We start from the raw sequence: 72,089 nt of genomic DNA, 5'->3' as shown, positions 1-72,089 counted from the left end.
TGAGGTGGAATTAAGACCAGGCAGCCACAGTATTCATAAGATAAAGAGACAGGAAGTGTGTGGAGGTGAAAGAAAGAGGCATGAGATGGAATCAAGACTAGGCAGCCTTGGTATTCATGAGATAAAGAGACAGGAAGTGTGTGGTGGTGGAAGAAAGAGGCATGAGTTGGGGTCAAGCCCAGACAGCCCTTGTTATTCATGAGATAAAGAGACAGGAAGTGTAGGGGGTGGAAGAAAGACAAAAGGTGGAATCAAGACCAGGCAGCCTTGGTATTCATTAGGTAAGTGTAGGAAAGTACCATCTTGCCTGGCATGTTACCCCCATATTTCACTGTATATATGTTGTTTTAGTTGTATGTGTCACTGGGACCCTGCCAGCCAGGGCCCCAGTGCTCATAAGTGTGCCCTGTATGTGTTACCTGTGTTATGACTAACTGTCTCACTGAGGCTCTGCTAACCAGAACCTCAGTGGTTATGCTCTCTCATTTCTTTCCAAATTGTCACTAACAGGCTAGTGACCAATTTCACCAATTTACATTGGCATACGGGAACACCCTTATAATTCCCTAGAATATGGTACTGAGGTACCCAGGGTATTGGGGTTCCAGGAGATCCCTATGGGCTGCAGCATTTCTTTTGCCACCCATAGGGAGCTCTGACAATTCTTGCACAGGCCTGCCATTGCAGCCTGAGTGAAATAATGTCCATGTTATTTCACAGCCAATTACCACTGCACTTAAGTAACTTATAAGTCACCTATATGTCTAACCTTTACCTGTAAAGGTTGGGTGCTAAGTTACTTAGTGTGTGGGCACCCTGGCACTAGCCAAGGGGCCCCTACATTGTTCAGGGCAAATTCCCCAGACTTTGTGAGTGCGGGGACACCATTACACACGTGCACTATACATATGTCACGACATATGTATAGCGTCACAATGGTAACTCCGAACATGGCCATGTAACATGTCTAAGATCATGGAATTGTCACCCCAATGCCAGGCATTGGGGAGACAATTCCATGATCCCCCGAGTCTCTAGCTCAGACCCGGGTACTGCCAAACTACCTTTCCCGGGGTTTCACTGCAGCTGCTGCTGCTGCCAACCCCTCAGACAGGTTTCTGCCCTCCTGGGGTCCAGCCAGGCTTGGCCCAGGAAGGCAGAACAAAGGACTTCCTCAGAGAGAGGGTGTTACACCCTCTCCCTTTGGAAAAAGGTGTTAGGGCTGGGGAGGAGTAGCCTCCCCCAGCCTCTGGAAATGCTTTCATGGCCACAGATGGTGCCCATTTCTGCATAAGCTAGTCTACACCGGTTCAGGAATCCCCCAGCCCTGCTCTGGCGCGAAACTGGACAAAAGAAAGGGGAGTGACCACTCCCCTGACCTGCACCTCCCCTGGGAGGTGCCCAGAGCTCCTCCAGTGTGCTCCAGACCTCTGCCATCTTGGAAACAGAGGTGATGCTGGCACACTGGACTGCTCTGAGTGGCCAGTGCCAGCAGGTGACGTCAGAGACTCCTTCTGATAGGCTCCTCCAGGTGTTGCTAGCCTATCCTCTCTCCTAAGTAGCAAACCTCCTTTTCTGGCTATTTAGGGTCTCTGCTTTGGGGAATTCTTTAGATAACGAATGCAAGAGCTCATCAGAGTTCCTCTGCATCTCTCTCTTCAACTTCTGCCAAGGAATCGACCGCTGACTGCTCTGGAAGCCTGCAAAACTGCAACAAAGTAGCAAAGACGACTACTGCGACCTTGTAACGCTGATCCGGCCGCCTTCTCGACTGTTTTCCTGGTGGTGCATGCTGTGGGGGTAGTCTGCCTCCTCTCTGCACTAGAAGCTCTGAAGAAATCTCCAGTGGGACGACGGAATCCTCCCCCTGCAACCGCAGGCACCAAAAGACTGCATCACCGGTCCTCTGGGTCCCCTCTCAGCATGACGAGCATGGTCCCTGGAACTCAGCAACTCTGTCCAAGTGACTCCCACAGTCCAGTGACTCTTCAGTCCAAGTTTGGTGGAGGTAAGTCCTTGCCTCCCCACGGTAGACTGCATTGCTGGGTACCGCATGATTTGCAGCTGCTCCGGCTCCCGTGCACTCTTCCAGGATTTCCTTTGTGCACAGCCAAGCCTGGGTCCCCGACACTCTAACCTGCAGTGCACGACCTCCTGAGTTGTCCTCCGGCGTCGTGGGACCTTCTTTTGTGACTTCGGTGAGCTCCGGTTCACTCTTCTTTGTAGTGCCTGTTCCGGCACTTCTGCGGGTGCTGCTTGCTTCTGAGTGGGCTCTTTGTCTTGCTGGACGCCCCCTCTGTCTCCTCACGCAATTGGCGACATCCTGGTCCCTCCTGGGCCACAGCAGCATCCACAAACCCTAACCTCGACCCTTGCAGCTAGTAAGGCTTGTTTGCAGTCTTTATGCACGGAAATACCCCTGCAAGCTTCTTCACGACGTGGGACATCCACCCTCCAAAGGGGAAGTTTCTAGCCCTCTTCGTTCTTGCAGAATCCACAGCTTCTACCATCCAGTGGCAGCTTCTTTGCACCCACAGCTGGCATTTCCTGGGCATCTGCCCACTCCCGACTTGATAGTGACTCTTGGACTTGGTCCCCTTGTTCCACAGGTACTCTCGTCAGGAAATCCATCATTGTTGCATTGCTGCTGTTGGTCTTCCTTGCAGAATTCCCCTATCACGACTTCTGTGCTCTCTGGGGAACTTAGGTGCACTTTGCACCCACTTTTCAGGCTCTTGGGGTGGGCTATTTTTCTAACCCTCACTGTTTTCTTACAGTCCCAGCGACCCTCTACAAGGTCACATAGGTTTGGGGTCCATTCGTGGTTCGCATTCCACTTCTAGAGTATATGGTTTGTGTTGCCCCTATACCTATGTGCTCTCATTGCAATCTATTGTGACTGTACATTGCTTGCATTGCTTTCTATTGCTATTACTGCATATTTTTGGTATTGTGTACATATATCTTGTGTATATTTGCTATCCTCATACTGAGGGTACTCACTGAGATGCTTTTGGCATATTGTCATAAAAATAAAGTACCTTTATTTTTAGTATATCTGTATATTGTGTTTTCTTATGATATTGTGCATATGACACCAGTGGTATAGTAGGAGCTTTACACGCCTCCTAGTTCAGCCTAAGCTGCTCTGCTAAGCTACCTGTTCTATCAGCCTAAGCTGCTAGACACCCCTCTACACTAATAAGGGATACCTGGACCTGGTGCAAGGTGTAAGTACCCCTTGGTACTCACTACAAGCCAGGCCAGCCTCCTACAGTAAGGGATCAGGAAAAGTAGGGGGTGGAAGAAAGAGGCATGAGACGGAATCAAGACGAGGCAGCCTCGGTATTCATGAGATAAAGAAACAGGAAGTGTAGGGGGTGGAAGAAAGACAAAAGGTGGAATCAAGACCAGACAGCCTTGCTATTCATTAGGTAAGGGATCAGGAAAAGTAGGGGGTGGAAGAAAGAGGCATGAGATGGAATCAAGACGAGGCAGCCTTGTTATTCATGAGATAAAGAGACAGGAAGTGTAGGGTGGTGGAAAAAAAAAGTATGAGATGGAATCAAGACCAGGCAGCCTCGGTATTCATGACATAAAGAGACAGGAAGTGTGTGGTGGTGAAACGCAGAGGTATGAGGTGGAACAGACGTGGTCGCGCTACTGATAGCCCCCTGAAAAAAACTTGTGCTCCAGCACTGTGATTTTTATTTTTACAAATGTGTATGAATGATGGTGAATATGTCAGTGTGATGACAATGCAGGCAGCATGCAGGCCGGAAGCCAGCTGCCTAGCTTTGAGCCGTGGGTGGATCCAGCGCGTGTTCCCTAATTAAAGGCCGCTGTCCTTGAGAGAATAGCCTGGTGTGCAGGGCGTGCCCTCTTATTACACGTACACCATGATGACTCAGCGCTCTCTTATTACAGGCCATCGAGCCAGCCAACCGCAGGTCTGGGTAACGAGATGTAATTGGTACTGACGCTTCCCCAATACACTTTCTCCTCTGCAGCCTTTCTCAGTGCTCGACCCAAATTCATCTGGATGAGACCAAAATGTAAACTTTAAAAACATATATAAACTTTAAAAATGCTTCTGTGCCTTCCTGTCATGGTCACTCTTGAGAAAATGAGAGACATTTTGAGAGGGTCGTTGCAGTATAAACTACAAGAGATTTTTTAAATTGCTGCTTCCTTTACGTTGGGTGATATGTTTTCACACCTGACACAATTCACTAGTTCCTTGGCTGATCAGTGTTTTGTGTGCAGCGTCTGTCAGTCTGTAATTGTCTCCCCCTCCCTCCCTCACCATTCTGTATATTCAGCAAGACAGCCCCATCTGGTGGAGTGGGGAGGTTTGGCCGCGAGAGTGGTTTTGTCATTTTAAATAAAAAACATGTGATGGATAGTGTCCTGAAGAAACCAAGGCCCAGATGTAAGAGGCCTAGCACCATGTATCACCGCATTAGTGTAATTGTTGAGACTCTAATGTTGCAATATTATGGCAAAACCACTGTGCGATACTTACAAACTGACGCAATGCATGCACTGCACAATTTTGTAACACCTTGTGCCAAATTATGCCTGCGTCAAGCAAAATGTATGCAAGGAATCGTTCCCCCATTAGGGTGGCCGACAAAATGGTGTGATGAAATCTAAAAGATTTTGCTACACCATTTTTTGCGTCATTTTTAACGCCTGCACAGAGCAGGCGTTAAAGGGAGGCACACCATTGTTTTCAATAGGCCTCAATGTGCTTTGCAGGATTAGTGTCAACATTTTTGGCCCTAATCCTGCAAAGTGCCAAAGTAGCATGAACATTTTGGACGCTAGTTCTCTATCTACCAGCATGGTGCGCCATATGTTAAATACGGCGCAGACATGGTGACGTTAGTGGGGCGCTAAGGGGCGCAAGAAAAGAGGCACTGCATTGGATGCAGTGCAATTTTTCTCTAATTCAGCCCCAAATTCGCCAAATTCTATTCTTCAGACGCTAACTATGGAAAGTGTTATGTTATCAAATAACAGGGTAGGTGTTACAAGGCAAATGATCTTTAAAAGCCTAAAAACTCCCGAACCCCTTAAAAAAGGCCAAATTAAATGTAACAGTGATATTTTAAAACTTAAGAGGTAACACTTATTTAAAAAAAAGTCAGATTGACAAACCCAGGGCGTTGAAGTTCTTCTTCTATATTGGCAGCATCAGTCTTTCCACTATTTCTAATGAGGGTGCATGGCACATGGGACGCACTGAGCATGTATGCTGCATGGGTGGAGAGGAAGGGGGCCTGCCAAGTTGTAAAGGAAGGAGTAAGGATGAGATGACGGGGAGAGCAAGGGAAGACATTTTAAATGAAATTTAAAAAAAGGAACAGACAGGTTAAAATTAAAGTAGAAGTGAAGAAAATGCATGCCGTGCTAGAGAGGGGAAGAAGAGTGTTTGACGTGGATGGTTACAAGGCATCCTCAAGCAGCCCCTGCGTTTGTCAGAATATCCCCCACTCTGACCAGTGGGGCTGCCTGAGGTCAGTAATGTAATGATCAGAAAAATATGTACCAAAGGTCAGTTCCATTACCTGACAGAAGTTAAAGAGTGGCTCCACAGGTATTTGGTCTTTGGGAGGGATGAGCCCTTTCCTCGAGGCATGCGCAGGCCATGAGTCACTAATGTAACCGCCATTTCATCAGTGAGATCCATATGTAGTCTGGCTGTACTATTCACCAGTTTAAAATGGCTGAATCTTCCATGAGACTCCATGGCTAGCGCCCAATCCAAGATGGCAGCAAGAACCTTGCCAAAATCAAGAGGTATCTAGAGAGGAGATGTGGCCTGGAGGCTAGAGCAGCTGACTTTGGAACTAAAGAATCAAATTCAAAACATTGCATCAGCTCAACATCCTTTGATTCTTGGTAAATTATTCAGTCTCCTGTGCGTACAAAAATGTGCAGTGTAATCTCGTTTTTTTAGTGAATTCCACAAATTCCTTTAGTCCAAGTTCGTGCTACATAAAACTGTGTAAAAAAAATTACAAAACAAGCGCCGGCAAAGCCAAAAGCCTCACGGCCAACATTTGACTATATTGGCTTTGCCAATGCTTGTTTAGTTGTAGATATTGCTTAGCTCTGATGGTTTGGTGAGTCCCCATGAGTAAGAATAAAATGGATATGACAATGAATTTAGCTACACGTGTGGCTAGATCTATAAGGGTATCTTTAGGTAACTGACCCTCACACACTAGAATGCTAGTGTAAATGCTTTGTAATGCACTTACGTCGACTCTTTCACCCATGCATGCATTCATTATTTGTGAAGGAGCAGTATAAGTTTGAAATGCATAACATAAGAACTGATTTCTGCTGCAGCAAAACAACACTGGCCTCTGCACAGGTAAATGGAGCAAAATAACGCAATACTTACAAATCATGTAATAAATGAATTATGCACAGAGGTAGAATACTGCGATAAATAGCACGATTGGTGCAAATTAGAACATACCGAGAAATTTAGCACCGCCCCAGGCAGTTTATATAATTCAAGCACAGCCTAGCGAGTGCGCATCTCCTGCAACTTGCGTCACTTAAAAGACATCTTTGTTTTGGTAACATCAGCCTCTGTTGGTTAATTGAACAACAGCAATTAACACGTTTTCCCCGGTGAAAGACAGACATTCAACTCTCCTATTTTTTGGTGCACGCGACTCTTGACCAGGACTTTGACTGGTCCACATGACCAGGGGATGGGTCTGGGCCGTGCGTCAAGGACATTCTTCATCAAACGGGGCGTGGCACGTGGTGCAGCATCTTGACTATACATTTTATTATGTAACTGTCACCATCGTTATTTTTGGTCAGTTTCGTCTGCCATGTTTGAATCTTAAGCAATTTTTTGAAAAATTTCATTGCAAACGAAGAATTATCATTTTGCGATTTCTCTTTGTAATTTTGAATTTGAATTTCAATAAACGAGACCTAGAATTTAGCCATGCATACGACTTTTCTGAATATTTTTTGGACGGGGAGAGAATACAAAGTCTCACCAACTCCGCGGCCTATAATTCAGAATCCCTCTATTGTCAAACTCCAGGACTGTTCCTGGTCCCTACGCATCACCCAAACACGTTACGTTCCAGAAGGTTCCTCAGCCTCCAAATCTGCCTTGCACAGACGATTAAATGCCGCTTGTTGTAATTAAGCTCTACACAATTAGCTGTCAAGGCGGGCACTCATCCGTTTTATGTTGCAATCTCTTCAACAGGCTAGGCCGCCTGGCAAGATTGTCACTTTGAGGAAAGATTTTCATTACTTACCCTAGTGTCTATGTCAGGCTATGAAATATCAAGACGCGCTCGGCGGAGAGCTGGAGGGATTTCTCATTTGCTCTTCCACATGCTCTTATGAAAGTGGCGCTCTCTGGAAATTAATGCTTTTTTGAGTCCTGCAAAAGAAATGTGATGTGTCGGCGAAATAATAAGAACATGTTCATGGGCTGAATTCTTCAATATTCCCTTTGAGAAGTTGCCAGTCGTCTGAGCTGGTCTACGCTTAGTTAACTTTCAGAAAGTAGTTCTTTGCACGCTGTAAAAAAAAATAGGAAGTCCCTTAAGCAGTGCATCCGTGCATCTCGACTACCGTACACTATTACAGTAATGGACCAGTACATTCACCATGACGATACCTTCATCCGCCAATGCCCTCAACCACCATTACCTTATTTTGACTCAAGTACCCAACGAGCTAGGATTTAAAATGTAGCAGTTTTAGCAGATTTTATTTTGACGAGTGAGAAAGCACAGTGTCGCGTTGGCTCTTTTTTGGACTTTGAGGTCAAAGGAAGGACACTTACAATGTTCAACATAGAATAGATTTAGATTTTTGGTCAAAAATATTTGTGATTAATCTCACTTGGAGTATCAGCACATTGTCTGTTTCTCTCTGTTGCAAGCTTTAGTTGTTTTCTTGTTCGCTAGGTAGCAAAAGGACAGGCGCGGCTCCTCCGCTAGGGCGGAGGAGCGTCGCCCACCGCCAGCAGCAGCAGGAGCTGCAAACCTTTTACTAAAAAACGATAATAAACTATGTTTATTATTGTTTTTTAGTAAAAGGGGCGGGGCCACGAGCTGTGATGAGCATGGAGGGGGAGTGCACTGTGCACTCCCCTCACTGCGCATGTACGTTTGGCTGGCTGTGTCGGCCAGCCAAACACACATGCACACTGTGCTCTCTCCAGCCCAGCAACACAGTTGTTGGGCTGGAGAGAGCAGGCGCACGCTCCCAGTCTGTCTGGGTGCACCGTGGCGTCCTGCTCTGAGCAGCATCAGGATTGGCCGCAGGGCAGGCTGGGAGCCTGTGCCTGCAGTAGAGGAGCAGCGCAGTGGTGGCGATAACGGTACAGGTAATTTAAAAAACAAAAATGAATCCCCTCTGCGCGTGCACCACCCGCCCCTATTTAGCACTGCGAGCCGCTCCTGCAAAAGATATGATTCTGAGGTTTGTGACAATCAGTTTAAGCTCAGAGGTTCAGACCCAGAATACTGTAGTGTCATTTCAGAGGTTTCAAGGTCATTTGTCAAACTCTGAAGGTCGTGGGCTGAGCAATGGCCGGTAGCCAGCATGAGGTTACAGTCTCAAGGTTACTGAGAGGGGTCCAGTTCTCCTCTGTTGATTCAGGAGAACCTGAGTTCTTGCCTTCCACATGAGGTCAACTTGTGGGATCTAGGGCACAGCACCTTATGTCATTGTGCCCCACTTCCCTTATTTGTCCAAAGACACAGCACTTAGAAGCAGGGTCTACCCCTCCAGCCACCAGTATTAGGCCCGACAGACATGCTAACGGAGCCCGCTACCCACACGATTGGGTTGTCATGTCCTCATAAATGCTTTTGTGAATCTGCCCCATAACTGCGGAAGAAGAAAATGTCCAACACAGTATTTTGAATGACCATTGCCCTGCAGAGAGTTGGCTTTATTTTCATAATTCATGGTCATTAGCCGGAGACCTCAGGACAATAACCACTGCCACCCAGGACATGTGAACGTAAAGGAGGCACAATGAATGAAATACTAGCCAATACGCATTTATGTAGGTCCTTTGACCACTGGACAGGCATAGCCAAGGGTAGGTGCTACCTATGACTTGCTCTGTGGTTCAGCAGGTGTTGTCCTTGATACCATCAGTCTCATGGGTCATGAATGCAAAGCCAGGAATATAAAGTGAATATAGCCCTGAGAGCACTTTTGTTCCTGCCCTTGTCCGTTCCCGAGCCTCCCAACAGTACATAAAAGGATGCTTGGGGTCTATGGGGCTGACAACGGGTCAAGGTTTTCAATTTCATGTGAGGTCAAAGGGTGCATGATGTCACTTCACTACAGCTGCATTTGGGGGAATTGACATTCTTGTCCATATTGGACATAAAACAAATCATCCCAAACACAGAAATTAGCGGGAAGAATATTTGGTCTTCACTAATAAACATATAAACATTTGGGTGGCTGTCGAGCGCCCCCTAGCACATGCTTTTGTGTGTTTTTAGGATTACACCAAGAATCCCAGTAGAATACTTGGGAAGCTGCTCCATTTGGAAATTTCGAGGTTTGCATTCCCAAATGTCCATGCCACGATTTAAACGCACCCTTCCCACCGTATAGTGGGATTTACAACTGCAGTTTTCTACACACTCGTCTGCAATTTCTGGCAGCCATAAGTGAGGTATTTTCATTGCCAGAGGTAAATTTGAGACTCAAGATAGGTTTCCTCTGGTTTTCAAGAGCTCTCTCCAAGAGACCCCAGGAAGGTACATCTGCCTTTGCAGAGGATCCTGGTAACCTCTCTGCTTCCAGGGGGTGGGGCGCACAGACAGCCCTTGGGTGTTTCATTTGTGAGGTCTACACTTTGTCTGTATACATTCTCCTAATGTGCTGTTTCAGCTGCTAGAAGCCTGTTCTTTGTGGGTAAACAGTTTTTAATTTGAGCCTTCTGGTATTTTGCAGAGAAGGGAGTTGTGAATTACCGAAGGTCTGCATTGTTGAAAATGTCATTTATGCTATAATTAAGGTGATTATTGCTTTACCAGCAGGGTTAAGCATGCATCTGCTGCAGAGCCAGGGGGAGGGGAATCTCCTCTTAGCAAAGAGGAGGGTGTAAGCTGTTTCTAAGTATGGGCTGCACACTAATTCCTATATCACCATTACATCAGTTAGGGAACCTTTCACCTGGTGCATTATGTTACTCTAGTTGGCTCGGACAGGAGCTAAGACCTTTTGATTTTATTGAAAGGATGTATATAATATACTTACATTTAGAGGCTTTCAGTCAGCCTCTTCAATCATTGGTCTGTTATTTTGTCATTCATATGTTCTTATGCTCACTATAGCAGGGGAAGTACATCAGCCCACTTCAGCCATTGGCTAACTTCACAGTGAGTGACAGCATTCTGCCCTTTCACAAGGAGCACTTCCACACACAAAGTAGTTCTCTTCAGTGCCTGCGACTACAAAGGCAATGTGTGCTTTTTTGAGACCAAAAACTATTTTTGGTTCTAGCAACCTTTTGCTTATATTAGCAATGGCCTAACAGCTCGGCCATAATAAAGTTTTGCATTAAACATGTTCAAACAAAATGAGAATAAACAGATAAAAAGTTGCAGCCGACACCAGTCCTGTTTGCACCAATGCTTATTTTATCTAGATGTGGTCTGCTAATAACCTGGCCTCTTAGCACTTCTTGTCGCAGAGCATGGAGCCACGGTTTACCAGAACGAGGGTGTTGGAGGGGTTGGAGCCTCCGACCATCCCCGGCAGGGGTGGGAGCGGTTCAGAGCCCTCTGACCATCCCTGGCTGAGTGCATGAATGAGGGTTTTCCAGCCTGAAGGATACCATTGAAAACGCTGTGGACACAAAACAAAAATTGTCTCTAACCAGTGCTTCATTTGTGCTTCTTGTTTCCGGTGCTGAGCACCGGCTCTTATTTTTGAGGGCCGCGTTTATTCTTCTGCCTCGAGCATTTGCTGCGAGCAAGACACACATCAAAAAGACGGAGGAAGAGAAAAACGAAAAAGCGTCACTAAGGGAGAAAGCAGAAAGCTGTAAGCCAAGCTGAAGGGGCAGGGAGTGCCTGTAAATGGATTGAAGAGGCCAGAGGTTTCTTCAGGATTACGCTGCCTGAGTATTTTGTGCTCGCATGTTTAAATGCAGCAGCTGCGTGTTTAAGAGGAGAGCTTTGGGCACTGGCACGTTTTTATTCAGTGCTTAATTTGTGCTTGTTGTTTCCAGTGCTGAGCACCAGCACTTATTTTTTAGGGTCGGGGCTTACTCTTCTGCCTCAAGCATTTGCTGCGACCAAAAGACACATATGGGACAGATGGAGAAAGGGAAAAACGAAAAAGCGTCACAAAGGGAGAAAGTAGAAAGCTGCAAGAGTGAGCTGAAGGGGCAGCGAGTGGCTTTATATGGATTGAAGAGGCCCGAGATGGCTTCAGGATTACTCTCCCTGAGTATTCCATGTTCACACCTTTAATTGTAGCAGCCGCGTGTGTTTGAGGAGGTCTTTGGGCACCGCACCTTTTTATTTACAAATTAAGCACTGTTTTTTATTTACAAACTAAGCACTGCCTCTAACACATGACTTATGCCAGCGCTAGAGACACGCTATGCTCATGGTGCACACACCACGTACAGTGTACATATTGCAATATGAACAAACTTTGGGCACGCCGTGCAAACTCTATATTATCCCGTTGCCAGACTATGCGCGTATTCTGCAGAGATTGAGAATGAGCAAGCAGACACACATCACATGGGCATCATATAGGGGGCTGCATGGCACTGTTTGTACCCCCAGGTTGCTGTTTGCAAGATCAGTTGGCTGCTGTTCTGCTGCTGTGATTTAAGCCACGTGGCCGCTGTGGTTTTCTTTTTCTAGTCTTAGAAAGTCGGTGGTTTTGTTAACATGCTGCAACCTTGAGTTTCCAAGAAAGCTCCTTCAAAAGGCATCCGCTCGTGGGTGGTTTGGTCAAAGGTCATGTGATGTTTAACTTCCTGTGATGTAATCGGCAAATCGCTTATACAATTCTATAGGGTTTAGAGTTAAGCACTGACTCACCCTATCTGTGTGAAATTCATAAAAACATGTGCAGTCCTGACCTCGAAAAACGCACATAAATGCATTTGGCCTTGAAATCCTTTGTAAACTAAATTCTCTGTATTTTTGTGCGGTGCTGGCACAGACCAACGGGACCGTCACAAACTCGTTCTGGTAATCAGCTGGAGCTGCCCCTCCATGCCTAAGCTGCCCTGTTTATTAATAAGGCACACGTCACCAGGGCTAAACCAACTGCTCCACAGAGTCAGGGTACATGAGCCCCACAATTACATCACCTATTATTGCGCATGCTCCAATGGCGTAACAAAGGCCCCCGCAGCTCCCGCGGTGCGGGGGGTGGGTGCTCAGCACAGTACACGGGCGGCAGGCCCCTGACTGGGTCCAGGGGTTAGAGGCCCCCTTCAGGTACTTTGCGCGGCGGGGGGGCTGGACTCCCCAAGTTTCGTTGCATCGCTGGCATGCTTAATATTACATCCCTCTCCAAAAACGAAAGAACTCAAAGCAATCCCTACTTGCATCAGAAACACCACAACCAATTCCCTCCACAAAACTGGCTGCCAAAACATCACACAGAAGGTCTTGAATACTCCTGCGAATGAAGTAGGTTAAACTGGCATAATTCATGTAATTCGAAAATTTCACAACACACTTGCCCTTTGTTTATGGGGGTTTAGACTCCAGTGCCCCATTTTATATGGTCTGGTACCGCCGAGGCCTGTTGCCCAGAGCCCAGCATTTAACACAAAACACCCACATCCTAAACCATACCCAACATGACATTACTTCTCGGATGGCAACTCCTCAGCGGGTTTGGGAGTCCATATCTTTTAATTTCGAAACACATAATCAGAAATTCCATCAACAACACTTTTACACAGTAACCCCTAATAACATTTACATAGTATTTACAGTTTTCAGATGCCTAGCCTTAACAGAGTCTGCTAATACATCCGATTTCCTATCATTAACTAAATCCGTTCCTGCATATCCACGTATCAGTGACTGCAGACGAGATCATGACTGATTGCTAAAACACCCAATCCTTGCCGCTCCCTCCAGCTAAAAGGCCCAGGGATAGGATCCCCATCTGGGATCATTCCATCTATTCTCCAAAATATCAGTTGTGTGCAGACCCTTTAGAGGGGGCCCGCCTGCCCGCCAGGATGCATGCCTCGGGCACCCCATCCATCCACAGACTCTCAGACTCTACCTCCCCCCAAGGGCGAGAGCTAGCTTCAAAGCCTTTGCGCATGCGCGGGTGGTTGGTTCTAAGAACCAGATGCCAGCGACGCGAGCAAACCGCGACCCAGGATGTCATCCTGACTTCTCAACCAGCACCCCTTGGAGGGTCCAATTACCTTGCCATCCTGCTGAGGTAAGAAAAAAGGTAGTTAATTGCCCCCCCACTCATGGTCTCACCCTCAACAATAAATAACATTGAATCCATCCGTGCTGCAAGGAGAGAACATGTTAATAGGTATCAAAACAACATAATCAAAGTCACAATGAAAACAGAACAGATAAGACATGCACTTAGGTGACAGAGAGAGTATAACCAAAACCAAGCAATTGCCATGAGGGGAGGTGGGTGGTTGTTTTCCTTTCCCAAAAAATGCCACTGGGCACACTCCTTTTGTCGCAGTGGCGAGCGGGAGAAAGAGGCCTGCTCGCTAACCGCTAATCCCTTTTACAGGGGCGAGTCCATGGCGTCTTTATCCTGCGCGGTCCGGAAGCACTTGATTGCTTCCGGGGCCACGCCCCTACGCCTGCCACTCCAACGAGTCCCCGATGAGGGGGTTGGAGGCAGAACGTGCCTCCTTCCCCCACCCAAAGCTCCCTGCCCGGCGTCCTACCATATGTGTGGCCAGTCCGATGGGGGAGGGCTCTGTATATTTCTTCATGCCTTTCTCGAGCATGTATGACATGCTTTTGGCATGTTGCCCATTTGAATTAGGTATTAAATTTGCGAGCAAGTTCTTATTATATCTAACTTTGATTTTTTTTTTTTTATATTCAACATTGGATTGGTGCAGCAGGGTTACTGCAGTGCATCTGTGGTTCTGCCAGGCAGGACCAGCCTTGAGCATGAGTGAGCTGGGCCCAGGCCTGGGGCGCCAATATCCCAAAAGGCACAGCAGGGAGCTGCCTGACTTAAGGACATGCAAACAGCAGCTTGTCCATCCCACTTGGTCTAAATTAGGTCCAGTTTAAGACTTTGTAATCAGCCCTTAATGTAACTTGGCATAATTGTTAGCACTCCATCAACCCCCTGCCCTCCTCCCATCTTCCTCACACCTCCTGCAGTCACACCACAACAACACACAACAAACACACATTTTCTTTCCGCCCAGGGAGCTGTCCCAGTCAGTCCGATTTAGGGCTGCCCCTGCTGCCAGTCATCTATGCATTAGTAATTTGTTTTTTAATGGTATTTCCGCTATGTTCACAACAAATCTGTTTTTTTTATAAGTTGCATTTAAGTGGCAGGTGACCTGTGTTGTAGGAGAAGGGAAAGAAGCAAGTCTTAGTAAAGCAGTGGGAGAGGTGGGGAAAAGAGCCTTAGTAGGGTCAGGTCCGAGACATGAGTGGTATCAGCTGGAGAAGGAATATCTGGGGAGTACACAAGTGTGTCCTCCCGAGATTTGTTTGATTGACACCTTCTGTGCACATACAAAAAAGGTGTACACTGTTCCAAATGGAAAAATATAATCACTAGGGGAACATTAAAGTTCAGGAGAAAGAGCCCTCACACATCCGAGAGGATGTCATGCTTCATCATCGGGTAGCTCCTCGTCAGACCGGCGCTGTAATGTCTGACGGGCTCCCCGTAAGGGGGCTCTTTGCCGGAGATCTTTTAGGTAGCAGCCGTGGTAGCGGACACTACAAGACCTGGTGTTGCGGTCAGGCGCTAATCCTGGCAGGAGAGTGAAAGATAAAATTGGTTCCCAGTCTTAATAGGAGCGAGTCAATTTAATTAATCAATGGAATAAGACCGGGACCAAGATTAAAAACAGAAGGAAAGTGTAAAATGAGGAATAATGCTCAACCACTTTCTGCATGGTGCTGGAGCTTAAGGAGAGTATCGTCGGGCTCCTAGGACATGGTCAACATGTTTCGCGTACAGTGGTCTAACAAGATCCTATGACGCGTCTTCAGGACCAATACATAATAAGACTTCTGTCTATATTACCGAAAGTTTGCAAAAATGTCAAACAAATCATATAGTCACTTACATTGAAGTTCACTAATTGTCAGAAATCTCTAATGGTCGCCCTAGAAAAATACAAACAAATCATTTTGATCAAAACACACAGAAAAATATCCCATGCTATGTTGTCATGTATAGAAGGTATACACAAAGTTATTTAATCAGGATGGATAGGAGTTAACCACGCACTGAGTTAATGTCACACTGAACAGGCTCCATAGCAAGTAGCAAAGGTGTTTTCGTCCCTCAAGCCATTGTGACAGACTTTCAAAAAGCACTGTTTCTTTAAGCTAGTTACTCTGTACTGTAAAAATAACAATTAGTGTGTGAAATTTGCGTAACTTGTTTTTGCGTAATTGAGCAAAATAATGAAAAAAGTAATAAAATTCCACATAATTACACAACATTTGAGATTGGCACTGTACTTTAGCATGAAATGCTTACTCATGCCCACTTTGGATGTCATGTGGTATTTTATGTAAAATTGAATAGTGCCAAAAAAGCAAATGCGCTGTGAACAACATACACTCTAGCTCTGTCATTTATATTGATCCTGTGCATTCAAGTTACATTTTTACTCCAACTGCGCTTAATTAATCAATGTGCTATAATAATGTAATTTTGGGAACTATACGTAGCAAGAGTAACATGAAGTCACAGAATTTATGCAAATTACAATGGGGTAACCCAAATTTTGCCCAAAACTAAAAGTAACATGAAATTGGCATGTACGCTGTGGTAATAAATGTATGAATCTGTATTTATTACTTCGCTTGCTATAAAAACATTTGTACCTGATATTGATATACACACATACTTACCTAGTGGCAGTCGCCACTAGGTAGTCATAGTTAGGGCCATGTTTCCATAGAAAAAGCATTTTTGACTTGCCTATGTCCTTGGCACCGTTTGACGAATCTTCACTAAATTTTCAAACAAGCGTGTGTCGGTGATTCTTGTTGCGCCTGCGTAGTTTCGAGGTGATGCATCAAGTGGGTGCTGAGAAAAATGGGTGGAGGTCAAAAAAGTTTTGTTTCCCATGTTGATTCCTATCGGAATTACACTAAATTTGGCAGAAAGCTAGCTTTTGGTACCAAGATTGAGCTTTCGCTTATTTGGTGTCAATCCTTTCAGTAGTTTTTGAGAAATGAAAGAAGAGAATACATTTGTATATCTAGGGCTGCAGATCCTTCGTGATGTATTTGTGAATAATGTCTAGCTTGTGCAGGGAAATACACAGCTTTGATCGGCTGCCAACATTTCAACCAGGAAAAAATGCAAAAACAGAAAAAGGGGCCATGTTAGGTACAACCTGACCCCTTAGCTGGTGTTGGGGTTCCAGAGGGATCCCGCCAGGGTAAAAAAGCACTTAAAAAAATAAATATGTTATTGCAAATTTGCGATGTCATCTCAAATTCGCTGTAAAGACACTTCTTTGATTAGAGGCCCTGGATGGGCCAGGTCCCAGGGGCATGTTCAAAATAAAGAAGAGGAGCACACCGTCCCCCTCTGGGTCCCCCCTCCGCAGCCCCAGAAACTTCCACCTCCCCAGGGCTTTAAATAAATACAAAGCAGGAGGTGCGCTTTGCCCCCTGCAGCCCTGGGGGTTATTACTAACTGTATATGGAGGGCCATGCTGCCCCCTCAGGCCCCGGGCCACCACCTTCCTGGGGCTTCAAATAAATACAAAGCAGGGGTGCTGCACGCCCCCCCCCTGCAGCCCCTGGGGCCCTCACATTCCCGGGGCTTTAAATAAATACAAAGTAGGGGGGCGCGCCCCCCCCCCACAGCCCCAGCGGGCCGCCAACTCCACTGGGCTTTCATTAAATACAGTGCAGGGGGACCCAGCTGGAGAAAAAAGCACTTTTTTGTGTGTGTTGCAATTTTTTATTGAAGAAAAGCCAAGTACATTAGCACCAACACTAACTGCAGTATAGGAAAATAAGCAAAACAAGTAGGGAGCAAAGTACATTAGAGAAGAAGATAAATAACAGGAAGGGGCGGAGCAGTATGTGACTGATGTGTGGAGGAATCTGGGGCCAGATGTAGGAAAGCATTTGCGAGTCGCAAACGGCAAAAATTGCCATTTGCGACTCGCAAATCGCATGTTTCTATTCAGAAATGCATATTGCGAGTTGGGACCGACTCGCAAAATGCATTTCAGAATCGCAAATAGGAAGGGGTGTTCCCTTCCTATTTGCGATTCGGAGTGGTATGCAATACCATTTGCGACCGCATATGCGGTCGCAAATGGTGTCGCAGTTACCATCCACTTCAAGTGGATGGTAACCCACTCGCAAATTGGAAGGGGTCCCCATGGGACCCCTTCCCCTTTGTGAATGGACCCAAAACTATTTTTTCAGGGCAGGTAGTGGTCCAAGGGACCACTACCTGCCCTGAAAAAATACCGAAACTAAAGGTTTCGGATTTTTTTTTAAGTGCAGCTTGTTTTCCTTTAAGGAAAACGGGCTACACTTAAAAAAAAAAAAACTGCTTTATTTAAAAGCAGTCACGAACATGGAGGTCTGCTGACTACAGCAGGCCTCCATGTTTGCGAGTGCCTATAGTCGGTATGGGGCCGCAATTTGCGACCCACCTCATTAATATTAATGAGGTGGGTCTCTGCGACCCCATACCGACTCGCAGACGGTGTCTGAGACACCGTTCTGCATTGCAAATTGCGACTTGCAATTTGCGAGTCGGAAGGACTCGCAAATTGCAAGTCGCAATTTGCAATTTTCCTACATCTGGCCCCTGGTGAGGAAAATTGGAAAATAAAAGAGTAAGGTACAATAATAGGTAAAAGGGATATCCATGCAAGATTCATTCCTAGAGGGGAGGAGGGGCAAAGGAAACCTAGATGGCGTAGCTCTATGGGCTTTGCAAACACGGGGAAAGCTGGACCAGAGGGGGCTGGTAGGGGAAGGGGGACTGCGTCAGGAGGAGAAATAAACCACAGTGGATCCATATACTAATAGCGAGACATATGATGAAATGGAGGCAGGGTGAGGAAGGCGGTACCATGGGCTCAGTGACCGAGTTGGGGGTAAAACGTAGGTGAGACGAATGCAGAGGTGGCCTCCGGATGGGACCAGTGGGGGGCAGAGGAAAGGAGAAAGGGGTCTGGGCACGGGTGGGTTGAAGCATTTAAAAAAAATAAATACTGCAAATTCGTGACATTGTCAAGAATTCGTGGTAAAAAATTAAAGAAAAACAAGTGAGGTCTCCCCTCACTTCTTTGATTAAAGCTCCTGGGTGGGCCAGGTCCCAGGTGCATGTTTAAAACAAAGGAGGGGGGCACATGTGTCCCACCCTCCTGGGCTTATCTTTGCCTCGGGGACAGCCACCTCCTTGGGCTTAAATGTTAATTGTATGCAGGGGGCCACATCCCCCCCCCAGCAGCCCCGGTGGCCGCCATATCCCCAGGGCTTTAAATAAATTCAAAGCGGGTGGGGAGGCATGTGTCCCCCCTCAGCCCTGGGGACAGCCACCTCCCCGGAGCTTAATACTAGTTGTATGTGGGGGGGGCTGTTCTTTGGCCCCCCTCCCTGCAGTCCGAGGAGTGCAACCTCCCTGGGGCTTTAAATAGATACAAAGCAGGGGGGACGCGAGGCCCGCCCACTGCCCCTGGAACCATCACCTCCCTGGGGCTCTAAATAAATGCAAAGTGGCGGGGGCGCGCGGCTCCCCCCCACAACCCTCAGGGTCCGGCAACTCCCCAGGGCTATCATTAAATTCATTGCAGGGGATCCCGCCAGGGCAAAAAAAGCATTAAAAAAAAATGACTTTAAAATTCACAGTGTCGAAAATGTGCAGTAAAAGTGTTTTTAAAATACTGATTGTATGCGGAGGCTATGCAGCCCCCCCAAAGCCATGGGCCCCACCACCTCCCCAGGACTTTAAATAAACACAAAGCAGGGTGGGTGCCTGCCCCCCGGAGCTAAATACTAATTGTATATGGGGCCCGCGCTGCCCCCCCTACTGCAGCCCCCAGGGACCACCTCCCCAGGGAAATAGTAAGAGTGATAGGGGTCCATTTTGTAACCCTGAGCCCCAGGGACCACCACCTCCCCAGGGCAATGCTTGTTGGAGGCGGGCCCCGCAGCCCCCGTCAAGGAGCCATTGATGACACTGGGGATCGCCACTCTCCTTCCCCACAGCCTCCCCCCCCGAGGGCCGACTCCTGCTATGTCCCCGGGTGCCCACCCCAGGGACATAGCTGTTTGCTCTTGCTTGGTGGGAGCTGACAGCTTCCACCAAGCGAAAGCAAACAAAGTCCGCTTTCTGACAGCAAGAGCTGTCAAACAGTTCCCGCTGCCAGAAAGCGGAGTTTTCATCTGTTTCCCTGCACGCATATTTGCGTGCAGGGAAACAGATGAAAACATTGCTCCCACTAGCAGGGAGCTGCTAGGGCCTTCAGGCTCTCCCTGCGGTCCTGTAAATCTCTGAAGAGAGAGAGCAAGAGATTGTCTTTACAATGGTCTTTCCATTCAATGACTTCAAAGAGTAAGACTAACAAGATGTTTGGGACAAAGTTATGGTTACGTTTGGATGCAGAGAGGAACAGTGTCTCTTCTGGACTAATGGTCAAGTTCTTGTGCTGTCACTTGGTAGGCTGAACGTTCAAATCCTAGTATGGCTTGGCAGTGTGTTTGTTTATTTACAAGTGTTTTGACTGATAAATCTTCATAGCGATGGAACATTCACGTTTCTTTCCAATCACATGCGTGGGATGACTGTCAAAGATATGCCTGGAAGCATCACAATAGGCAGTCACCTATGGCCCAAAAGTTAAAAGAACTCTAATTATAACTGCTGAATTTATATTATTATTATTTATTTATTTTTTATATGGTTTTGTGTGAGTAAATTCAGAACCTAACTATAACGTCCCTGTAACCTTTGTCTTTTTCAGAGAATTTCTAGTTTCTTTTTAACGTATAGTAATTTTCATTGCTATACATGAAGCCAACCACTGCCATGAACGGCCTGCAGCCAGGCCCTGAGGCCAACTCCCTATAAACACATAAACTTGCACCGTGCACAACCTTCTCCAGTGTGCAGTAGGGTTTGCCTGCAAGAGCTGACTTGTAGTCAATCCCTGCGGCCAACCCCCGAGCCACCCAACCCAATGGTGTGCATGACCCCTTGCACATGCACAGTGGAAGTTGTCTGCGGCCTCTTTAGGTTTGAGAATAGGTGTAAGAGGCTGTATCAGGTTTAATAGTGTCAATTGGGGGTCAGAGTGCATGCATCAATGTTTTAGTGTGTGCATCAGTATGTGTGTGGGTCTGTAAGTGGGTGCATGAGGGTGTACGTGGGTCTGTGAGTGGGTGTGTGACGGTCTGAGTGGGTGTCTGTGGGTCCGTAACTGGTGAGTGGGTGTGAGTGGGTGCATGAGGGTCTAACTGGGGCTTTGAGTGAGTACATGAGGGTCTGAGTGGGTGCGTGAGAGTCTGAGTGGGTCTGTGAGTGGTTGCGTAAGTGTCTGAGAGGGTGTGTGAGTGGGACTACTGATTGAAAGAGAGACAAGGAGAGTGAAAGAAAGTGAGAGGGAAAGGTAGAATTGTTTACTCTTTGATGTCTGATTTACTTAGAAAGAGTTATTTGTTTCCAATTTAAAATCAAAAATGTGATTTTTTTAAAAATATAATGTTTTGTTTATTACCAAAAATATAAGTAAAATGAGTCCAGCTGGACTCAAACCTCTAAAGCTCAGTATGAAAGTCTGCGACCTTTGCACTGAGCTACGTGGGATTTTTTTGTATTATTTTTTTTGCCCGCTTGGTCCCTTCAATTTTTTTTATTTTTATAAAAAACAAAAATTATAATAAAATGCCCTTTCGGGCTACCTGACACTGCAGGGAAAGCCTTAAGGCTTCTCCTGCAGTGCCATTCATTCAGCAAGCAGGGTTCTGCACTGACACAGCTCTGTGCTTGCTGAAGCACTTCATCGCTGTCCTCTGCTCTGCTGTTTGCTGCTTTACAGTTCTGCTGTCAAACATCAAACAGCTATGTCCCAGGGTTGGGCACCCCTGGGGCATTGCAGGAGCTGACCCTGGGGGGTGGCGGACCCCAGGGCCATCAGAGGCTCCACAAGCGGGGCTGTGCGGCCCCCTCTAACAATGACATAGCCCCAGGGGGGATGGTCCCCGGTCCTTTCTATTTTTTACACTTTGCCCCAGGGGTGGTGGTCCTTGGGGTGTGGGGGAGCCGCGGGGCCCCCACATATACTTAACCAGAAGCCCTTGGGGACGTGGTAGTCCCCAGAGAAGCAGGGGTCCCATAGGGACCCCCTTCACTTTTTTCAAGCTTTGCCCTGGGAATCCAGAATCCAGAATCCTATGGGAATTAACATGGGAACTTTTTTTGAGCCCCCTTTTTCTTGGTCCCCACTGGACGGATCACCCCGAACCTTTCCGTGTGCAACAAGAACCACTGCAACACTTTTTTTTGGGAAAATGTTGTGAAGATTCATTAAACGGTGCCAAAGATATAGGCAAGTCCAAAAACACTTTTTCTAAGGAAACATGGTCCTAGCCATAACTACCTACTGGCAACTGCCAGTAGGTAGGTGTGTGTGTGTGTGTGTATATATATATATATATACACACAGTTCTGCAGTGTTAGAAAATATAGGTGGTCATTCCGCCAGGGCGGAGGACCGCGGGAGCACCGCCGGCTCCAATGGGGATTCCGACCGCGGCGGTAAAGCCGCGGTCGGACCGGCACCACTGGCGGGGTCCCGCCAGTGTACCGCGGCCCCATTGAATCCTCCGCGGCGGCGCAGCTTGCTGCACCGCCGCGGGGATTCCGACCCCCCCTACCGCCATCCAGATCCCGGCGGTCGGACCGCCGAGATCCGGATGGCGGTAGGGGGGGTCGCGGGGCCCCTGGGGGCCCCTGCAGTGCCCATGCCACTGGCATGGGCATTGCAGGGGCCCCCGTAAGAGGGCCCCTACATGTATTTCACTGTCTGCTGCACAGACAGTGAAATACGCGACGGGTGCAACTGCACCCGTCGCACAGCTTCCACTCCGCCGGCTCGATTCCGAGCCGGCTTCATCGTGGAAGCCTCTTTCCCGCTGGGCTGGCTGGCGGTCTGAAGGCGACCGCCCGCCAGCCCAGCGGGAAAGTCAGAATTACCGCCGCGGTCTTTCGACCGCGGAACGGTAACCTGACGGCGGGACTTTGGCGGGCGGCCTCCGCCGCCCGCCAAGGTCAGAATGAGGGCCATAGTCATGTACTCAGGGCAGGGCAAAATTACTGTACACCATACAGAGGACATTCCAGCCTCAACAAATATGTTATTTGTCATGCTATATATAGAGCAGCGGAATTCTGCATTTGTGAACTTTTCTGTCTAATTTAGGATTTGCCACACTTGTCACACATCCCACCACCTTATAGAGACTTTAACAAGAAAAAGTGTGTTTGCAACTTGTGGTGTGGCACATCAGGAAAGACACTTTGCAAAAGTTAATTAGTCACCTTCTAGCTGTTGATTGGTGTATTCAGATATTAAACAGGTACTAATAAGGTGAAACCTTCGTCCAGGCACAACTAATGTGCCGGTTGATGAACTGGTAAGGGCTCCTTCTCTGCAGTGAAAATAATGATTTCTTCCGTGTCATAAATCTTTTGAGTAATTATTTGTACCTAATCATGTTACACCACAGAAACTCTTATGAAACAGCAGTTATTTCAAGAGGCTATCAAGACCACAGGCAAACTACAGAATACTGCTTTACATTTGTTTCTCTTTTTATGGCCTGACAGCTTGTATCTCTCTGTTTGACTCTTGCTATACATCTGTGTAATGTAAAAAAACAGGTCTGCAGGGCCTTTTGTTGTTTCTGACTCATAGATCCCTAATTTGAGCCTCGGGTTCAGTGGCCCTTGGTACATGCTCTGCTGTGTTATGTTAAGCTTTATCTCATGTCATGTTATATTTGTATCTTTTGTTATTGTATGCTTAGTTATGCTATGTTTTAGTGTAATTTTATTGTGCATTATTGTATTTTATGTGAGGTTAGTCTTATCTTAAGCTTTGTTATATTATGTTATCAATTAATTAGTATTATTGTTATGCTATCTTGTCAGATATTTTGCATTATGTATTAAGTTAATCTGTTTCCATTTAAAGTGATATTTTTTCTTAAATTGAAACCTAAACTAAAAGAATTTTGTAATTCCACACTGAATGCTTAATGAGCGTTCAAGGTAAGAGTTTATGACTGCTGCTGATACCGAAGACAACGTTAAAAATTAATATCCTTCATGCCACACTGGTCAGGTTTTTTATTTCTTTATTTTTACAGCCTGGCTTGGAAGCGCTAATGTTGCCAGACAATTATGTGCGCATTCCTGGAGGGGAGATTTGGCTCCGCCCACATGTTGGGAGCCAGGAGTACATGTTTTGTTTGGGCAGGTGTGTGCTTCCACAAAAAAGTGCTTGCCCTCCACACAGCTGTGATCATTTTGTTTATGTATCCAGCTGTCCGAGCTCGAATTATCAGGGGCGCACGCATGACATTGTAAAGTAAATGAAGCGTCTTAGATAACTGGATAATTTATGTTGTTTGTCTCTGGCTGAAGCACAGATGGGAGGAGGGCAGTCACTAACCTACATGGAGTTTTAGGTCTGGCTTAAAAGTGCATCTCTCACTTAACCTTTTGGTCTGCATCAATATTATTCAAAAGTTCTTTGCTTCCACACAAATACATATTATGGGACATAGCTACATAAATGTATGCGTTTTCAGTTTCACAAACATATTAAGTGATTTTCTAATACCCGTCTGCACACTTAAGCTCCAACTAGAAGGATCAGACATAATTGCTGCAGAAAGTGAGAGAAAGACTGTCAACCACCCCAATTTTAACAGGGGGTAAAAGAAGAAAAGACATTGTAGGAATTGTTTTGTAAATGAGAGAGAAAAATGCATTTTTAAGATAATTTTAAAATGTGATAATTTCCCAATTCTAAAGTGAAGTATTTTATGCATATTCCTGAAATATATTATGGAAACACTGGTGGGTGTCTTTTTCTAGTGAATTTGAAACCATATTTCTTAAGACAGTCATAACTTACACTTACTTGGGAAGGAAAGGTTAGTGAATACTCCAGGATTACCCCGAAAGGTGTACTTTAAGAACCAACACAGATGCAAGTTAAGGGATTCATCATTGATGTGTGTTTTTCTGAACTGGACACCAAAGGCTTTATTACGACCTTGACGGAGGAGTTTCCTCCATCACAAATGTGACAGATATCCCGTCCATCATAGTACGACCCTCATTGAATATAATGGGATCATAATACAGCGGACTGGATATTCCTCCGTCAAGGTCGTTATAAGGCCCCAAGTCTTCGTATTGAACATGTCACTTATATTACATAAATATCCTTCTCTCCATCCAGACTCTTGGCGATGTCCCAGGAATACCATTTTGGAAAGTTGTGAATCTTGCAGTGATGCTTTTTGGCCTCAAAGTGTACGTGGATCAAAAATACCATTTCTTCTCAATTGAATTATGGAAAGTAAAAGTTTATTGAGGAGCCTAGTTTGGCCAACTAAGGCCTGAGTGTGGACGCCTCTACTAATGGGGAGCCATTGAGATGCTGATCCACAGAGGATGGAGAGTAAAGATAGTAATTATTGAATGAATCGGTAACACCTGATCATATCCGTAAATTACAGTGTTTTGGTGATTCAGGTAAATGTATGTGACTAGCTGGAATACTTTACGCATTATATAACATGCGCCCATCAATATGTGGCATTCAAGCAGAATGCTAACTTACGAAAACTAAACCTGATGCCTGCAAAATGTCTAGAAAACACATTGTCAGCATATTTTGGAGAAGGAAACACCATCAACTTTCTTTTTATAGAGTAGAGACTTTCATACTGAACACATTTTCCCCTGACTGCCACACCTTCTGTAAGCCCTCAATTAATTGATATCCTTCAGCAATATTTTCATAACACTTTTATTGGCTCCACTGTGATGCTAGATGGAAGATAAGTAAGTGCGAATCTCCTGAAAATCAGATATTGTGGTTGTTACTCTAATTTGCATTTCACACATTACGCTTATTCTCAATGTACCATCCCTATCTTACTTACACATGGTATACAATCTGCACACAGCACGGATACGTATACCCCTAGAGACGCCCAACACATTACGCCTATTCTCAATGTACCATCCCTATCTACTTACATATGGTATACAATCTGCACACAGCACGGATACTTATACCCCTGGAGATGCCCACCACGTTACGCCTATTCTCAATGTACCATCCCTAGGTTACTTACACGTGGCATACAATCTGCGTACAGCACAGATACTTATACCCCTGGAGACGCCCAACACATTACGCCTATTCTCAATGTACCATCCCTATGTTACTTACACGTGGCATACAATCTGCACACAGCACGGATACTTATACCCCTGGGGATGCCCACCACATTACCCTTATTCTCAATGTACCATCTCTATCTTACTTACACGTGGTATACAATCTGCGTAGAGCACGGATACTTGTACCCCTGGAGATGCCCACCACGTTACGCCTATTCTCAATGTACCATCCCTATCTTACTTACACATGGTATACAATCTGCGCACAGCACGGATACTTATACCCCTGGGGATGCCCAGCACATTACGCTTATTCTCAATGTACCATCCCTATGTTACTTACACGTGGTATACAATCTGCACACAGCACGGATACTTGTACCCCTGGGGATGCCCACCACGTTACACTTATTCTCAATGTACCATCCCTATCTTACTTACACATGGTATACAATCTGCACACAGCACGGATACTTATACCCCTGGGGATGCCCACCACATTACTCTTATTCTCAATGTACCATCCCTATCTTACTTACACATGGTATACAATCTGCGCACAGCGCGGATACTTATACCCCTGGGGATGCCCAGCACATTACGCTTATTCTCAATGTACCATCCCTATGTTACTTACACGTGGTATACAATCTGCACACAGCACGGATACTTGTACCCCTGGGGATGCCCACCACGTTACACTTATTCTCAATGTACCATCCCTATCTACTTACACATGGTATAAAATCTGCGCACAGCACGGATACTTATACCCCTGGAGATGCCCACCACGTTACGCTTATTCTCAATGTACCATCCCTATCTACTTACACATGGTATACAATCTGCGTACAGCACGGATACTTGTACCCCTGGAGATGCCCACCACGTTACGCTCATTCTCAATGTACCATCCCTATTTACTTACATGTGGTATACAATCTGCGCACAGCACGTATACTTGTACCCCTGGGGATGCCCACCACGTTACGCTTATTCTCAATGTACCATCCCTATGTTACTTACACGTGGTATACCATCTACGCACAGCACAGATACTTATACCCCTTGGGATGCCCACCACATTACCCTTATTCTCAATGTACCATCCCTATCTACTTACACGTGGTATACAATCTGCGCACAGCACGGATACGTATACCCCTAGAGACGCCCACCACATTACGCTTATTCTCAATGTACCATCCCTATCTTACTTACACGTGGTATACAATCTGCGCACAGCACGGTTACTTGTACCCCTGGAGATGCCCACCACGTTACGCTCATTCTCAATGTACCATCCCTATCTTACTTACACATGGTATACAATCTGCGCACAGCACGGATACTTCTACCCCTGGAGTTTCCCAGCACATTACGCTTATTCTCAATGTACCATCCCTGTCTTACTTAGACGTGGTATACAATCTGCGCACAGCACGGATACTCATACCCCTGGGGATGCCCAGCACATTACCCTTGTTCTCAATGTACCATCCCTATCTACTTACATATGTACAATCTGCGCACAGCACGGATACTTATACCCCTGGGGATGCCCAGCACATTACCCTTGTTCTCAATGTACCATCCCTATCTTACTTACACATGGTATACAATCTACGCACAGCACGGATACTTCTACCCCTGGAGATGCCCAGCACATTAAGCTTATTCTCAATGTACCATCCCTGTCTTACTTACACCTAGTATACAATATGTGCACAGCACGGATACTTATACCCTTGGAGATGCCCACCACATTACCCTTATTCTCAATGTACCCTCCCTATCTTACTTACACGTGGTATACCATCTACGCACAGCACAGATACTTATACCCCTTGGGATGCCCACCACATTACCCTTATTCTCAATGTACCATCCCTATCTTTACACATGGTATACAATCTGCACACAGCACGGATACTTATACCCCTGGAGATGCCCACCACATTACCCTTATTCTCAATGTACCCTCCCTATCTTACTTACACGTGGTATACCATCTACGCACAGCACAGATACTTATACCCCTTGGGATGCCCACCACATTACCCTTATTCTCAATGTACCATCCCTATCTTTCCACGTGGTATACAATCTGCGCACAGCACGGATACTTATACCCCTGGAGATGCCCAGCACGTTACGCTTATTCTCAATGTACCATCCCTATCTTTACACGTGGTATACAATCTGCGCACAGCACGGATACTTATACCCCTGGAGATGCCCAGCACGTTACGCTTATTCTCAATGTACCATCCCTATCTACTTACACGTGGTATACAATCTGCACACAGCACAGATACTTATACCCCTGGAGATGCCCACCATGTTACGCTTATTCTCAATGTACCATCCCAATCCACTTACACGTGGTATACAATCTGCGCACAGCGCGGATACTTATACCCCTGGAGATGCCCAGCACATTACGCTTATTCTCAATGTACCATCCCTATCTACTTACACGTGGTATACAATCTGCGCACAGCACGGATACTTATACCCCTGGAGATGCCCAGCACATTACCCTTATTCTCAATGTACGATCCCTATCTTACCTACACGTGGTATACAATCTGCACACAGCACGGATACTTGTACCCCTAGAGATGCCCACTATGTTACGGTTATTCTCAATGTACCATCCCTATCTACTTACACGTGGTATACAATCTACGCACAGCACAGATACTTGTACCCCTGGAGATGCCCACCACGTTCGCTCATTCTCAATGTTCCATCCCTATTTACTTACATATGGTATACAATCTGCACACAGCACGGATACTTATACCCCTGGAGATGCCCACCACGTTATGCTTATTCTCAATGTACCATCCCTATCTACTTACACATGGTATACAATCTGCACACAGCACGGATACTTATACCCCTGGAGATGCCCACCACGTTACGCTTATTCTCAATGTACCATCCCTATCTACTTACACATGGTATACAATCTGCGTACAGCACAGATACTTGTACCCCTGGAGATGCCCACCACGTTACGCTCATTCTCAATGTACCATCCCTATCTTACTTACACATGGTATACAATCTGCACACAGCACGGATACTTATACCCCTGGAGATGCCCACCACGTTACGCTTATTCTCAATGTACCATCCCTATCTACTTACACATGGTATACAATCTGCGTACAGCACAGATACTTGTACCCCTGGAGATGCCCACCACGTTACGCTCATTCTCAATGTTCCATCCCTATTTACTTACATGTGGTATACAATCTGCGCACAGCACGTATACTTGTACCCCTGGAGATGCCCACCACGTTACGCTTATTCTCAATGTACCATCCCTATCTACTTACACATGGTATACAATCTGCGTACAGCACAGATACTTGTACCCCTGGAGATGCCCACCACGTTACGCTCATTCTCAATGTACCATCCCTATCTTACTTACACATGGTATACAATCTGCACACAGCACGGATACTTATACCCCTGGGGATGCCCACCACATTACCCTTATTCTCAATGTACCATCCCTATGTTATTTACACGTGGCATACAATCTGCACACAGCACGGATACGTATACCCCTGGAGATGCCCACCACGTTACGCTTATTCTCAATGTACCATCCCTATCTTACTTACACGTGGCATACAATCTGCGCACAGCACGGATACTTATACCCCTGGAGTTTCCCAGCACATTACGCTTATTCTCAATGTACCATCCCGGTCTTACTTACATATGGTATACAATCTGCGCACAGCACGTATACTTGTACCCCTGGAGATGCCCACCACGTTACGCTTATTCTCAATGTACCATCCCTATCTTACTTAGACGTGGTATACAATCTACGCACAGCACGGATACTCATACCCCTGGGGATGCCCAGCACATTACCCTTGTTCTCAATGTACCATCCCTATCTTACTTACATATGTACAATCTGCGCACAGCACGGATACTTCTACCCCTGGAGATGCCCAGCACATTAAGCTTATTCTCAATGTACCATCCCTATCTTACTTACACGTGGTATACAATCTGCGTACAGCACGGATACTTCTACCCCTGGAGATGCCCAGCACATTAAGCTTATTCTCAATGTACCATCCCTGTCTTACTTACACCTAGTATACAATCTGTGCACAGCACGGATACTTATACCCTTGGAGATGCCCACCACATTACCCTTATTCTCAATGTACCCTCCCTATCTTACTTACACGTGGTATACCATCTACGCACAGCACAGATACTTATACCCCTTGGGATGCCCACCACATTACCCTTATTCTCAATGTACCATCCCTATCTTTACACGTGGTATACAATCTGCGCACAGCACGGATACTTATACCCCTGGAGATGCCCAGCACGTTACGCTTATTCTCAATGTACCATCCCTATCTTTACACGTGGTATACAATCTGCGCACAGCACGGATACTTATACCCCTGGAGATGCCCAGCACGTTACGCTTATTCTCAATGTACCATCCCTATCTACTTACACGTGGTATACAATCTGCACACAGCACGGATACTTATACCCCTGGAGATGCCCACCATGTTACGCTTATTCTCAATGTACCATCCCAATCCACTTACACGTGGTATACAATCTGCGCACAGCGCGGATACTTATACCCCTGGAGATGCCCAGCACATTACGCTTATTCTCAATGTACCATCCCTATCTACTTACACGTGGTATACAATCTGCGTACAGCACGGATACTTATACCCCTGGAGATGCCCACCACGTTACGCTTATTCTCAATGTACCATCCCTATCTACTTACATATGGTATACAATCTGCACACAGCACGGATACTTATACCCCTGGAGATGCCCACCACGTTACGCTTATTCTCAATGTACCATCCCTATCTACTTACACATGGTATACAATCTGCACACAGCACGGATACTTGTACCCCTGGAGATGCCCAGCACGTTACGCTTATTCTCAATGTACCATCCCTATCTACTTACACATGGTATACAATCTGCGTACAGCACAGATACTTGTACCCCTGGAGATGCCCACCACGTTACGCTCATTCTCAATGTACCATCCCTATCTACTTACACATGGTATACAATCTGCACACAGCACGGATACTTATACCCCTGGAGATGCCCACCACGTTACGCTTATTCTCAATGTACCATCCCTATCTACTTACACATGGTATACAATCTGCGTACAGCACAGATACTTGTACCCCTGGAGATGCCCACCACGTTACGCTCATTCTCAATGTTCCATCCCTATTTACTTACATGTGGTATACAATCTGCGCACAGCACGTATACTTGTACCCCTGGGGATGCCCACCACGTTATGCTTATTCTCAATGTACCATCCCTATCTTACTTACATATGGTATACAATCTGCGCACAGCACGGATACTTGTACCCCTGGAGATTCCCAGCACGTTATGCTTATTCTCAATGTGCCATCCCATTCTACTTACATATGGTATACAATCTACACACAGCACGGATACTTATACCCCTGGAGATGCCCACCACGTTACGCTCATTCTCAATGTACCATCCCTATCTACTTACACATGGTATACAATCTGCACACAGCACGGATACTTATACCCCTGGAGATTCCCAGCACGTTACGCTTATTCTCAATGTACTATCCCTATCTACTTACATATGGTATACAATCTACACACAGCACGGATACTTGTACCCCTGGAGATGCCCACCACGTTACGCTCATTCTCAATGTTCCATCCCTATTTACTTACATGTGGTATACAATCTGCGCACAGCACGTATACTTGTACCCCTGGGGATGCCCACCACGTTATGCTTATTCTCAATGTACCATCCCTATCTTAATTACACATGGTATACAATCTGCGCACAGCACGATACTTGTACCCCTGGAGACGCCCACCACATTACATTTATTCTTGATTTACCATCCCTGTCTTACTTACATATGGTATACAATCTGCGTACAGCGTGATACTTATTCACATTATATATACACTCATGCATGGATTTCTTGGAGACACTTGCATATGTGAATCTTGCATATCTGATTTTTGCATACTTTCTGGTTTTTGCCAAGGGAAATTTAATGTATGTCCCATTAAAAGTAAATGATAATTGTACCCTTCCACTTTTACCCCCTGTAACTAATCAGCCTTTTCTACTTCCAGAGATGGATGAGTCGTGGACAGTGAGGAGGCATGCCTCCCTGTGTTAGTGAAGTATTGGGACAGGTGGGAGGTGCCTCATTGCCCCTTTCTGTCAGTTGTCAAAGGTTGTTAATTGGCCTTTTATCTCATTAAGCACTTTTTTTTACCTTCAAAGTGGACCAAAGAGTGGCCAAATAAGAAGATTTAACAACCTCAGGAGAGGGCAGCAACACTTCATTATTTCATGGACTTCATGGGGTGCCCACAAGATTGCCACTCAGATCACACAGGTGCAGGGGTGGGCACAAGAGATGATTCCAGATCATGTTAGTGGACGTGAGATTTGAGGATTGAGGATTGCTTCATTTAGAACAGAGTTTTATTCGCCTTTTCATGCAACAAAAATAATTCTGATTGCCAGCTGTGCACTGCTACCTCCGACAGGCCCAACGCCACAGGTACAGGGGACAATGAACAATTTTCTTATGTCCGGCTCAGCTAGTTCCGCCACTCCTGTGTTTTCTTTGCATTCTGGAATTTATAGTTGCCTGAGTTGTGAACGCAGGACAGTAGGTCCCAGAATGGAAAGTGAAAACTAGGAGAGGGTGTGGAACACCTGAGTCCACAGATTGAACTAATGTGCACTCCCTTGGAAGCCCACCTGAGGCGCTATCCTTGGTGCTGCGCATAGTCTCGATGGAGCTGGACTGGGCTTCAGGGAGCTTTAGAACTTTAGAGGTGCTGAAACCATGTCCCAGCCTGAATCAGAATCTTTGGATGTGGGATGCTGGAGGCGCCAGAAGGATGGCCTCCTGCTGAGGGTGAGGTCACTTTGAGGTCAAAAAATGAGTCCTAAAACCTACTCAATCCTAACAACCTGTTACCAGCGAGCAGTGGCATTTTGTGCTTAATAATGGTGCATTTTGTTGTTGGAGCTTTTCAGAAATTATAGAATAAAGAATGGGATTTGTGCAGCTATTATTGTTCCACGTCTGCCCACGATGCACCCAAATTCATTAAAACCAAAATGGACAACAGTTGGAAAGGAGACGAAGGAGGTGGCCAACATATTTCCATTCGCGCTCAGTAGTTTTGTTGAAGCACAAAGATTCACCCTGGCCCTAACCAGCACCGGAATTATACATCCCGGACTCATAGGGGCACTAGAAGTGGTGCACTGTGCACTGAATACAACAGCATCCATTAACACCGGTGAAACCGGAGCATAGTGCCCAGCGCCTAACGAAAAGCGCTAGGTGGGCCCCGTAGGTTTTCATCAACGTTTGGAGAAAATATTACACGTATTGGAATTTACAGAAGATTCCAGGAGCATCGCTGAAAAACAATAACAGACGCACTTTCCAAGGAGCGATACATTTGTGAATTATTTCTGCATGCATAAATGTCGGTGGTATACATTTACGCAATAATGCACTTGCATTTTAAAGATTTTGTTTGGACATGATTCCCTCCTGATCCCCTCCCATGATGCTCATTTACTCCTTCTCTAACTAGGAGTGCATTTTTGCCCGCTTCAAAGGAGTGAATGACCCAGGACAAAGCTTGAAAATAAGCACATTACATTTGTGAGTCTTCACAAACTTCTATTTTCTGAATTAAAACATCAGCCCCTGACCCTAGAGCAGGTTTACCCACTGGTGCAAGTACTTGTGTGTTAATCTTTCTTTACAACTGTGAAGCATGTCTTGAGAATCCCAAACCTGGATTTACATGTGTGCACCTGTGTTAAACGTGGGCCTGAAAATAAGTTTGCAAATTGGGCCCAGGGAGAATAATTTACTATTAAATATTACTTTGAATTGCTTTATTCGTTGTGTTTTGGGTGGATTAGTCCCACACACCAACTGGTCTGGGTAAGCATCACTTTGCTGTGTAGGTCAGGAATACTCCTGGTGGGGGAAGAGGGGCACCCAACTAATGCTTTAATGCTTTGGATCTCAATTACAAATTAATTTTGATTAGCAGCAAGGCTGATACACCAATTAGAGCCTAATGTCTTAAAAGGATGCATTAAACGCCAAGGCCAGGACAAACAGTCTGAGATTCACAGGAAAATCAATGGAATGGAGATTTATTATAAACAAGAATCACACTGTGAAAGCAGCATAGATGCCAGTGTTTTCTCAGTGTTTGGACTTCCACTCGCGCACTCCCCATACGAATAGGAAGGCACTGGACTATTAAGGATGTACAAAATAGTTCCATGAGGGCTGGAAGCAAGCCAGATTTTGAGAATAACCACTGACAATATAAATGATTTCCCTTTAGGTTCATTTCATGTAGGTCTACCATACACGCATATCCTGAAAATCAAACATGGATCCAGTCTTCACGGAACTACTTTCGCCTCTGCGTCAGTAAGCCTTGCACACAATACACAAGATCTAAATATTTATTCTTGCATCAACTAAGGATGTGGAATTTTAAAGGCAAGTTTTATGTGGCCACACTGCAACAGGGCCAGATACATCCTGAACAGATCGGTTCTGGACTATCTGAATGCCGAATAGAAGCGAGCTGGATTCATTTGCTCCCATAATCATCTTTTTTGTATTGGCTCAGGTAAAAGGAAACTCTTTTTTCCAAACAAAATAGATGTCCGGACAGATGGAGATGTGTGCCTGATTCTTCGGCTTGTTTTAGCTGGAGGTTAGTTTGAATGCCATCATCATTTGTTTGGGGGTTTGCCTGGTGCTACACCAGGAGCAGCGCCCAAATGACACATAGAAATGAAAGAGCCGGCACGAAAGGGATGGACTCTTGGGTACGCCACATGACACCTTCCGATGGGACAGTTTCATTGATCCAATTCCACATGACACCTTCCGATGGGGCAGTTTCATTGATCCAATTCCACATGACACCTTCCGATGGGATAGTTTCAGTGATCCAATTCAGGTTTGCTGGTTGCATAAACAGAGGAAGGACCAACTCCCTTCTGAGGCAGTAACAGTTCCTCCTTGAGGCTGCTCAGCAGTATCTCATGGTCCATGATGTGGTAAGCTGCTGAGGGTTTGAGGTGTATGAGGGATGTGTTGTATTTTTTCATTGAAGGCCAACAACGGTTGTTCTGTGACATCGCCCAGCCCCGTTCCACATCCCTTGATGGCCTGAACCATGCTTGGTAGTCATGAAGGATGAGATTTACTTTGAAGTGTTTTTGAACCCTGCAATCTACCTTACTTCTTGTAATACTGCTGGGGCAAGATAAGCTACGGAACGGGTGGTAGTTGATGAATACTTCCACAACAGTTACTGCTTTTCAATTTAATGTATTTATGGCCATAACCTTAAACCCCAAAGATCAGCCCCGTTTCCAACTGCCTGCATCCTCCGGCACAAATTAAGTCCTGCTAGCCAAGAAGAAGAGCAAGCTGAACTTCTGAGGAGAGGAGCACTCCTGACCTATTTATGATGGAGAGTAGAAAGCAACTCGCAAGCTGTGAGTGGGCACCAGGTCTCGCGAGCGGCACCGTTGCCGCAGAGTCGTCCAGCATGCCGATGCCCAACCACTGAGGTGCACAGGAGCAGGGCGAACTAAGGGCGGTCGACGCTGGGTAAAGAACTTGGGCTTCCCAAGTGATGGTCCCCAAGAATGCTGGGTGTTAGTCCCACATCAGTATCCACCTCTTTGTCATTTCAGTCTTGTCCTTAGACGCCTGAACTGACCTGTTCTGCATTGCATTAAAATAAATGCCAAATAATACATTATTAGCCACTTGGGAGTTCGGCGGATGCAGACCATCTGCCAGAAACTGGCAAATGCCCGTAAGTCCTACAAAGGGTGCATCCATGGGGACTCAGGGGTATACACTCTAAATAGGGCAGGCAGTACAGCTGGCAGGTTTTGGTGGTTCACCACATCTGCCAAGCTCTAAATGCCGCCCTTTGTGTCCCAGACCCACCTTGCATCCTCAGTTTTACATTTTCCCTCCAAAACTTGGCACCTTGTCTTACCTCGATGGCCTCTTGCCGACGCCTTTTGCTCATGCTTTTTCCTAACTCTTCTTTTTCGCTATTAGGGCTGGTGAGTCCAGCCTTTGGTTACTTTTCATAACTCGCCTGTGATTCCATCTCCCTTCCACAGTCCCTCATTCGTGCAGTTCTGCCTCTCGCTCTTCTCTTAATCACCGGCGCTCTGTATAATCCCACTGCATGAGTACCGCTCTCAAATATATCTCTTCTGCAGGTTGCTCCACTTTGCTTATTTCCCTGCTCTCTTCTCTTCCTTATTTAGAAAATTCCACTTATTGGTGATGTTATAAATGTAAATTAATAAGTGATTTGTGTGTTTCACACCTCAATGCACTGATCCAAAGATTACTGATCGTCCAATTCTCAAAATAAGTCTGAAATGTACTCCTGCATCATTAAGCTTGTAGTAGGCAAAAAATGCCACCATTTTTAAAATTCATGGATCATTCCAGGACTCCTGGAAATCTCAGGGTTCTCGCGTTCCAAAGCATTTTTGCATGTGTATAAATAAATAATTTGCAAAAAGTACATTTGTTCTTTAAAACAATTTTCTTCCTATGAACCCCACTAATTTTGGGGTTTTCCTGCCCCTTCTCATCCTGCATACGGATTTACCACTGCCCTTGATAGAATACAATCACAAAACCATATCCAGGCTGGGAATTAACCTGAAAAGAGTTTGCAAATCTGTACAATCTCCCAAGGTTGTAAATGTGTTCTGTTACTTTCAAGGCAGGATTAGAAGTTCTTCCGGGACGCACCTTCAGTCCTGCCATCCAAACCCTCGCCTCATACTCTCACATCTAGATGGTGGTAACACCGTGCTCCACGGCCACTCAGAATCCACAGTGGCAAACATAAGGGGCTCTCTACACGCTGCACCCCATCTCACCCTGAGCCGAAAGAAGCATAATCACATCACCCCCATCCTGACTGAGAACCAGTGGCTCTCCTTTCTGGACTGCACCATCCCTAACCCAAGCTGTTTCATTTATAAAGCTATCCTGAGCAGCACCCCCGCTAATGTTGCAGACAAGTTACCCATCTCCAGCGGCGGCTGGTCCCCTTTGAAAGCGGTGGGGAAAGTGAAGTGCACCATCACTTCCCAACCAAAAAATAAATACATAAAAAACCCTCTCCCTCAAAAACCCCAAAGTAAACGACCCCTCCCTCCAAAAGCCACACCATAATACTAAGTACTAAATAAACACAACCACTACACTTACATGCATTACACACATAAATGCATTACACACACATGCACCACATGTTTAAAAAAAACTGCACTTACCCACGTGCTGTGCGTCCTCCTCCATGCTCTTCTCCTTCGCCAATGCTGGAAGAGCTGCCCTAATCAATCCAGACGCTGCTCTCATGCTGTTAACCAGCATGAGAGCAGCACCTGGATTGGATGGAACGGCCTGGCTAGATGCCCCTTCAGGCTCCAGATGCCTGTGCTGGGTCTCCACCCAGTTGTCTTAAAACAGCTGAGTGGAAAGCGCAAAACAGCCGGCCAAAGTGACATGCGCACTTTGGAGAGTCCAGTCAAGCCAGTGCCCCAGTCGGACACATCCAGCATGACAATGGGCTGGTGCACGCTACGCCATAAAAATAAAATGGCAATGAAGCTTTTCTTTGCCATTTTATTTTTGCGTGTGCAGCTCACAGAGGGTGGGGGACGACGCTCCCCCGCCCTCGAGAAGAAACCGCTGCTGGCCATCTCGATTGTTTTCTGCACACCCAGAACACCATTAGACTGCTAAGAAGGGTAAGAATGGAAAAACAAGACAACTGGCTTTCTCACTCTATGCACCTAGACTCCGTAACAATGAGTGAAAGTGTATAAGAATATATGTATATGGTATTTCCATAGCGTGAATCTTGCCAAAAGGCAGTAGAGCGCTGTACATCAGGATGGCACCAGTGCTGCTTTAATTTAAGAAAGAGTTGACAGCTTTCCCCTTTAAAGATCACTGCATCAAAATGGATTAACCATACACAAACCTCCCTCTCCTATCACTGGTCAAGTGTATCTTTGAATTTGATCCTGGAAAATGTTCTGTTAACTTTCCAGCTAAGTTTGTGCTGTACAAATACCACATGCATAGGTCGTACCACTGAACATCAACCCCCACAGTATTGTGGTACAAGAATATTGAGGACAGAATATAGAGGGACACAAATCAAAAGGTAAGTGCTAATTGTAAGTATAGATTTACTATTCCCAACTCCACATCTACCTACCCGAAGATGTAATTATTGCCAAGGTATGTGTAGTTAGGTATAGAAAATCTAGACTTACTTACATGTTGATATTTTATTTTCTATATTTTGGCCTCTGTGTTGTATTGCTTCAAAATGTTGGTTTCGATATTCTGGGTGCACACCGCTACGTACACACATACACCATTCCATACACACATACATACGAGTCTAACTCTTACATGTGCATTGGAAGGTATTATAACCATGCAGTAGGTAGTAGAAGGTTCACACGTTTTCACTCCACTACTCATGCATCCTTCCATGTGCATCCATGAAGGGTAGCTCCCTCTGCTACCCTGGCCTTCCCTACCACTCGCTACCCCTGGTCTGAGGTGTCATGAGGGCAGGAACAGAGAGTGAACCGAACTCTAGGAGGCAGGTGTGCTTCTTGTAGGCTCCGCCCCTTGCCTTACTCCTCAGCAGTAATCAGGAGCCGAGTGTTCGGGGGTCATACATGGGCTCAGCCGGGTCAAGTCAGTGTGCATCAAAGGGTGTGTGATGTCACTTCCCCCAAATCCAGTGCTTGAAATGGAAAAAATAAAGTGCAGGTACTCTTTTGAGCACCTGCTTGTTTCTGAGAAGTGCCGGTACTCTCCAATTAAAAGTATTACGTTTTTCTTGAGATGTACCGGTACTACTACTATCCCTCTCAAAATAAAAAAAATGCCGGTACTCAGTACCGGCCAGTACCGGCCCATTTAAAGTACTTAATGTCACTGAATTGACCCTGTTGAGCCTTTCATCACAGAACGTGTTTGCCCCGTCTTCCGGATCTTAGGACATTTTTTGCACAGAAAGCCTTTTTTGGCTGCGGTTGCTCGGCTATCGATCCTGCGGCGCTGGGAACGACTAAATGGCTGTCGCAGAAGTACCCCGAAGATTAAAGAACGTGTCTGAAAGATGGCGGCGATCGCACTTCTAAAGCAAAGTTATGGCCGCCATTTCCCTGCGCCGACTTTGAATTAGTGCTGGAAGGAGCAGCGGTACGTGTGCACTTTATTGCTGAAGATGCAATTAGCAGGAACGGGGAGCATATTTCACTAAACGAGGGGGAGGGCGCGTGCGATTAAGACAGACACAACACGGCACTTTTCTACGATTTTATTTCAAGTAATGCTCCAGAATCCTTCAACATCTGAGCACTTGCACACTGGATCAGAATAAAATACACAAGGCAAAGAACACATGATGTATCTGCACGCGCCATGCGGCCTGAGATTCACATTCTGGAGGGGGGTGGAACGCGTACAGTAACAATACTTGTCTAATACTCATCTTGAATAAAGTGTCACATATTGCATCTGCGATTAAAGGCCAACAAGCCTGCAGGGAAAGCGGATTTTTACAGACTGGTTGGTGCATGCGAAAGGCCAGGAAGGCTGGGTTTTCGTCAGTCGCACACAGGCAGGTACCTTTCAGGGAAAAAATCCCCTTTCCTCTCAAGGTCACATCAATGCTGGAAGGGAAAACCATTCATCAAACTCAAAAGTGGGTGGATTTTTGTAATGTGACAGTGGGCGCCCCTCTTTTCTTGGTTAAGCCTCGCCCCTTGAATTATGATCCCTGCACCCTGTCACAGAAGTGATGTTACCCACCCCTGCCATGTCTCGCAGCAACATTGTAGGAAATGGTTTGGCAAGACGTAGATGGGTGACCGAGCCCCCAATCATAGCCGGCCCTTCACCCCATCTCAACACGCAATGCGCACATCCCACATGGTCACACCACCCTCAACACTATCCCACCATGAAATGTACATGGAGCAACAAAGGAGGAAGTGACATCACAGCATCAGACCCAACATCTGGGCCAAGCCTTACCCTACCTGTCGTTCCCATCCACCCATGCATTGAGCTGGAGGGGACACTGAGAACCTGAAACTTCTGAGTTTGATGAAGGGTATCCCTTTCTACTCACATCGTTTCTGTAACTTTCGTACGCTCACTCATCACAATCGATAAACGAGATGTCACTGGAAGAGAAAACAGTGTGTGGAAATTGATCACACTCATTAATCAACACAATGTTATATGCAGGCCTTTCAACATATTCTGATTTAAGCATCACGTTTACAGTTTTTTAGTTAAAGTGAAAGTAAAAGTAAAAATATCAACCAAACAAAGCACATGGCCTCAGCCTTCCAACCCCCAGGCCTTGCTCTTCCTAGAGGTTAGATCTGAGATCTCCACCAGGGTTGGCTAACCCATTGATGGATTCCAGTTTGATCCTGTCGTGGCATAGATGACAGGAAGACCATGGAACTAGGACTCCGTCCTTTTAAAGATGGAGGGGCTTTCAAGAAAGAACAGTCAACGCTGAGCATCCAGAGTAGTGCCATTCTTTAAAGCAAGGAGGCGGTCTACGGGCTGAGTTTTGGGTCTGCAGAATACACAATTGAATTTTGGCTTCTTCAGGATTTTGATTTGTGAGATCCTACACAGATAAGGTTAACAGATCATTCATTGTGACTTAGGCAGCCTATTATTTTGGGTGCATGACATATACAAATCATTGCACTCTGGGAGTTGTAGTCTCAGTTCAGTATAATTGAACCAAATGGAGTTAGACATGTGAAAACATTAATTTGCAAAGGAAATGAACATTGATTTGCAAAAGAAACTACCGGGAGTTGGTCAACTGTGTTCCAGTGACATGGGAGGCATCTGATAACCCAAGCCACATATCCTTAGGTCTGCCAAGGGTTCGGGTCCCTCAGCTTCAGACACAGACGTGAGAACAAGCAGATAACCGAAATATTATGTGCTATATAAATGCACACTGTGTAGGTTTTGCCAGACATTTAAATACGAATTCACAAATTGAAAAAGAGAGAGGAGGAGATTAAGAGTGCATGGAAGGTGCAGAGGTGAGACGACAGAAGAGGAGAATTCAAGTATCTTGAATATTACCTGAGAAGAACATAGGTGAACTAAAAGGAATCGCTGATTGCCACCAATAGCCTTCTCGTGAGCAGGGCCACTGCACTGAAACACTAGTGCTGCCACTGGTCAGGCTGTCCCAACAATTCCAGGTGGGCCAGGCAGCTTAAACCTTCCCTTGAACGAAGTCAGCCGAAGTCAAAAGATGTCACCGCCCTTCACGATGATCAAAGTGTCTAGACTTCAAGGGGCTTCGAGTGAGAAGTTTGAATCGCCCCCACCCCTAGTTTTGTTGCTTATTATTGCACCTTTGGCCCAAGCAAAGGTAAAGCAAAACTGAGGGCTGAGAATCTTGTTGGCGTTCAAATGGCAACATCTTGGGCTCTTGGCCTATAGGCCATGACCAACAGCGGGCTTCCCTGTGCCCACTGGATTACAAAAGATTAACCACCAAGATGAAGAAGTCAGATGTAAGAAACTAAAACAACAAAATGGCATAGCAGCCCCACTCTGCAGTCCAAAAAACAAAAGTGCTAGCATAGGTAACAAACAATATATTGCATGTAAACACAAGCTACTGGAACACTTACAGGAATTTCAACTACTCTATAGAGCTAGGGGGGTTGGGACAAGTTCAGTTAAAGGTAACTTCCTTTCCCCTACTTTTCCCACACTTCAGAGGCACTTCCTTCGTGGGAATTCGCCCCAGTCTACAGAGAAGGTTACCAGAAAACAACACTTGCCGAAAAACACTTGTGCCACCGGTTCTTTTGCATATTATTACCTTAAAAAGTGTGAATATAATTGGTTCAATTTAACCAAATGAAGACTACAACTTCCAGAATTCACCTATTGGTTACATGAAAGCCTACGACTGGAAAGGTAGCATCCTTTCAACATGGAGTGAGCCTCAACCCTATTTATATATAAACAAAAATACACTTGCAAGGTTCTTCTGCTTAAATTTTTCTGATCTACAGTAATTCCTCCTTGGTAGTTTTGAGTAGGTCATAAATCGCCAGGAACCACTTCTGCTAAAGAAGACTTGCCTTCCAACCCCGAGTAGATTGACCAAAGGTGATTCAGAGGCTAAAGGTCAAAGGTCACAACTAGAAGCAGGAGGACGTTTTTGACCCCGGAAGTACATGTAATCAATATGGTGTGAAGGCTGAGTGCTGGATACGCAGCCTGCAGTGGCGTAGCAAGGGTTCCGCGGGCTCTAATGCAAGCATAGAAAATGGCCGCTGCTGCGTCCCTCAGATGGGTAGTAAAAAACAATCACAATTGGGTTGCAGGAAGCCCCTCCCTCTCAGATCCCTCTAAGTCAGCGGCACTATTTCTAAGCCTCTGGCAGCCAGTATAAATAAATGTTACGATTATATCGTCAACGCAGCCATACCGCTCTGCGTGTGTGATGGCTCTCGTTTTCTACCTAAACTCCTTGCATCCATTGTGAAGAACGCACAGCGTTGACAAACAGGCAGCAGGATTCATTTAAAAAGAGGTAGTTCAAATGAATGCCCGCGCAGGCCCAACCGCTAACATCCTTTTGTGCTCAACACCAGTGTGCTGGCGTTCATCGTGTAAAATGCTGGGCCAGCACAAATCCCCCTGAAAAGAAAACATGTATGCAATTTAATTGCCTCAGGATAACATTTCCGTTTCAGATACCAGGCAGTCATGTGTCAAAATGCAACTGTTTCAAACAGAACATTCCGGAAACACTGGGGAACTGGTAGGCGTTTTTTGAGCTGGCAGCGTAATACTGAGAATCCTCCTCAGTCCTAGGGTCTGGCGGCGTAATACTGAGAATCCTCCTCCGTCCTCGGGTCTGGCAGCGTAATACTGAGAATCCTCCTCAGTCCTCGGGTCTGGCAGCGTAATACTGAGAATCCTCCTCCGTCCTCGGGTCTGGCAGCGTAATACTGAGAATCCTCCTCTGTCCTAGGTTCTGGTGGCGTAATACTGAGAATCCTCCTCCGCCCTATGGTCTGGCGGCGTAATACTGAGAATCCTTCTCGCCGTAGGGTCTGGTGGAGTAAGCAGGGCCGTTGTTACAGTCTCCGCACTACGCCCCAGGTTCTCCTACACCTGTGGTAGAGAAAATAGCAAGGCTGTGAATCGGACATTGTTAGGGGCCGTCTCAATTTGCGAAAAAATATGTGAAAATCTGTGGAAATATTTTCAAAGCTTGCAGGAACTGAGGGATGAGTTGCTGAAATGACAGTGAAAAATAATTGTATGTTTCTTAGACCAATGCCAAAAATAATGTGTAACACCTATCAAACTGTGCTCACTGGGATCGATTCACAAAGGGATTTTCAGCATTAAAAGTGTGTTTATGGTTAAAAATATCCCAATTTACACTTGCCATAAAGTCAGACAATGATACCTGACAGTCATAAATGGTTTTAGTACTGTAGATTTCTTTGCTAGGTGGGATTTGGTATTTAGAAGCATGTTTAGCCCTTTAAATTTGTGTACGTCCACGATCATATACATTTATGGGCATTCATAAACTGTTATCAGGCCCTTCCCCACGCTGAAATGGTCAGAGATTTACTCCAGCGAACTGCTGGAGAAGTCTCCTTCCAGTATGGGAAGGGGAATGGATCACCCCCACTTTGGTGGATCGGCCCTGCTGTAAAATATTGACATGAAAAGAATCCATGATCTTCCCCTGTCTGTCTTTAGCTACAAGTTGTTGTCCATGTGATACACAAACTCTGCACACACTTTTCTGTGTCCTCAGACTGGACTCCTGTCACCCTCACATACCTTTCTTCAGGCCTCCCTTTGCCTGTTTGTACTGATATCAGAGTCCACATGCCTCCTGCATTCCACTACAGGGAGAGCCACTAGAATTCTGCAACAGAGAAGGACCAAATTGTGTAGCAGGGTTGACTAAATTATGCAACAAGTAAAGACAAACTGTGCAGTAGCTGTGCTTACTAAAATACAAATCTATGGTCCATACAACCAAAGCTGCCAACTTTGGAACCGGGAACTAGGTTTGAGTCTCAGCTCAACATCCTGTGATCCTGGGCAAATTGCTTAATTTCCCCAGGCCTGAAACATGAAAGTGACCTTGTGTAATGTAATGCTGCTCATGTAAAGCGCTTCAAAGCCCTAGGGTTGTGTTTGTACTATATAAAACAACAAAAAAAGGAAATTATGTGTATGTTGTAGCAGGATGTACTCTAGGATTGTTGAGTGTTTGTGAATCTTTTATTTTTACACCTGTGATGTGAACATGAATGTGGGATAATAGTGGAATAAAAAATCCCCCCAAAGTAAGAATCATGCAGTCCACACTGTTTACATTATATAGAAGTGTTTAAGGTTGTTGTTTGGTATCACAGTCAAAAGCCCTTCGCCAGTCCTTCAAATGGGGATGTTACACTATCTGGGCGAAGCAAACACCTCGCTAAGTGGTTATTTAAATGAATCAACAACAGGAGGTGCCCCAGTTAACTTTCATAATCTGTCTAGAGCAGAAAAATTTAAATAACTTTTGAACTATTTAAACTAGAAACATTTTTTGTTATAAATGTGGACATTATTCAGCAGATGATGGATGGAGCAGCAGGTGTGACAGGCTCGAGAAAGCTCAGGCTGCACACTTGCATCTTCTCAGTGGCCATGGATGTAGGGGTAAATGTAAATTAGCACTTGTATAGCGCACTACTCACCCGTTAGGGTCTCAAGGCGCTGTACTCATACCGCTATGGAACCCCTCCTGGCTTTTCCCTGTGAGGCGCCCACTCCTGAGCACCCCCAGGGTGAAGCCAGGCATCCAAGCGCTGTTGGGGCCGTTGTGGAGATTAAGCAAGCTATTGCCCAGAGTTGCAGAGTGGGACCCATGAATTAGATTAGGCACTGAGGCGAGAATTATCTGGTCAAGGGGAATTGAGCCCAAGACCTGCCGAAGCGGGACTTGAACCCTGGTCTTGAGCCAGATCTCTGCTTCAGGGTCTGCCGCTCTAACCATTGAGCCACACTTCTCCACTTCTCCGGGGTCAGCAGTCTCTGATAGGCTCAGGCTGGAATGTACAGTGGAAGAGACCACTGTGTGAGTACTCGTAGGGGTCAGCAGTCTCTGATAGGCTCAGGCTGGAATGTACAGTGGAAGAGACCACTGTGTGAGTACTCGTAGGGGTCAGCAGTCTCTGATAGGCTCAGGCTGGAATGTACAGTGGAAGAGACCACCATGTGAGTACTCGTTGGCTTGCTTCTGTAGGTAGTGACCTGATGTTGGTTGCTCGCTAGGTGAAGACTGGCTGAAGGTTCACACGAGATGTCACTCGTAGGCGTGTCGTTTTACGCCTGTTGGGTGGCAGTCACAGCCCTAATGTTTGAAAAGCGACCCACCCCTTGGTACTGCTGCGGTGGCCATGCCGGTGACTCAAACAATACCGCCTGTTTCTGTAGCTCCTTGCTCTCTGTGTCTTTTCACTCACTTGCTTCCAGTGTCAGTAAAGGTTGCCTACAAAAAAATATTCTATGCAATGGCCTGTCATAGGTGTCAAAAGTTTTGTGATGTTGCTTCCTGAGATGTTATCAGTGGTAAAAAGAGGCGTATGATGTCACTTCCTATAAAAGCGTTGAAAGATGAAAGGCCATGTAACATCACTTTATTTAAATGAATGGAAAATTCAAAGGGGGTATGATGTCACTTCCTACACTGGTATGGAGAAGTCAAAGGGCATGTCATGTTGAGTCCTATGAAATCATGAAGAGGTCAAAGGGCAGATGGTTCCACTTCCTTCATTGGCCTGTAGAGGAGCAAAGGTCACATGATGTCCTCGTCTGTAATGGGATGCAGAGGTGAAAGGGTATGCCTGGTAAATTCCCCTGCCCCCTATAAGTCTGGCCTACCATCACGATAGCTACAATCACCTTTTTAGGGATTTATGTTATAATGAGCCTTTAAATTTCATCAGTTAGATGTGTAGTCAAATCCCAGGGTACCAGAGGTAATCCCATCTCACCTGTGCGGATTGGATTACTCACTCGGGCAAAGCACATATATGTCATCCAAAGATATGGGTCCATTGTCCCATCAGCATCACTTTGTGCCCTCTTGCAGAATCAATCACGTGTGACTCGTGTCAGTCACATATGGCAAGTAGATTCTATGCATCTCTGGAGCCAAGGGCCTGGTTTATGTTTGATGGACAGGGTGCTGTGTCACAAAAGTAACCTGCTTGATTAGGAGTCAGGCAGACGTTAGTTTTCCGACAGCATTTTGCCCGCTGGCTCTGCCGTCAGAAAACTTGCCCCAATGGCCCTTCAGAGTAGGGGGGAGGGGCAGTCCGGGTAAGGGCATCAGATCCTCTGCCCTATTTAGAACAGACGATCTGAAATCCATTTTTTTCAGGTCAAAAACAGAATAAATGAGCCCCACTCCTTGGTGTATGAAGCTCCCAGGAGTGGGTGTCTGAAAAAAAAAAATGTTGGTGTGCAACTACAGAAACATAGCGGCCACACACCAAACTTGTCGTGACTTCACAGGAACTGCCATGGTGACAGCTTCTATAATGGTAGAGATCATCTAAGGGCTGGCAGGGACCTCCTGATACACTGTGTGCTCCTGGGCAATGGTTGGTTGTGATTGAAGATGTCCCTCGGAGAATGGGGCTTGGACAAGGTAATCAGTGAGCTTTGTGCTGTTGGGGCTAGACTTGGGGCGTGGGGTGAGAGGATTAGCTTTGTAGTTGAGGAACCCAGAATATAAACTGTGACCCCTAATCCAGAGTGTTGCCATCTTTTGGGCATGGACATAGTTGGTGAGCCTTTGATTATCAATCTGCTATGTTGACTCTCGCATTTATCAATGGTCGTCGGTCTTACATCTCTGGTGTGACTTCACGTTTCGCTACATGTTTTGTGTACACGCCACAAAAGTAGAGTCTAAAGTGATCCTGGATGTCTAGGACAGTGCAAATTTCTTTTTTTACCGCAGAGATCCTGCCATGCTCGTGCCAGTCTTGTAAGTTTTTTTCAAGAGAACACAGTCAGGTATGTGGAATTGTTTTAACGGGTTTTACATTCTGTGCTCTGTGAAAGGCATATGCCAAGAGCGGTAATAAGGAATCCGTAGTCTAGGCTTTCTTTTAAGGCACCTACTAATACCAAATGTTAGCCATATGAAATGAGTCACGACTAGAACTTCCTTAGTGTGTAGAAACTCAAGGCTGAACACTGAATCCATGACCACATGGGGTCCTTTGGTTAACTAGTGGGACTTCCCCTCCACACTGAATGGTTCACTAAAACCACAAACAATCCCAACTCGTAAATTTTTACCAATGAGAAAGTTTACAAACTTCTAACTCAATCTTTTGAGAATTATACAAACTGAGTTCGGATCCGTGCTCGGTTTCAAAGCACTTTACCGCCCCGTCTCAACCACTTTCTGATGCCTCCTGCAAGGAATTGTCTGGGAAGAGGTAAAGCCCGAAAGCCCACTCTGTTTATTTTGGAGAACTTGTAGACTCCCAATGATGTATCTTCTGTTCAGAGATCACTGATCTATAGTGAAACTCTTTTGGCAAAGATTTATGAACCGCTTTTATAAACTAAGAGTAAAACTAGCAAACATGCGTGATCGATAGATTTGTCAGTTAGTGGATCCAAAGTTTAGGAGTGGAAAATGGATACAGTAATTTACTGCTTGAGTCACAAATAGCAGATGGCCAGAGTGGTGGCAACAGTAGTCAACTTCACAAGTCAAAGATGGCCCAACTATTTACTCATTGTCGTGTTTTTTTCTCTCTCCGCAAAGTATCAAAAGGACAACAAGAAAGCAATGGCATGGTTGGCGAGGCATATGGAAGAGTGTTGTATAGTGATAACAGCCAATGGGCTAGGATTCCTTGCTAATGGTGATGGGGCACCTTTATCGGTGCACATGAAAATCCTAAGAACTGGTGGTCACCGTTTTACGGACCAAGATGAAAAGAAAAACAAGCATTCAGGAATAAGCGAATAACTGCCTGGCAATGAAAGATCAAATCAACTCAATCGTTAGTTCAGTATCTTCATACTTCATCAGGATAAAGGTATTTTTTCCAGTACCTAAAGGCACGTTTATGTCGCAACATAATATCTCACTGCATGGATTTAACATTCTGTGATCAGGTTCTGCCTACTAGAGGCCACCCGTCATCCTGAATAGGAAGAGAATTATACAAAATGTTGGCGCAAACCTATTTGCAGTTATTTTTTCTTATGTAATACCCAGTGCATTAAGTGTGTTCATATCAAATATTACATCCCACAAGAAGATATCCATACTGTTGTGGGAGTTGTGACAGGTTCTGGCCTCTGAGACATTTAGCAGTCTGGTAGTCGGAGAATGGTTAATTGGACCCCTCAACGTATTGAGAAAAGTTGATTGAAGCTAAGAACTTGCCTAGATTTGAGAAAGTTGTAGATCTGCCCTGCAGGCTTGACTTGACTACACAGACTCTAGCTGACTTGCCACATTCTTTGAAACTAACCTCTGACGTTGCTCTTAGATTCCTGACAATTAACTTTTCAAGTATGCCCTTGAAGAATGAATGGATTGAGGTTTCTTTTTTACATTTTTCGCCCCCTCTTTTAAAAAATCAAGTTTGTACTCAATACGTTAAAGATTAAATATCACCAACTGTTTTATTCAACTATGCCCTTTCTTTAAATTTTATATTCTTGAGAGTTTGTGAGGGATCATGTACCACATACATCCTGAGTGTCCCTAAACCTTCCATCATGATTGACATGATGATCCCAGAATCTACCAAAAAAGGTACAAATTTAGCAAACTTTATCACGCCTCAATTATGGCGCATAAAAAATCAGGTGTTAACACCAACTCTAATGTGACAACAGACAAAATGCATTCCCAATTAAAGTTTACAGGTGGGAAAGATAAAATAGACATGTGCCTTCCTCGAGATTACAACACTTTATGAGCTTGTAACTGAAAACTGTACATTTAGAAGTGGGTATTATGAGGTCCAATGTATATGTCTACAGTGGTTTTGCAGAAGAAATCAAAGGACTGATTCTGGACTTTACGTGTCAAGTGGTATTTCCACCAGGGATGTGCATTATGGATTTTGCAGATTTTCAGGGAATTAACACAATCACTCCAATTATAGTAGTGCTTAGGAAAGTGAGAACGAGAAATGCATTTTGGGAAGAACAGTTATGTAAATGACGTATAGCTCTTCTCTACCATGATCAATTTTACAAATGCTGTCGTTTTTGTGCCATGGTTCTGTTTCCAAAAACCCTGCTGCAGAGATATTTAAATTCTGTCTATCTCATAAAACAAACATTTACTAAGCAGCAGTGTGGCTTCGATTTGGCTTCCTGTCCAAGCAGATGGAATTAACTTCTGCAATGTTTAATTAGATGCAAAACCTATATCTACTTATTTAAAGCAATTCAGAAATCACAGTTGTAATTAGCGCCCACACACTGAAAAAAAAACAAGTGCTTTTGACAATAACATCCGTGGGCCAGGCAGCCGCATACTGAAGGTCTCACTCATTGGGTGTGAGCGTCACTCCCTTGCATATGGGGCTTACTTCTGGCTATTAACAAAGATCTGTTTGAACTAAATGGAGCCTAGCACATAGGAATCACAATATTTCATGCCACTGCAACCACTTTTGGTCGAAAACCCTCAAATATCATTTGTTGGGGTTTATTTATCCAGAGATCCTTTAGGTTCTGGTTACAGATCACCGGGAAAAGGGTGTGATTTTTATTGCATTCAAAGTATTACAACCCCACAGAGATCTGAGTTCAGTTTGTATGATGAATCCCATCCAATCATGACTATTGACCTCAACTCTCAGAAATACTTGCAGAATTTGGTGCTTAGCACATCAAAATCCACATGCCACATTTTTAACTGGGGAAATGTCAGGAATGCACTCTTATTCCACAAATCAGAATTTCACTGTGAGCTAACCAGAGTCACAACACGTATTACAACTAACTGGGCCGATCACAATTGAGGATGAAACGCTGTTTCCACATATTAGGCCACAGATATGTCAGTTCTCTGAATTGATAAGAGAGACTCCTTCTTCTAAAGACAACTTTTTTCTGTTTTCTTGTTAAGTCAGGATATTAAAGTTTCCATTTTTTTCCTGCAAAATCCCCCTGTTAGGTATTCCCAAATGATGGGATATTAGCACTGAAATATTTAAATTCCCTATAGACGTATCCCTTAACTATACAGAGGGAGATACAATTATTGGGTTAATATAAGGGAAGTCCAATATTATTCAACTTCCTATTGTGATCTGCAACCTTTGGGTGGAAGTCAGTGGTGGTTTGGGGCTGGGTGACGTGCCAGAGTCTTAAACACAGATTCCAAAAATATTAACTACGAACACAAAAATAAAAAAAATACAGACTGCAGAAATAAAGAATACCGAATATGGATGGGAAAAGCATAAACTCAGAATTGTCAGCTGAAAATAAGACACAAGAAATACAGATTGCAAAAATATAGCTTTTAAAATTATAGTCTCGACAAAATAGCCTCGTAAAACAAACTCAAAAATACAAACTGTAAAAATATTGTTCATACATAAATATCTCCCTAAAAAATGTTGACGTGCACATAACGCTAGTATGTAGGATGTAGCTTAAAATGTGCTGAAGTCTGAGTTATGGAGTGAGAGGGAGCGTCCTACAACAGAGAGCTTGGCAGGAGGTCGGTGTAACAATGCACGCTGATTTCGGAGCTTCGCAGGAGGTCGGTGTAACAATGCACGCTGATTTCGTTTTGTCGAACATCTGGGGTCTCCTGTGAGACCAGGGATTTTGTTACCAATTAAAGTGCACAGGGACGTACGATTAAAATATTCTTATAGGTAAGAAAAGAGCGCTGTCTTCATAAGTCACTCAGTGTGCTGAGTTCTCACTGCGTCGCCTCTTTTACGGTAACATTTTCCAAATATTTTCGGTGTATTTTTGAAAAGTGTAGTTGTCGTCTAGCAGGTTTAGACAACATTCCACACACGAGTACTCGTGGGTGCAACTTTCCTCAGGTGTCATTATTCAACAGAAATCCTGCGAGCAGAGGCGCTATGTGTGACTTTCTGACTGATCGAGTCTCATCTGAATTTTCTCAGCACATTGGCTCTTACAGCTCTGTCATGGACAGTGACGGTTCTCTAAAGTCCTTTCTCTCTTTCTCTCTCCTCTTGTCCCACGGCCATGTGGTCTTATAGGTCAGCCATTTTGGCCCCTACCCTCACAGCGCTTCCCTCACAACATTAAGTGCAGTTATCAGAGAGGTCGGCCATTTTATCATGCATCCCAGGCTCAAGCGCCTCTACTGCCTCCTTGTACATCCATCAATCAGAAACGCCATGGGGGCAGCAACATTTAATTTATTCAAATTATTTCCCTGACTCAGAGGGTGAAACTTCCCAGACCAAAAGAGAGTAACCTCTGTTGCTTTGTTTTACATGTTAATGTTACAGGCAACATGACCCGCAGTAGGAAAGCATTCGGCAGCCGCTGCCTCCCGAGTCAGGACATTAAATGAACTTGACTTACCGAAACCTGTCAGACTAGTCAGGGCAGCGCTGTGTCATTCTCTCTCCTGGGCGGCAGTTTTCTCTCTCACACGCCAGTTTCTTGGCCCAGAGTGCGTGACGAGTTGCCTAAACACGGCACCATGTGTTTTCTGTAAAGCAGAGAGAAATTGTAGTGTTCATAAGGCTAAAAAATACATAATCTCAAGTCAGAGCTTGTCTGGGGCTAGGCGGCCCTGGAGGCCAATAGGAGAGTTCTTGGCAGGTATGAACCCTGAAAAGGCTGGCAAGGCAATGGAGGGTCAGGCAGACGTCAGGATTTGTCCATGATAGGACTGACTGTGCCACAGACAGACCCACACCCTGGAGTTCTGGAAATCTCCACATACCTCTTACTTTCTGTTGTGTAAAAGTTACTAAGCAACAGTGCAAGTTATAGCTGGTTTCAGCTTTCGGGAAACCACACACAGTACATTCCGCTAAGTCATGTTGCATTGATACAAGTGTACACAGAACACCACAAATCATGCAGCCACAGTTACTGGGTTTTGTGTACTAAACATTAGAGATCACTAAGCTACGCCCATTGGTGCTCTATCAAGGTTGTGTGTTTTGTTGTTTCTGGGAAAAATAACTTTCTCGTGGATTTCCCCACTGTCTCCAATGATTTTACCTCCCAGTGCCATGTAACCACATCTTACATTCTGTACCCAAGGAAAATGCTTCTGCAAGAGGAGTTAATACAGTCGGCCTTGACTGCCACCTATTGATGGCACCAGGTTATTACAAAAGGCTAGAAAAAAAGGCTATTTTTCAGTAAGTGCATAACTCTCCAAGGTGAAAAATGCTGTGTTGCCTGGAGTGCGGAAATCTTTACACCATTCCTCTCTGTAGTACAAATGGTACAATGGAGACTTGTTAGGTACTCAAGGTACTAACATACTTTCAATCTCTGGTCCAGAAATGTCCAATAATCGAGGGCTTCAACCTATCCATCGACATCCCTGTATCGCATCTTGCGTGTTCACGATCCCTGAATGCGTGAGTTTTTGCAGAGAATAGTGAGTGGGGCCTAGAGAATGCTGTGATGTAGTGGAAAGTTGCCGTGACCGTGGCGGAGAGAACCTGCTGTTTACTTGCAGTTGGACGGAGGATGAAGGCCCGACAGCCGCTTTTGGAGAAGAGACTGTAACCAAGGCCTAACCCTAACAAGGATCTTACCACCTCCAACAATTGTGACTCCTGACTGATCGACCTGAAGACATGGTCTCCCCAAATTCAAGAGCCTGAGTCGAAACCAGCAGCGATTCCAGAAGAAGTATGATTCAACCAATTGTCAAAGACTCAGGAAGACCAGCTCTTCATTCACTAGATCTAATGTCTAAAGGGCCAGCATCAACGTTGAAGCTAGATCTGCAAGGCGCCGATAGCCATGCACTGGTGATACGTTGGCCAACAGTAGAGAAGACGTCACAGAGCAGCAATACACTAACCAACATGTAAGCCTGATCGTGGTTGATGTGGACAACCACGCAACTCTACGCTGGAACCACTTCCAAGACCCAGAAAAGACTGCAACGCATCCTTAACGCCTCCGCCCGGCTCATCAAGAACGCCCCACGACAAAGCCACACCTCCGCCCTCCTAAGAGACCTGCACTGGCTGCCTATCGACAAGAGAACCACCTTCAAGCTCCTGACCCACGCCTACAAGGCCCTACACGACGCCGGACCAGCCTACCTCAACCACAGACTCTCCTTCTACACTCCCGCCAGACATCTCCGCTCCACCGACCAGGCCCTCGCTAAAGTCCCCCGCATCCGAAAAACCACAGCGGGAGGTAGATCCTTCTCCCACATCACCGCCAAGACCTGGAACACCCTCCCCATCCACCTCAGGCAATCTCGCACCCTGTCTGAGTCCAGGAAGGACCTCAAGAATTAGCTCTTCGACTGATCATCCTCCCCCACCCCCCTTTCCTCCCCAGCACCTTGAGACCCTCACGGGTGAACAGCCGTGCTCCACAAGTCCCTGATTGATTGATTGAGATCCACTTGCGGCATTAGCAAGGACGCCTGATTGTGGCAGATGTAGACAACCACATAGCAGAGATACAGCCACCAGCACTAGAGAGGACACGTGATCACACTTGATGCAGACCACCAAGCAATGGTGATGAACTCTCCAGCCACTGATAGGGCGCTTTATCCGCTAGACAGAGAACCGCCTTGCAGTTTTGTTCGCCTCTTTTGGACTAACACGTCCGACTCCAATGAATTGTTAAATTAAGGCCCACTGCTGGAAACATGGTGTCCAGTGACGTGGAGCCATGTGGCGACCCCCCCACTGTACGAATGCTGATAACATGGCATCCATGGTGAGGTGTCCATCTGGCCACAGACTAGTGAATCACTGATACTGAAGTCACAGGTGGACAGTGGGGTTTTAGTTACCCCTATAAGTTAGCCACGTGGCAGGTAAACAGTGACGTTTCTTTGCTCTTTGCCGGCGCGTCTGAATTTCCGCGGTGTATTACGCAGCGCCGAGGCCTACTGCTGGACCATGCACCCCCTGAAACGCAGGCCCGCCAGCCACCACGGCGCAGGGGATCCCCCGACCCTTCAGGGGGGCACTAACCCTTAGAGGGGTCCGCATTTAGCTCAAGGTCAAAAACTATTCGTGAGGTGTGGAAGACTTAGGGGGGTCCTACATCACATTCTGCAGGGGGGGGCATCACTGTGTCGGGGCCTCTGGCCAATGGACATATAGTGAGGCTTAGAAACGTACATAACCCGGCTACCGGCCAATTAACAGTGAATCTCCACTGTACCCGCTGGCAGGCTAAACAGCGACCACCTGACACAAATGGCGCTGCCTCGCGCCTCTCGTGACACTCTTTCCCCAATTCTAGCGCTGCGAAGACAGGGCAGTGCCTTTGCCGGAATTATCCTGCGTGAATTGTAGAAGTGCAAGAATTTCTCTCTCTAGGAACAACCTGTAGAGGTCAAAGGTCACGAACATGACCCCTGTGCAGCCACTTGAGGTTTCAGTGAATAACATTTCACTTCCTGCCACACGCACAACTGTGGCAGCCCAAGGAAGCGGCTGAAACCCCGGAACCCCCGCCTTGGAAGCGGAACGCGGCTGTGATTTCCCTAGTTTAGCAGGTGACTTGCAATATCCTCAGGCTCTGGCCCCGACTGACTCTCCCCAGCCCTGCAAGTATTTCAGTAAGAAACGGAGCGAATTCTGCTGCCTTCAGGTTTAATTGGGTCGTTCTGATTGTCTTCTTTAGAATGCTTTTATGAGTATTTCCTTTTTTCCGTTTTAGTTTTTAAGTAAACAGATTAAATACTTTTGCCATTTTCCCCAATTGTTAGCAGACTTCACATAATATTAACAGATGTGTTGGTCAAATGTTAGCCCTACCCGGATTCTCACGTTTCCTAGTTCCATGCGTAAGTAATGTATCTTCTCCTGGAAATGAGTTTGAATTGATAAACTTTTATAACTGGTTCAAACAGGACTCCAAATCCCAGAATGCAATTGGATAAAAACCCAGACTAGATAACCTGCTCACGCATGGAACTGGGTAGAACGAGAGCTCTGCCCACCAGTCCTTCCCATTCATCAGGCTCCCCGGAGGGCAAGGGAGAGAGGGTCCACTCAAAATCTGGTGCCTTGTGTACAAAGCTGTCCACCCCATCTTAGCTCACCATCCCGCCTGGGACGTTACCGGGGTTAGGAGCTGACATTCCACCTCTAGCAAACTGAGCCTGGCTTCTTCCTGCTTCACGTGGCTGCAAAGAGCCTTCATGAGTGACATCTCCAGTCAGCCCCTTAATGACTGAGGGCATTTTTCTGCCAGGTGGGGCAACCTGGCCAAGAACTGAGTGCACCAGCGGTGCAGAAAGGGTGCCAGGGGTCCTCATGCATGCGAGGGAACTGCCCCGACCACTGATTGTATAGTAACACACCGCAATAATCAGGGCTCTTTGGATGACTCGGGCAACCGTGTCCCGGCGCCACTGCACCTGCTGCACCATTGATAGCTACCGCGCTGAGAGTACCGAGGCCCCACGGTCCGCCTGGGGCAGCTAAACTCGCGTTTCAGCGGCAATATTGTGAGGAATCACCTCATGGGATATAATTGTGTTCTATAAATTATTTATAGCATACCCTCCATTCAGGAGAGATTCACAGTTTCCAACACGCCTGCCCTCCATTCATAAGGACACTTCACAGGCAGGGTTGGCACCCGCTTAAATGGCGCAGTGATTTAAGTACTAGCTACATGACACCACATTACACGGTGTGAGACCTGCAAGTCCCAATTCAGCATTTCATCCTTCCCAGGTCGATAACGTGTGAAGCATGTCATCTCCCTCCAGTAAAACACGTTAATATTATTATTGCTTTTAATGGAGGAGCACAGCACTGCGCAGTTATACGTTTATAGTAAAGGACACATCTAGCGCCAAGAAGCAACAGAGCAGGTCACACACAGCTTTTGAGTTGTAGCAGGGGACTCTGGGGCCGGTGGGTGCTGTGAGAAGAGCGTGGTGTCTGGTTGAGACCCTACCGGCTTGTTTTCATTGCATGTGGGGAAGAGGGGAGTTTTAAGGACTTGCTGAACTTGGAATTCAGAAACCTGCGTTCTAATCCCGCCTTCTGCACTCCTCAAGATGTGTGATCGTGGACACATTTCTACCTGAGCTTCACGCTGTAAATATGTGTAATTTTAATACACAAACCATCCTACGTTCTCCACTACGGTCTCACATGGACCCTACACACCCCGTGGGTCCAAGCACAGAACCCACAATCTCGGGCGGTCCTTCTACATACAACCCAGTGCGTGTGCCTTATTGTAAACTCAGAAATGCAAAACTTTCTGTCTTTGCTTCTTTCAACCAGCCCCACCTCTCCCCCCGTTTCTTCCTCTTCTTGGCACTCACCGCCTAAGCAGTGTTTACATAAACCATGCCCGAATCCCAACTCGGGCCCCGAAAAGCGAGCAGAGCCCGCGGACCCAGCTCTCTCTAACGCCCTCTGGAGGCGTTGGCGGGAAAGGTGTTCCCCACCCAAAAAGTGGTTTATAAAGTAGTCGGTCAAAATTTTCGAAATACAGCATAAAACACAAGTTTTATGGCCAGTGTGGCAGGGAATTCATTAAATATTTCAGGGTTTGGTACAGCAGAGATGAGCACTATTTCTCTGCAGCAGCAAATTTATTCCTATCTGTGTCCATAGGAAGCTTGTGTTCAGCTCTCTCAGGGGTGCAGCTTTTGGGGCTCCAGCCCCCACCCCTTTCCAGTCCTGAAATCAGCCCCCCGTTCTCCAGCTCACGAGGGGCGTTCCCACAGCCCATTTCCAGCCACCCATTGCCGGGGGCGTAGGTTCAGGGGTGTGTGTTGGGTGTTACACCCACTATTAAATGTATTTTGTGATACATGGTTGGGAGCTGCGGGTATGGGGAGGGGTCTGTCGGATTTCACCAGGGAACTTACACACAAACAGACTGTCAGTTAGGGAAGCCTGCAAAAATGTTTATTTCACAAAATATTGCACCTTCTCTTACTTAGTGCACCGACCAATACGCCCCCCTTTCCCTTTCCAGAGCCTCTTAAGCCCCTCATGTTCGCCCTGCTTGTCGTATAATGTCTATCGGGAAATTGAAGCTAATACCCCTCAAATCATACTTACTGACCAAGCTACGCCCCTGCCCATCGCCCCCTTGGCACAACCACCGTATATGCAGGGTCACTGGAATTATGTGGTATAAATCGTCACCTTTTTGACAGTTTTACTTCATTATTTTGTAATATTTACTCATGGTAATTCTGTCTGGGCAAATATTTCACCTGCCTAGTTTCACTTTAACAGCCATATACAGAAACACGCAACCGACGAGTTAGTTAGTGACTGGTCAGCCTTTGCGCAGGGCCTTCCACTGCGCGCGCACACGTCGCCGCATTTTCACTAACTTTCGACCCCTTTGAGCTAGAAACAAGGTTTTGTTTAAACCTGCAAGTTATGCGGCAGAGGGTGAAATGCGGCAAATCCCCAGTCATGTAGAAAGAATGCCGCTGGCGCAGAATAATCGCATAATTGCGGTGGCCTCTGGAGCGGATGGTGGCCACTGGCCGTACCTGGCGTTGCTGACCAGCAGGATGACGGACCCGTCCTTGATGTTAACCGACTTGATGGTTTCGTGCTCCCCCAGCTGCACCCCGTTGTAGAAGAAGTACTTCTTCCAGGACGTGACCCCCAGCTTCACCAGGTGGACCCGGAGGTCCTTCATGGTGTCCGTGGGCCGGACGCTGACCGGGAGCATCCGCCCGTCCTCCGGGAAGTGCACCAGGATCTCGTACCGGACCCACTGCACGCTGAGCCGCCTCAGCTTGTCCATGTCCGCCCGGCCTCCTCCGCTGCGCGCCGGGAGAAGCCTTCGAGGCGCTGGCAGGAGGTACACTGGGGATTTACAGACAGTGCCGCCGTCAACACCCTCAGACCAATGTCAAACCGGCCTCGGGCCGCCTCCTCTGTGCGCCGGGAGAGGCCTTCGAGGCGCTGGCAGGAGGCACACTGGGGATTTACAGACAGTGCCGCCGTCAACACCCTCAGACCAATGTCAAACCGGTCTCGGGCCGCCTCCTCTGTGCGCCGGGAGAAGCCTTCGAGGCGCTGGCAGGAGGTACACTGGGGATTTACAGACAGTGCCGCCGTCAACACCCTCAGACCAATGTCAAACCGGTCTCGGGCCGCCTCCTCTGTGCGCCGGGAGAGGCCTTCGAGGCGCTGGCTGGGGGCGTGCTGGGGATTTCCAGCCCTTGCTGCCCTGGAGACTCTCAGACGGCCCCCAGACCGGTCCCGGGACTCCTCCGCTGTGCGCCGGGAGAGGCCTTCGAGGCGCTAGCTGGGGACGCACTGGGGATTTCCAGCCGTGTTGCCCTGAGCACCTTCAGACGGCCCCCAGACCGGTCCCGGGACTCCTCCGCTGTGCGCCGGGAGAGGCCTTCGAGGCGCTAGCTGGGGACGCACTGGGGATTTCCAGCCGTGTTGCCCTGAGCACCTTCAGACGGCCCCCAGACCGGTCCCGGGCCTCATTCCGCGCATTCCGACCCCTGCAAGTCCGAAGCTGCTGCTTCCAGTGTGGAGCAGAGGTGACGGAAGAGCTGGGGCCCTGTCACTCCAGAGGTGCACCGGGGCGGCTCCCACAGCTTCCGCGGGGCCTCACGTGCTTCGGGGCGCGTGTCCTGTGGGACTGTCCCTGTATGACTAGTTGCCTGGAAGTCTGCAGGAGAGCCCCTCCCCGCTCCGCAGATCCCCATGCGATGAACTAACGCTCTTGCTACCCCTCCAACACGGAGGGCTTTTTATTTTCGTGTCAAACAATGTTGAGCACAGAGTTTGCAGACAGGAGCGTTGTGAGAAGGTAGCCTCTTTCTAGCCTTGTTACCCCCACTTTTGGCCTGTTTGTGAGTGTATGTCAGGGTGTTTGTCACTGTTTTCACTGTCTCACTGGGATCCTGATAGCCAGGCCTCAGTGCTCATAGTGAAAACACTATGTTTTCAGTATGTTTGTTATGTGTCACTGGGATCCTGCTGGTCAGGACCCCAGTGCTCATAGGTTTGTGGCCTATATGTATGTGTCACTGGGACCCTGTCACACAGGGCCCCAGTGCTCATAGGTGTGCATGTATATGTTCCCTGTGTGGTGCCTAACTGTCTCACTGAGGCTCTGCTAACCAGAACCTCAGTGGTTATGCTCTCTCATTACTTTCAAATTGTCACTAACAGGCTAGTGACCAATTTTACCAATTTACATTGGCTTACTGGAACACCCTTATAATTCCCTAGTATATGGTACTGAGGTACCCAGGGTATTGGGGTTCCAGGAGATCCCTATGGGCTGCAGCATTTCTTTTGCCACCCATAGGGAGCTCTGACAATTCTTACACAGGCCTGCCACTGCAGCCTGAGTGAAATAACGTCCACGTTATTTCACAGCCATTTTACACTGCACTTAAGTAACTTATAAGTCACCTATATGTCTAACCTTTACCTGGTAAAGGTTAGGTGCAAAGTTACTTAGTGTGAGGGCACCCTGGCACTAGCCAAGGTGCCCCCACATTGTTCAGAGCCAATTCCCTGAACTTTGTGAGTGCGGGGACACCATTACACGCGTGCACTACATATAGGTCACTACCTATATGTAGCTTCACAATGGTAACTCCGAATATGGCCATGTAACATGTCTATGATCATGGAATTACCCCCTCTATGCCATCCTGGCATAGTTGGCACAATCCCATGATCCCAGTGGTCTGTAGCACAGACCCTGGTACTGCCAAACTGCCCTTCCTGGGGTTTCACTGCAGCTGCTGCTGCTGCTAACCCCTCAGACAGGCATCTGCCCTCCTGGGGTCCAGCCAGGCCTGGCCCAGGATGGCAGGACAAAGAACTTCCTCTGAGAGAGGGTGTGGCACCCTCTCCCTTTGGAAAATGGTGTGAAGGCAGGGGAGCAGTAGCCTCCCCCAGCCTCTGGAAATGCTTTCTTCGGCACAGATGTGCCCAATTCTGCATAAGCCAGTCTACACCGGTTCAGGGACCACTTAGCCCCTGCTCTGGCACGAAACTGGACAAAGGAAAGGGGAGTGACCACTCCCCTGACCTGCACCTCCCCTGGGAGGTGTCCAGAGCTCCTCCAGTGTGCTCCAGACCTCTGCCATCTTGGAAACAGAGGTGCTGCGGGCACACTGGACTGCTCTGAGTGGCCAGTGCCACCAGGTGACGTCAGAGACTCCTGCTGATAGGCTCCTTCAGGTGTTAGTAGCCTATCCTCTCTCCTAGGTAGCCAAACCCTCTTTTCTGGCTATTTAGGGTCTCTGTCTCTGGGGAAACTTTAGATAACGAATGCAAGAGCTCATCCGAGTTCCTCTGCATCTCTCTCTTCACCTTCTGATAAGGAAACGACTGCTGACCGCGCTGGAAGCCTGCAAACCTGCAACATAGTAGCAAAGACGACTAGTGCAACTCTGTAACGCTGATCCTGCCGCCTTCTCGACTGTTTTCCTGCTTGTGCATGCTGTGGGGGTAGTCTGCCTCCTCTCTGCACCAGAAGCTCCGAAGAAATCTCCCGTGGGTCGACGGAATCTTCCCCCTGCAACCGCAGGCACCAAAAAGCTGCATTACCGGTCCCTTGGGTCTCCTCTCAGCACGACGAGCGAGGTCCCTCGAATCCAGCGACTCTGTCCAAGTGACCCCCACAGTCCAGTGACTCTCCAGTCCAAGTTTGGTGGAGGTAAGTCCTTGCCTCACCTCGCTGGGCTGCATTGCTGGGAACCGCGACTTTGCAGCTACTCCGGCCCCTGTGCACTTCCGGCGGAAATCCTTTGTGCACAGCCAAGCCTGGGTCCACGGCACTCTAACCTGCATTGCACGACTTTCTAAGTTGGTCTCCGGCGACTCCTTTGTGCAACTTCGGCGAGCACCGTTTCACGCATCCTCGTAGTGCCTGTTTCTGGCACTTCTCCGGGTGCTACCTGCTTCAGTGAGGGCTCTTTGTCTTGCTCGACGTCCCCTCTCTCTTCAGGTCCAATTTGCGACCTCCTGGTCCCTCCTGGGCCCCAGCAGCGTCCAAAAACGCCAAACGCACGATTTGCGACTAGCAAGGCTTGTTGGCGTCCTTTCGGCGGGAAAACACTTCTGCACGACTCTCCAAGGCGAGAGGGATCCGTCCACCAAAGGGGAAGTCTCTAGCCCTTTTCGTTCCTGCAGAAACCTCAGCTTCTTCTGTCCAGTAGAAGCTTCTTTGCACCGCAGCTGGCATTTCCTGGGCATCTGCCCATCTCCGACTTGCTTGTGACTTTTGGACTTGGTCCCCTTGTTCCACAGGTACCCTAGATTGGAAATCCACAGTTGTTGCATTGCTGGTTTGTGTCTTTCCTGCATTATTCCTCTAACACGACTTCTTTGTCCTTAGGGGAACTTTAGTGCACTTTGCCCTCACTTTTCAGGGTCTTGGGGAGGGTTATTTTTCTAACTCTCACTATTTTCTAATAGTCCCAGCGACCCTCTACAAGGTCACATAGGTTTGGGGTCCATTCGTGGTTCGCATTCCACTTTTGGAGTATATGGTTTGTGTTGCCCCTATCCCTATGTTTCCCCATTGCATCCTATTGTAACTATACATTGTTTGCACTGTTTTCTAAGACTATACTGCATATTTTTGCTATTGTGTATATATATCTTGTGTATATTTCCTATCCTCTCACTGAGGGTACACTCTAAGATACTTTGGCATATTGTCATAAAAATAAAGTACCTTTATTTTTAGTATAACTGTGTATTGTGTTTTCTTATGATATTGTGCATATGACACTAAGTGGTACTGTAGTAGCTTCACACGTCTCCTAGTTCAGCCTAAGCTGCTCTGCTAAGCTACCATTATCTATCAGCCTAAGCTGCTAAACACCCTATACACTAATAAGGGATAACTGGGCCTGGTGCAAGGTGCAAGTACCCCTTGGTACTCACTACAAGTCAGTCCAGCCTCCTACAAGCGTTGGCAGCGCTATTACCATATAAGAGAAAGCGCCAAAAATACATTATGATCCAAATCAGATCTGTGTAGTGGAGAAAGAAAATAAGACTAGAAAGTTATAAAACATTTTGAAACCCATGTGTTTCGAATTTTGGCCCTTATACCCGCTAGGGTTCTTGGACACTGGTCAGGAGTCATGCATAAAAAGTAGGGATGATGGATGAGAAGCAGGAATGAGAAGTAGGGGTGATGGATGAAAAGTAGGGATGGTGGATGAGAAGCAGGGATGAGAAGTAGAGGTGATGGATGAGAAGTATGAATGATGGATGAGAAGCAGGGATGATGTATGATGGATGAGAAGCAGGGATGGTGGGTGAGAAGCAGGAATGATGGATGAAAAGCAGGGATGAGAAGCAAGGATGATGGAGGAGAAGTAGGGTTGATGGGTGAGAAGTAGGAATGATGAGAGAGAAGAAGGGATGATGGATGAGAAGCAGGGATGATGGATGAGAAGCAGGGATGATGGAGGAAAAGTAGGGATGGTGGATGAGAAGCAGGGATGAGAAGTAGAGGTGATGGATGAGAAGTATGAATGATGGATGAGAAGCAGGGATGATGTGTGATGGATGAGAAGCAGGGATTGATGGATGAGAAGCAGGGATGACGGATGAAAAGCAGGGATGAGAAGCAGGGATGATGGAGGAGAAGTAGGGTTGATGGGTGAGAAGCAGGAATGATGAGAGAGAAGAAGGGATGATGGAAGAGAAGCAGGGATGATGGATGAAAAGCAGGGATGATGGAGGAAAAGTAGGGATGATGGATGATGAACGAGAAGTAGGGATGATGCATGAGAAGCAGGGATGAGAAGCAGTAAGGCGGAGTTAGGAATCGGGATGTCTTAAAATGGATGCTGTACATTCTGCTATGTCTTCCATATCTATGTAACTTCTCTTACTAACTCAGGATGTTGCAGATTGAGGCCCCATATTATGTTGTCCCAAAGGTCCCAAAAAACCCTGAAACAGGCACTCACTTCATCCTCTTCTTCTTAATCTTTCCTCCCTCATTCATGCACTCCATGTGAAGTATTCAAGCAGCTGCCCCCATCTGCTGGAGACCCCCCAAACCACCACAGCTCTGTCGTCTGCAGAAACCCCTGGCTCATTTGAAGATTTTTAAATGTCAGAGGCTATTTTTCTACTCATTGGTTCGTAAAGCATTCTCATGACTTTCAGTGATGTGTGAAGCAACATAGGTGGTCATTCTAACCCTGGCGGTAAAAACCGCCAGGGCGAATGACCGCGGTAGCACCGCCAACAGGCTGGCGGTGCACCGCTGGGCATTCTGACCGCGGCGGTTCAGCCGCGGCCAGAAACGGAAAGTCGGCGGTGTACCGCCGACTTTCCGCTGCCCTTGAGAATCCTCCATGGCGGCGGAGCGCGCTCCGCCGCCATGGGGATTCTGACACCCCCTACCGCCATCCTGTTCCTGGCGGGTCTCCCGCCAGGAACAGGATGGCGGTAGGGGGTGCTGCGGGGCCTCTGGGGGCCCCTGCAGTGCCCAGTGGCATGGGCACTGCAGGGGCCCCCGTAAGAGGGCCCCACCTTGTATTTCAGTGTCTGCTTTGCAGACACTGAAATACGCGACGGGTGCCACTGCACCCGTCGCACCTTCCCACTCCGCCGGCTCAATCCTGAGCCGGCGTCCTTGTGGGAAGGTCCTTGTGGGAAGGCTGTTTCCCACTGGGCTGGCGGGCGGCCTTTTGGCGGTCGCCCGCCAGCCCAGTGGGAAACCCAGAATGACCGCCGCGGTCTTTCGACCGCGGTACGGTCTTCTGCCGGTTCCCGCTTGGCGAATCACCCCCATAGTCTTTCTTAGTTACGCAATATGTCTTTTTGAGATGCTTGCCGCTCAGCAAATCTCCTGTATGCTGAGCAAAATGTGATCAATCGATGCTAACTATGTGACTTCAATCAATTTGCGGCTCTTAATCTATTGCAGATCTAAAATTGTGTTGTCTCTTTCATTGCACCAGATCAGACAGTTAAGCAGTGAGATTTGATGAAGTTGTGTGATAACTTCATTATCCTACCTGTAGCACTGTATCTGCAGCTTGGCATACCCCTCCGCACGCCACGGAAAACTTAGTTACCATGGCGATAAAGGCAAAGAGATCAGTCAATATTGAGCTCCCTCCAGGCTCTTAATCTGCTCTTTGGAAGGATAAGTATGTCCTATGGATATTTTCTTCAGCAAACACCTCAGAAATTATTCATCAGTCGAAGACACCTTTGATTTTTTTCCAATTTCACTTGGTGATGTAAGGAGCGGGGCCAATGTCCACGATGAAGTACTTATTCTGTTGCACAATTACAATTTGATCAGCAGCGGATCAAAGAGAAGATCTCTGTAAACTTTGTTAAGACAGTAACAAATGGTTGTCCTGTTGATAAAGTAACAAAGACATACATGTAAACAAATTAACCTGCCAATTTACACAATCCATTTAGATCCCTTTGCTATAAGTCGATATCTCGCAATGAGCAAACGTGCTTGTCTTGCCTCACCGTGTAGATTGTGGTGGCAGACACATGACTTCAGGTTGGACCAGGCATGATTCTACTAGGACAACTCTACTGTTGGTAGCAAGCATTGTCTCCCTGTGGCAACACCTAGGATGTGAAAAGGCAAGTCCGAGCAGCCTTCCGCTCTATGTCCCCACAGAGTCAGAGGCGTAAACGAAGAAGGAGAAAACAAATTTTCCACTAGGGATACGCAAAGTTGCAAATAGTTTCCCCCGCAAACTACCTGAAGTGATAAATTAAAAATTGTAAGGGAAACAATCCTGCAATTGTTGGGTTTGTATCCAACCTTTCTACCCCCAAGCAAAATCACATTTACTAGGGGAATTTACTCTTAAAAAATGGATTTGACCAAATTCTTCCCCAAAACTTTTTTGTATGTATGTCAGCTTTGCAAAACTTTGTATGCAAGTCTCTACTTTGCACAGCCCTAGAAGTAAGCTGTAGGAAGAAAGGGGTGGGACTGAGTTGAGACTGACTGGTCAGTGGGTGAACGGAGGACCCCCTCAACGACGCTGAGATGCTGAAGTCTACATGTCAGATTTAAGATGTCTGTCAACAACGTCGAATAGATCAGGTGTACACAGGCGTATGGAATGGTGGTATCTTGTAGCATTTTGCCATGTTCAGTGAAAACCGCTACTAAATTACAAAAATAGTATCAAATGTGATTTTTTTTAAGTATCTCACATGACATTTTCACTCAGGCTCACAATCTGTAAAAAAAAAGTCATAGAAGATTCCAGCAGATGCTATGAACATAAAGTGACAAAATTGTGCAATTTGAAAGTTGGTGAATTTGTTAGATTTTGCGTTGTACGAAATTCACAATTTTTGCAAACAGAATTAAAATTGCGGACAAGCTTGCACACAAGTATTATTCATGGAAAGCTGACATAAAACAGACTGTGCCCCAGCCCTTCCAGTTTTACAGATGTCCTGATTTACAACTTCTCTATGGGCCAGTGGTCCTACATACATCATGTAGCCCCTTAATGGAGAGAATGGCACCCTTAATAGGAATTATCTTTCATTATATTTGGGATTCAGCTTCCCCTACCATATGTTAGAAATACGTTTCAGGTCAGCTGGGAGTGCTGTTCTTTTGTATTTTTACAAAGATGATTTTGTAATTTTGCAATGCTTATTTTGTAATTTGGTAATGCTTGTTTTGTAAATTTGTGGAGTTTGTTGATTAATTTTGTAATGCTTGTTTTGTAATTTTGTAAAGCTTGTTTTCCAGTTGTGTAATTTTGTGGAGATTGTTGAGTAATTTTATAATTGTAATTTTGTAAAGCTTGTTTTGTAGTTTTGTAAAGCTTGTTTTCCAGTTGTGTAATTTTGTGGAGCTTGTTGAGTAATTTTATGATTGTTACTTTGTAAAGCTTCTTTTGTAATTTTGTAAAGCTTGTTTTCCAGGTGTGTAATTTTGTGGAGCTTGTTGAGTAATTTTATAATTGTAATTTTGTAAAGCTTCTTTTGTAATTTCGTAATGCTTGTTTTCCACCGTGGACCTAATGGAAGCGGGGGCAGCATAGAGGTTACGGGCTTAAGACGCACATATGACATTGATACATTTTCTACAGGCAGTGGCCGCAGAAGTTGCTTTGTGGTGGAGGTTAGCACCCACATGGGACAAAGCAGTGGTAGTGAATGGGGTATTAGAGGGGGGTGAGCAAGGGTTAGGTGCCTAGACTTGGACAGAATGGGACACATGCAATGGATGAAGAGAGGGGACAGCCATCAAACCTCCAAAGATACCATGTGCAATTTCTTGTGTGTTGCAATGGTGCCACCCAAAACCTAGCTTCCAGGCACAGCAACTCTAGCATGCCCTGTGCTGCATGTGTCTATCTATTGTTGCCAAGCGGTGAAGCATCAATTTGCCTGAAACAGGTCAAATCTTCTATGCGGCACCGGCAGCCACGTCACCGTCCATGCATTGCAATGGAAGCACTACTTCTCTTTGAGGATATAAGGATGTGTGGTTAGACATAAGGAGTTTGTGATGAATCACCAGCTACCCCCTGCCCAAGACAGAGTGCCATAGATCCCGCCTAATGGCATCAAAGCTTTTCTATGCAGAAATGCACCAAAGAAGGACACTAAAAGGGCCCTTAAAACTGATTAAGCCGATGACTGGGAATCAGTGGTGAAAGTTCCCCATGAAATGAATCTGAAAAATGAGCCCCCCCCCTTTAATTAAGTGTTTGAGTGGCAGTTCCCTTTATTCTGTAGTAGAAGCTTGAAGCTCTCATTACCGGCGTCAGGCATTGTGACATCAGACCTCAACTGCAAAGAGCTATTCCAGGCTGCTCCTAATGGTATCATTAGTGCATCAATAATTAAATTATGCTTAATACATAATAATGCATGGGGACCTGCAATCCCTGTGTAAATCCACAGTCTAATTTCCTCATTTCAGTGTAGCTGTGGTGTCTCCAGTCACCTGTAATAAGGAAACAACATAGATGCTCAACTGCAGTAACTTATTACAGATTGTAAGGAAATGCCTCCTTGGCATGGTTGCCCCCTGACTTTTTGCCTTTGCTGATGCTATGTTTACAATTGAAAGTGTGCTGAGGCCTGCTAACCAGGCCCCAGCACCAGTGTTCTTTCCCTAACCTGTACTTTTGTATCCACAATTGGCAGACCCTGGCATCCAGATAAGTCCCTTGTAACTGGTACTTCTAGTACCAAGGGCCCTGATGCCAAGGAAGGTCTCTAAGGGCTGCAGCATGTCTTATGCCACCCTGGAGACCTCTCACTCAGCACAGACACCCTGCTTGCCAGCTTGTGTGTGCTAGTGAGGACAAAACGAGTAAGTCGACATGGCACTCCCCTCAGGGTGCCATGCCAGCCTCTCACTGCCTATGCAGTATAGGTAAGACACCCCTCTAGCAGGCCTTACAGCCCTAAGGCAGGGTGCACTATACCATAGGTGAGGGTACCAGTGCATGAGCATGGTACCCCTACAGTGTCTAAACAAAACCTTAGACATTGTAAGTGCAGGGTAGCCATAAGAGTATATGGTCTGGGAGTTTGTCAAACACGAACTCCACAGCACCATAATGGCTACACTGAAAACTGGGAAGTTTGGTATCAAACTTCTCAGCACAATAAATGCACACTGATGCCAGTGTACATTTTATTGTAAAATACACCCCAGAGGGCACCTTAGAGGTGCCCCCTGAAACTTAACCGACTATCTGTGTAGGCTGACTAGTTTTAGCAGCCTGCCACAAACCGAGACATGTTGCTGGCCCCATGGGGAGAGTGCCTTTGTCACTCTGAGGCCAGTAACAAAGCCTGCACTGGGTGGAGATGCTAACACCTCCCCCAGGCAGGAATTGTCACACCTGGCGGTGAGCCTCAAAGGCTCACCTCCTTTGTGCCAACCCAGCAGGACACTCCAGCTAGTGGAGTTGCCCGCCCCCTCCGGCCAGGCCCCACTTTTGGCGGCAAGGCCGGAGAAAATAATGAGAAAAACAAGGAGGAGTCACTGGCCAGTCAGGACAGCCCCTAAGGTGTCCTGAGCTGAAGTGACTCTAACTTTTAGAAATCCTCCATCTTGCAGATGGAGGATTCCCCCAATAGGGTTAGGATTGTGACCCCCTCCCCTTGGGAGGAGGCACAAAGAGGGTGTACCCACCCTCAGGGCTAGTAGCCATTGGCTACTAACCCCCCAGACCTAAACACGCCCTTAAATTTAGTATTTAAGGGCTACCCTGAACCCTAGAAAATTAGATTCCTGCAACTACAAGAAGAAGGACTGCCCAGCTGAAAACCCCGGCAGCGGAAGACCAGAAGACGACAACTGCCTTGGCTCCAGAAACTCACCGGCCTGTCTCCTGCCTTCCAAAGATCCTGCTCCAGCGACGCCTTCCAAAGGGACCAGCGACCTCGACATCCTCTGAGGACTGCCCCTGCTTCGAAAAGACAAGAAACTCCCGAGGACAGCGGACCTGCTCCAAGAAAAGCTGCAACTTTGTTTCCAGCAGCTTTAAAGAACCCTGCAAGCTCCCCGCAAGAAGCGTGAGACTTGCAACACTGCACCCGGCGACCCCGACTCGGCTGGTGGAGATCCGACACCTCAGGCGGGACCCCAGGACTACTCTGATACTGTGAGTACCAAAACCTGTCCCCCCTGAGCCCCCACAGCGCCGCCTGCAGAGGGAATCCCGAGGCTTCCCCTGACCGCGACTCTTTGAACCTAAAGTCCCGACGCCTGGGAGAGACCCTGCACCCGCAGCCCCCAGGACCTGAAGGACCGGACTTTCACTGGAGAAGTGACCCCCAGGAGTCCCTCTCCCTTGTCCAAGTGGAGGTTTCCCCGAGGAATCCCCCCCTTGCCTGCCTGCAGCGCTGAAGAGATCCCGAGATCTCTCATAGACTAACATTGCGAACCCGACGCTTGTTTCTACACTGCACCCGGCCGCCCCCGCGCCGCTGAGGGTGAAATTTCTGTGTGGACTTGTGTCCCCCCCGGTGCCCTACAAAACCCCCCTGGTCTGCCCTCCGAAGACGCGGGTACTTACCTGCAAGCAGACCGGAACCGGGGCACCCCCTTCTCTCCATTCTAGCCTATGTGTTTTGGGCACCACTTTGAACTCTGCACCTGACCGGCCCTGGGCTGCTGGTGTGGTGACTTTGGGGTTGCTCTGAACCCCCAACGGTGGGCTACCTTGGACCAAGAACTAAGCCCTGTAAGTGTCTTACTTACCTGGTTAACCTAACAAATACTTACCTCCCCTAGGAACTGTGAAAATTGCACTGTGTCCACTTTTAAAACAGCTACTTGTGAATAACTTGAAAAGTATACATGCAATTTTGATGATTTGAAGTTCCTAAAGTACTTACCTGCAATACCTTTCGAATGAGATATTACATGTAGAATTTGAACCTGTGGTTCTTAAAATAAACTAAGAAAAGATATTTTTCTATACAAAAACCTATTGGCTGGATTTGTCTCTGAGTGTGTGTACCTCATTTATTGTCTATGTGTATGTACAACAAATGCTTAACACTACTCCTTGGATAAGCCTACTGCTCGACCACACTACCACAAAATAGAGCATTAGTATTATCTCTTTTTTGCCACTATCTTACCTCTAAGGGGAACCCTTGGACTCTGTGCATGCTATTCCTTACTTTGAAATAGCACATACAGAGCCAACTTCCTACATTGGTGGATCAGCGGTGGGGTACAAGACTTTGCATTTGCTGGACTACTCAGCCAATACCTGATCACACGACAAATTCCAAAATTGTCATTAGAAATTCATTTTTGCAATTTGAAATTTTTCTAAATTCTTAAAAGTCCTGCTAGGGCCTTGTGTGTTAAGTCCCTGTTTAGCATTGTCTTTTAGAGTTTAAAAGTTTGTTAAAAGTTTGAAATTAGATTCTAGAAACAGTTTTAGATTCTTTAAAAAGTCTTCCAACTCTTAGCAAAATAATGTCTGATACAGAGATGAATGTGGTGGAACTCGACACCACACCTTACCTCCATCTTAAGATGAGGGAGCTAAGGTCTCTCTGTAATATCAAAAAAATAACCATTGGCTCCAGACCTACCAAAATTCAGCTCCAGGAGCTGTTGGCAGAGTTTGAAAAAGCCAACCCCTCTGATGATGACCTCACAGAGGAAGAGATTAGTGACTTGGAGGCCAATGTCCCTCCTCCAGTCCTAAATAGGGAGAACAGGACCCCTCAAGTCCTGTCTCCAACTGTGTTAGTCAGAAATAGTGAGTCCCTCACAGGAGGGTCCCACATTTCTGAAATCACTGAGGATGCTCTCAGTGAAGATGACCTCCTGTTAGCCAGGATGGCCAAAAGATTGGCTTTAGAGAGACAGCTCCTAGCCATAGAAAGGGAAAGACAAGAGATGGGCCTAGGACCCATCAATGGTGGCAGCAATATAAATAGGGTCAGAGATTCTCCTGACATGTTAAAAATCCCCAAAGGGATTGTGACAAAATTTGAAGATGGTGATGACATCACCAAGTGGTTCACAGCTTTTGAGAGGGCTTGTGTAACCAGAAAAGTGAACAGATCTCACTGGGGTGCTCTCCTTTGGGAAATGTTCACTGGAAAGTGTAGGGATAGACTCCTCACACTCTCTGGAAAAGATGCAGAATCTTATGACCTCATGAAGGGTACCCTGATTGAGGGCTTTGGATTCTCCACTGAGGAGTACAGGATTAGATTCAGGGGGGCTCAAAAATCCTCGAGCCAGACCTGGGTTGACTTTGTTGACTACTCAGTGAAAACACTAGATGGTTGGATTCAAGGCAGTGGTGTAAGTAATTATGATGGGCTGTACAATTTATTTGTGAAAGAACACCTGTTAAGTAATTGTTTCAATGATAAACTGCATCAGCATCTGGTAGACCTAGGACCAATTTCTCCCCAAGAATTGGGAAAGAAGGCGGACCATTGGGTCAAGACAAGGGTGTCCAAGACTTCAACAGGGGGTGACCAAAAGAAAGGGGTCACAAAGACTCCCCAGGGGAAGGGTGATGAGACAGCCAAAACTAAAAATAGTAAAGAGTCTTCTACAGGCCCCCAAAAACCTGCACAGGAGGGTGGGCCCAGAGCCTCTTCACAAAGCAATGGGTACAAGGGTAAAAACTTTGATCCCAAAAAGGCCTGGTGTCATAGCTGTAAACAGCATGGACACCAAACTGGAGACAAGGCCTGTCCCAAGAAAGGTTCCACTCCAAACTCCCATCCAGGTAACACTGGTATGGCTAGTCTCCAAGTGGGATCAACAGTGTGCCCAGAGCAAATCAGGGTCCACACTGAAGCTATTCTAGTTTCTGAGGGTGGGGTGGATTTAGCCACACTAGCTGTCTGGCCGCCTAACATGCAAAAATACAGACAGCAACTCTTAATTAATGGGACTAGAATAGAGGGCCTGAGGGATACAGGTGCCAGTGTCACCATGGTGACAGAGAAACTGGTTTCCCCTGGCCAATACCTGACTGGAAAAACTTATACAGTCACCAACGCTGACAATCAGAGAAAAGTACATCCCATGGCAATGGTTACTTTAGAATGGGGAGGGGTCAATGGCCTGAAACAGGTGGTGGTCTCCTCAAATATCCCAGTGGACTGTCTGCTTGGAAATGACCTGGAGTCCTCAGCATGGGCTGAGGTAGAACTAAAAACCCATGCAGCAATGCTGGGTATCCCTGAACTGGTGTGTGTGAAAACAAGAGCACAATGCAAGGCACAGGGTGAACAAGTAGAGCTGGAGTCTGGAAGAATGGCCCAGCCTACCAAGAGAACAGGAAAGTCAGTTGGGAAACCAACTACAACACAGCAAAAGAAAGGGAACCTCTCTTCTCAGGAAGAAGTTCTGCCCTCTGAGGGAACTGAGCCTTTGGAGCTTGAACCTTATCAGGTTGAG

General features: G+C 46.5%; 1 protein-coding gene across 2 annotated transcripts; it reads right to left on the bottom strand.

Annotated features, from left to right (window-relative positions):
• Positions 1 to 39,204: 39,204 nt before the first annotated feature.
• TINCR (TINCR ubiquitin domain containing) lies at positions 39,205 to 58,802 on the bottom strand. Of its 2 annotated transcripts, XM_069216784.1 has the most exons (4): positions 57,700 to 58,802; positions 51,570 to 51,699; positions 43,776 to 43,863; positions 39,205 to 43,088 (listed from the first exon to the last, which is right to left on the bottom strand). In XM_069216784.1, exons 1-2 carry the CDS (start codon positions 57,957 to 57,959, stop codon positions 51,636 to 51,638), a joined length of 324 nt encoding a protein of 107 aa, XP_069072885.1. In that variant the 5' UTR covers positions 57,960 to 58,802; the 3' UTR covers positions 39,205 to 43,088; positions 43,776 to 43,863; positions 51,570 to 51,635. The 2 variants fall into 2 exon arrangements, with proteins under 2 accessions (XP_069072885.1, XP_069072883.1); XM_069216782.1 differs by lacking the exon at positions 43,776 to 43,863.
• Between the last annotated feature and the right edge of the window lie 13,287 nt (positions 58,803 to 72,089).

This window comes from Pleurodeles waltl, chromosome 12, assembly GCF_031143425.1.
Source record: "Pleurodeles waltl isolate 20211129_DDA chromosome 12, aPleWal1.hap1.20221129, whole genome shotgun sequence".
Taxonomy (NCBI): Eukaryota; Metazoa; Chordata; class Amphibia; order Caudata; family Salamandridae; genus Pleurodeles; species Pleurodeles waltl.
Note: the sequence above shows the minus strand (reverse complement) of the source record. Positions and strands in the feature narration are given on the sequence as shown.

Coding starts and splice junctions, on each gene's coding strand:
- TINCR (XM_069216784.1), bottom strand. CDS start 57,959: ATGGACAAGCTGAGGCGGCTCAGCGTGCAGTGGGTCCGGTACGAGATC. Junction 51,700..57,699: donor CTGCTGGTCAGCAACGCCAG/GTACGGCCAGTG, acceptor TCTGCTTTACAG/AAAACACATGGTGCCGTGTT.